Raw genomic sequence first — 72,089 nt, 5'->3', positions numbered from 1 at the left:
GTAAAGAGTGATTTCATGTCATATACTGATATATCTTTCATGTCTTGGTGTATATCATATCGCGTCAATACATCTCTAGGAAACTTCTGGATTTTATGCATTGGTTTTAAGCATGCATTACTTCAAAGCCCAGAGACAGAATACTATTCAAAACCAGTATCGCTTTACACGCAGCATGGTTGTTTACCAGATCCATAATGAATAGAAAAAACATAAACAAAAAGAATAAATAAATAACTGAATGAGTAAATGAATGAACGAATGAATAAATGAAGGAATGAATGAACGAACGAACGAACGAACGAATGAATGAATGAATGAATGAATGAATGAATGAATGAATGAATGAATGAATGAATGAATGAATGTATATGTGAAATGTATGATAGAATGAGTCTTGTCTATTTCCCGTTTTGAAAGATCGTGACAATATAATGAAGACATTGGAAGAAAGAACGATCTGTTCTTTCGCGAATAGCGTTCACAATGCAAAAGGAATTTTGTACTTCTGCATACAGATCATTAGCGACAAGGAACCTCCAACAGAATCATGTATGATATTCAGGACAAATGCAGAATGGCATAATCGCTGTAAATACGTGAAATCAAGAACACACAGAGTTTGGAGCTTCAGATATCAAAAGAGAGCAATATATAACAAATCTAGATGTGAAACACAATTTATAAATCAATATTTCAAACTTTATAATAACTTAATGAATAGAATTATTAGGGATCTCGTAGTAAAGACTAAGGAGATATACTCTAACACAACGATAATATGTTATTTATTTCGTGCAATTGAAATTGCACATGCATGGATATGGAAAAAATGGGGGCTTTAGCAAAACCCAAAATTAATTCATTTAGTTTTTATGAGTTTTTGCGATACTGCTGGGTATTAAGGTTGAATCTCTTCCATTTTGTCCAAGAAAGAACATTGTGAGCCGATGCATAATAGTTTCACAATTAAGTTGCGGTGTGTAACGTTTTCAAGACTTGTGTAAAAAAAAAATACCCGATTTCAGTATGTACTTATTTGCATAATACATGCAAATTGAGCGATTACTTACAGAAACACAGTACGTACTGATTGAAAACATTTCGCATACTATAGTATTGGTCTTTTCGAATTTTCTGTTAGTCTGGGAAATGTTTTGTTGTAAAAATTGTAATACAGCGTGCTAGTTTGTATAATCCATGCAAACTCGAAGAAGTTATGGTCAGTTTGAAAAGGGATTGTCTCTCTAACGAGCATATTAATAGACGTTTGTGGTGAACATAATTATCGGCTACGCTATAATACATTTTCTTCTTATTTCCCATAAGCTGTTAGATTGGGCGGAATAGAAGGAGCATCCGAGGGTCAAGTGGAAATAATGCTCGACGGCAGCCAGTGGAGGCCCATATGTGTCACCGAGCAACAGTTTCACATATTCGTAGGGTCCTGTCACGACTTCGGCCCCACCGAATTGATCGTCGTTTGTAGACAACTGGGATTTCCCGGGGCTAACCGTGTAAATCGGGCTCCGCTGTTAGCTGAGCAAGAATATTCTACGAGAGATATCACTTTCTCGTGCCAAAAAAATGGTGAGGACCAAAATGTACTAGAACATTTGTACTTACGACTACAGTGATACTATTATTACTACTACTTCTATGTACTTCTATGTATTATTGTTATTAAAATCATAATTATTACTATTATTATTATTATTATTATTATTATTATTATTATTATTATTATTATTATTATTATCATTATTATTATTATTATTATTATTATTATTATTATTATTATTATCATTACTACTACTACTACTACTACTACTACTACTACTACTATATGCAGGGCTCGACACTAACGGTGGCCCGGTGGCCCGGGGCCACCAAAAACGCACGTCGGGCCACCAAAATTTCAGAAATGAAGAATTTGGTGGCCTGATCGGGCCACCAAAAAAAGTCGGATGTTTGCCTTTGGGCCACCAAAAATAAAAGTTAGTGTGGAGCCCTGTTTATGTATTCGCATATCATGTATTATATATATAGATATATATATATATATATATATATATATAATATACATATACATATATAAGAGAGAGAGAAAAAAAGGGTTACCTACGTTTGTTTGTATGTACAATAATTCGTTGCTGTCACCACGAACTGGCATTTTAGTTAAAAATGGTTGGATTTCACGTTTTCGAGATTTTCACATTTTTCAATAGTACTATAGACCCTTTTCATTCCTGCTAAATTTGGAGACTCATATTTCAGTGGTTACGTAATTATGACTTTCATATCAAACGACATTTAGCTAAATACGCGGATTCAGATATCACAAAAGAGACACTTTGCAACGCGCGCTGAAATAGTCTAGCAGCCAGAAAGGGTCCCGTGCACCCCCCCCCCCCCCTAAAACAAAATTCTACGATATGTTCGAAGATCGTCAGAACCTGTATTTTCCGAATCCGGTTGTCGCCAGTGGAAAAAAAAGGTTGCGCGCGCGTCTAATTTGCATATTTTTAAGATGGGCGCCGCCCGTTGCTAGGAGACGGATTATTTTTGAATAACTTTAGTTAGGAATAACAAATTACCATAAAAATGGTATCATTTTGAAGAGAATTAAATTTCCTACAAGCTGATACCCCATTTGATGGGATAAATAGATGTTGTCATGAAATATTAAGGAAGGAATTATGTTTTTTAGCATTTTTCTAAAAAGATCCGGAATTTGGTTATAATGTTCTTTTCCATACATTTAATATGCATTTACAAATAACATTTGAATTTTCCTATAATTATCCCCCAAACATAGCTATTATCATGTGAAAACGGCTTTCCAATACATCAATTCCTTTAAAAGTTACACGACATTAAAGGGGATATGGTTCAATAGGTTTTACAGCAATATCTAAGGGTTATAATGTCTCCGCGCGCAATTGCGTATGTTCTGTATGTGGGGTTTGTTGTAGATCACTGCTATCTATTGATCAAATCTCATCGAAATCGGCGAAGAAAGAAAGAAAAATTACACTTTCTATTCCTTATATGAAATAAAAATGTTTTTTTTTCTATTCTGTGTTACCAAACTCAATCCATTCAGCTTCACATATGAACAGTTTCTTGTCTTTTTGGATTCCCTCCAAGAACGTGAAATTAATCACAACTTATCCGATATTAAAAAGTTAAAGAAAAAACATTTACGTGACAGTTTCCTCTTATTGGAAGATTAAAGTGAAAAAAAAATAAGAATCTTATGCTAAAAGCCCTAAGAAATAAAAAACTTGTTAAATGGCCTTTCAGAGTTTAAAATGAAACATGGCTATCTTATTTTTTCATAACAAAATGAAGGGAAGTATCTGTGTAGTTCATGTCGGCCCATACTGGGTTACATCATAAATTCTTCAGAAATGGTCCCCGTGTACCCCCCCCCCAAAAAAAAAAAAAATCTACGATAGGTCAAAGGTCAAAGATCAAGTGAAATACATGCTCTCCTATTCATCCAATTAAACCTAGGTCAAGGAAGGTGACCATTCAACACATTTGTGACAAACATGCCATTATAATATTTTGCCAATTTTGTGAAAATGTAATCACACATTGTCCACATATACTATAGACCTATTAGGAGAATCATGCATTATGGCGGAGGCATACCAGTCGTCATAGCGACATTTCTAGTTTAATATTACAACGAAGATTACGACTATTATTAGCAGTTGGTAATTAAGTGGTGTACGAAGACTAACTCAAACAATACATCATTATATGAGTGGCTATAATGTACAATTGATAAAAACCCAATAAATCTGTTTTTTTTTTTTTCAGGTTATACAGTGCGTATCAAAAAAAAAAAGGTAATCCAACTTTGGCGGGCTACTACTTTACAATTGTCAGCTATGGAGAGCTCAATGTTTTAATTCTAATGATATCAGAAACCATCGAAAGCTATGCTGCCGGCTGAAAGCAATAACAAATTTACTTCTTGTATATTATAGAAAGAATGGCCACGCGAAAGTAACAAGATTAATGCTCTGTTACTGGGAATTTGAAAACAATAATGACATTGTTTCCATTCCTGTTGTGTCGTTGGTTGTTGGCGTGTTTCCTTTCAAAGAGTGAAAGTAGGTTAATAGATGTCGGCGTTAAAGCTTGTACAATATAAAAATATTGGTCACAGTTTATTATTCCGAAGGTTCATTTTTTTCCCCCAAAGGTTCGTTATTCCGGAGGTTCGTCATGATATAGATAAACGGGCCCAAATTAATTATTGCTGAAAGCAAGAACAAATTTACTTCTTGTATATTATAGAAAGAAAGGCCACGCGAAAGTAACAAGATTAAATGCCCTGTTACTGGGAATTTGAAAACAATAATGACATTGTTTCCATTCCTGTTGTGTCGTTGGTTGTTGGCGTGTTTCCTTTCAAAGAGTGAAAGTAGTAGTAGGTTAATAGATGTCGGCGTTAAAGCTTGTACAATATAACAATATTGGTCACAGTTTATTATTCCGAAGGTTCATTTTTTTTTCCCAAAGGTTCGTTATTCCGGAGGTTCGTCATGATATAGATAAACGGGCCCAAATTTGTTATTGCTGAAAGCAATAACAAATTTACTTCTTGTATATTATAGAAAGAAAGGCCACGCGAAAGCAACAAGATTAAATGCCCTGTTACTGGGAATTTGAAAACGATAATGACATTGTTTCCATTCAAAATTCAAAATGGTCACCTTCCTTGACCTAGGTCTAATTGGATGAATAGGAGAGCATGTATTTGGGGATTTTAGGACTTTAACTTGACTTTGGCCCTTTCATAAGTTTATGCATTAAGTAATTTTCAAGGTATGGAGAAAAAGTGTAATTTTTGTATTGTGTAGAAAATTGTTACCATTTTCATCTGGCCTTTGACCCTAAAATTCATAAGAGAATCACTGTCAGGCAGAACATGCATAAATATGTACTAAGTTTCAAGATGCCATGAGCCACTTCCGAGACATGGAGGAAGAAGCAAGTTCAGCACTTTCTCTTGATCTTTGATCTTTGACCTTTTTGGCAAAAAAAAAAAAAAAAAGAAATTGCCAGAGAATCTCTATTTTGGGTTATACATGCATACACCAAGTTTTAAAAAAAGTCCTGCTGGCATTGCATAAATATGAGGGAAATAGTACAATTTTGAAGTGTTGCCCTTGACCTTTGACCCCACGAACCCCAAATTCCCTAGATAATCACTTCCAGTCAGTACATGCATAATATATACTATGCTCCATGAAGATACCTTGAACAATATCCAAGATACAGAGAAAAAAAGTAAAATTTTAACATTTTCACTTGACCTTTTCACATTTGACCTTAAACTTATCACCCCAAACTTTTACCAGTGAATTTTAATTGGGTAATACCTGTATACACTAAGTTTCAAGAAAATATCTTTAGGCATTGCAGAGATATGAGGGAAATAGTGAAATTTTAAGCATTTGACCTTGACCTTTTGACTTTTGACTTTGAGCATGTGCACCCAAAAGTTGATAGGCAGAATTTCACCCCAATACACATACATGCCAAATTTCAGGGTTTTTTTTTTTTTTTTTTTTTTTTGTTACGCTGTCCGCAAAATTCATTACGGACGGAGAGAAGGACGGACGGAAGGACGGACAACCCGAAAACATAATGCCTCCGGCACCACTTCTTGGCGGAGGCATACAAAAAAAAATCTAGATTACATAGGTGAAGTAATCTTTGAAGATATGTAAATATTGATATGTACGGTATTGAAACTGTCGTGTTGATTATCCTTATGGTACGTTACCACTCTCGTGGAATTCACAAAGCTGGGTCCACTTTCTCGATTCGCCCGAAATCGTGGTCTTACTCGGGGACTAATCGTGCTGATCATCAGATAATCAAATCTTGATGTCAGTCAAAGACATTGTGTTGATCGTAGTAATTTTTCGAACAGTCCAATAATTCTTCTACGATCAACACGATTACCACCATAGACCTCAAGATGTGATAAGCCATGATAAGATCACCACGGTCACTCGTAGACTAAGAATCGATTTGTGGTAGATAGTATACAAGTATTAGCATATCGAGACTCGCGACAATGGCAACCTAGTGAAAGTGTTTAACGTGCAATGTCAATAATCTTTTGGGTATCAATAATGCACATTTATAGTTACTCTATCTAAAAAGGACCGGCGGACGAGTAGGGCATGGATATCTGAAAACATTGGATGGCGCATTTAATTCATGCATGAGTTAAAATGTTATTCCAGCGGAACTTATCACATGCGCTCTAAAAGTGGATTGCACGTCAGATGCGCCTATAGCAGATACACTTCAAATCATTTTAGCAACTAATTTCTGTGGAAAACATGAAAATATTGTATTCGTTGTGGTTAAACATTTACACTCTGAATATGTCTTATGTTTAACACATTAGTCATACACATACATCCTTGAACACAAACACACACAACACAAAAGTATATAAACCTGCATATATATAAACGTGATATATATATATATATATATATATATATATATATACATTTATATATAGATATAGATATATTATATATACATAGTGATAGTATATACATGCACACATACATACATACACGCATGCATAGTTAATGTTCCCTCAGACATTTCCCTCATGTTTTATAGATCCATGCATTAAGGTCTACTTAACCATAACATTTTTTTTTTCTCTCTAGCTCTCTCTCATTTTTGTACAATATTGATTATTAGTCACTCCTAACGGATTTAACAACCAAGTTTACGTTGTATTGCATTTAAATCAACCCATGTAATAAAATTAAGTGCATGAAATCATTTTTTATAAAAAAAAAAAAACCCACAGAATTTGAAAGCGACTGGATTTGACTTGCAACTATTCGTTTTTATCAATGCCATTCCTTGGTATTTGTAATCTATCTATTAGTTTCTTGGCAATAATAAACGTATGAGCAATATGTTTAAAAACCATCAGGCGAACCACCAAAGAATGAGAACACGTATGTGCGATCTTATCTTAAAAAAAATAAATTGATTTCATGCTAGAGCATGGTGAGAAATATTTCGCTTGTGCGGTATACATGTAACTCTTATTTCGACATCTAAATAAAGCATTCGAGTTTGATGTTCCATGAATGCATTAATGGCGTATTGAATAAATTCACGAAATTCATGACTGAGCTCATTTCCCCTGCATGAATGCCTGTGTGCGATACTGGAGGTGTGAGTATGTGTGTGAAGATGATCAGAAGAATGAGAGTTGATGAAGAGAAGTTTGATTAATATCGATATGTTGGAAACCCCTATCCAGGTAAGCCCGTTTCGGCCGTCATGAAATTACACCTCTCGTAAGGCCTTCATTCTATTTGATGAAAAAAGACGTAAACTAAAAGTGAAGCTGAGTAGATCAAAGGTGATAGCGAATAAAAAATTTAATTTGTTTTCATATTCCACAAGATTTAATGATATTTAATCAATAATTTGGATGTAAGAAGTGATAGGGTCTCATACTTGCAATGATTATTATAGTATTACACGCGTTACGCAAGTGCGGCCGTCGACATTACCCTTAAATTTCTGTATAACCGTATTGAACCTTTTCCCTTTAATGTCGTGTAACTTTTTAAGAAATTGGTGTATTGAATAGCCGCTTTCACAGAATAATACTTATTTATGGGGTTTAACTTAAGGAAAATTCCGATGTTATTTGTAAACAGAAATTAAATGTATGGAAAAAACATTACTGAAATCTGTATATCTTGGGAAAAATGTATTAAAAAAATCCTTCCTTCCTTAGTATTTCATAACAACAACTATTTATTACATAAAACGGGGTATTAACTTGTAGGAAATCTAATTCTCTTTAATATGATACAATTTTTATGGTAATTTGATATTCTTAACTAAAGTTATTCAAAAATAATCCGTATCCTAGCAACGGGCGGCGGCCATCTTAGAAGTATGCAAATTAGACGCACGCGCAACCCTTTTTTCCGCTGGCGACAAGCAGATTCGCAAAATACAGGTTCTGACGATCTTCGAACACATCGTAGATTTTTTTTTTTTTTGGGGGGGGGGGGGGTGCACGGGGATCATTTCTGAAGAATAGTAAGCCAGTATGGGCCGACATGAACTACACAGATACTTCCATTCATTTTGTTATGAAAAAATAAGATAGCCATGTTTCATTTTAAGCTCTGAAAGGCCATTTAACAAGTTCTTTATTTCTTAGGGCTTTTAGCATAAGATTCTTCTTTTTTTTTTCACTTTAATCTTCCAATAAGAGGAAACTGTCACGTCAAATTTTTTTCTTTAACTTTTTGATATCAGATAAGTTGTGATTTTGGAGGGAATCCAAAAAGACAAGAAACTGTTCATATGGGAAGCTGAATGGATTGAGTTTGGTAACACAGAATAGAAAAAAAAAAAAAACATTTTTATTTCATATAAGGAATAGAAAGTGTAATTTTTCTTTCTTTCTTCGCCGATTTCGATGAGATTTGATCAATAGATAGCAGTGATCTACAACAAACCCCACATACAGAACCTACGCAATTGCGCGCGGAGACATTATAACCCTTAAATATTGCTGTAAAACCTATTGAACATAATCCCCTTTAATGTCGTGTAACTTTTAAAGGAATTGGTGTATTGGAAAGCCGTTTTCACATGATAATAGCTATGTTTTGGGGATAATTTTAGGAAATTTCAAATGTTATTTGTAAATGCATATTAGATGTATGGAAAAGAACATTATAACCAAATTCCGTATCTTTTTAGAAAAATGCTAAAAAACATAATTCCTTCCTTGATATTTCATAACAACAACTATTTATCCCATCAAATGGGGTATCAGCTTGTAGGAAATTTAATTCTCTTCAAAATGATACCATTTTTATGGTAATTTGTTATTCCTAAATAAAGTTATTCAAAAATAATCCGTCTCCTAGCAACGGGCGGCGGCCATCTTAGAAATATGCAAATAAGACGCGCGCGCAACCTTTTTTTTTTCGCTGGCGACAACCGGATTCGGAAAATACAGGTTCTGACGATCTTCGAACATATCGTAGAATTTTGTTTTTGGGGGGGGGGGTGCACGGGGACCCTTTCTGGCTGCTAGACTAAAATGTCTCTTTGTGAAAATTAACTTTGTAACTAAATCCACTGATCAAGATATCACAAAAGAGACACTTTGCAACGCGCACTAAAATGCCTCTTTAGTCCAGGCCAGAAGGCACCTAAAATTGTTGTTTGTTTGTTTGTTTGTTTGTTTTTTATACATACAATGTTTTTTAATGGTTTCTTGTCAATTCGAGGGTTCTGTTTCCAAATCTGATTGATGCCACTTGCGAAACCTTGAGCATTTTCGGCAAAATGCAAAAATCCAAAATGGCCGCCAAATATGCTATTTTGGCCGTGATAATCACAAAAATGTGCATTCTATGACCAATTATCCCACTAAACTTTGTACATTTATGGTCTAGAGTTACTCCATCTGCATTTGCAGGAGAATTTTCATTTCATAAAGGTTCATTTAGTATTTAAAGCTCATTTTCAATTCAAAATGGCCGCCATTTGTATGCTCATGTACAGTATGAATGGCAAAAAAATTGCATGGAAATATAGAACAAATTTACTGTAGTTCCAGTCGCGTACCTACGCTGTTATAATGTGTTGTGTGTGCAATAGAAATGTATTGGGTGCCACTTACAATATAGAGGGCCTATCGTATTTTTATTCTTTTAAATTCAAAAATTTAAAATGGTCGCCAGTCTTATTCTCCTGAATAAGATGTATAACAAAAATATATGTGGAAATAGAAAACCAATTTGCTATTTTTTTTTTCTGACATGCAGCTGCATTGTTTATTAACATTTAGTACTGATCATATATCTGAAGAATGTTCTGAACAAAACAAAAAAATTACTCTTTTGTGATTCAAAAGTCCTAATTTACCACATAAATTAGGATTCTTACTAGGAATTATGAATGGAGTTTTGAGCATTTAATATTCATAAGCCTTACGATGTTTAACACAATTTCATCTTTTATTTTGTTTCAACAAAGATTAAAAGTGCACTTAACATCACGCAAAAAAAAAAAAAAAATCAATAAACCATCATGTTCTACATGCAGGTTGAATATAAAAATGTCACACTTACAAAATATAGTAAGAGGCCCAGGTGCATAATATTTATCAAATAATGTTAAAGATGGAGGGGAAACAAAAATCTAATATTTCACCAATAGGGTGCATTAGAATCCATGTCTGAATATCAAGTCTGAAAATGCAAAATCTTCCTCATGTGGAGGGGGGGGGGTGATCCCCCTTCCATACCCTCCCGTTGCCCGTTTCTCTGAATACCACTTTATATTTTTCTTACTCTTTGATGGAAACAATTCAATTTTACCAAACGTGTGCACTACCATGTCATGCATGTTTCATCTTCAAGCCTAAAAGAAAAATCCCTCGTGTGGGAGGGGAGTATCCCTTCTCCATGTACCAAATAACTACGAGCGTCATATTCTCTTATTTCTATAAGATATATCATTTATCTATTCTACATGAAATGAATGAAATAATTTAATCACTATGTTTTTAGGTGGAGTAATAGACGGCATGCACAGAAATTCACTGTCGTGTGATAAATTGCACATTATTTTGTGGCACATTACACTTATTTTGAACATATATGTAGTACAGATACCAAAAAGAACTGTTTTTACTTCCGAAGTGATAACTGACAGTTTCAAATGCAACTCACCTTATGGTAGACATTAAATGCGTTGGTTAAAAAAGAAAGAGGCTAGTACTAAATGTACATCTCATGTGCTGGGGGTGACGATGATAGACCATGTGGTAAAAAATATCACCTTCTAGTAAGCTGTCTGTTTAGCAACAAAACTAATGGTGAAATGTTTCTCTCGTTGCAAGGACACACTCCTTGATTTTAACATTCGAATCTTTCAATTTGTATACTTTACATATAAGAACTATTTTTAATAAAAATGTTTTTGAATATTTTTCGGAAGAAAAATCACATGTTAATCATCATTATACTGATATGTATTTACATAATTGTGAGATAAAATTGTTATTGCCGGCCATTTTACACGCCATTTTGCATGCTAGGAAAAGTTCGAGCGGTTTTATCTGTACTTCCGTGCTTAAAAATCTCTTAATATGCATTATAATGTGTTCTCCATGCTTCACAACATATATTTAGACATTTAAATTTTGTATTTGGGTTACCTGGTTGAAAGGTAATAAAGATACACAGGAAATGGCTGCCATTATGGACGCCGTCTTGGATTACGGAACTTGTGTGAATCAACATCTCATAATGTATTTTATTGAGTTCTTCATGTTTCGAAACATGATATATTTAGACACTTAAATTTTATATTGGGTTGCCTGGTTGAAAGGTAATAAAGATATTCAGGAAATGGCGGCCATTTTGGACGCCATCTTGGATTACGGTACTTGTGTGCATCAACATCTCTTAATATGTATTTTATTGAGTTCTTCATGCTTCAAAACATATATTTAGACATTTAAATTTTGTATTTGGGTTCCCTGGTTCAAAAGTTATACGAATTTCAGGAAATGGCAGCCATTTTGGACGCCATCTTGGATTGCGGAAAACGCTCAAGGAGGATTTATGAGGACTTTTAGTCCGTTATTCTAGACATTTTTCTAGACATATTGCTTCAAAACATATATTTAGACATTCAAAGTTTGTATGTGGGTTACCTGGTTGAAAGGTATTAAAGATATTCAGGAAATGACTGCCATTTTTGGACGCCGTCTTGGATTACGGAGCTTGTGTCAGTCAACATCATTCTCTTTATATGTATTTTATTGAGTTCTTCATGTTTCAAAACATGATATATTTAGACACTTAAATTTTGTATTGGGTTGCCTGGTTGAAAGGTAATAAAAATATTCAGAAAATGGCGGCCATTTTGGACGCCATCTTGGATTGCGGAAAACGCTCAAGGAGGATTTATGAGGACTTTTAGTACGTTATTCTAGACATATTCCTGGACCTATCCTGAAAAAATCAGCTTGTTACCAGAAATGTCCAGGTTTAAGCCTATTTTGACCTAATGTTCTTGGACTAGATTGCAGGGGTCGCGGTCGCGAGGGCTGGACAGCAGCAGAGGTGGGGGCAAGCAGGTGTAAAACAAGCCCCTTGACTAAAATGGACCCATCCCATTGTATAGCCATCATGAATCACCTGCATTGTACTAACATTGGTAAATATTCCATAATTTCACAATTCATCACTAAAGAAAAGGTGTGAGCAAAGTATTCATCTCCAGACACAAAAATGTGTCAATTTTACAGTGGGAAGCACAAAATTGAAATTACCTGATGTTATTTTAAGCATTTTAAGTGAAAATAGGTGCCTACTTAAGAGGTCAAATCTGTTTCAGTGGGAGTAACTAGCTAGGTGCTTCCAACAGTCATGTGGGGTGAGACAGACTTTTCTCCTGATGGAAGTAGCAATGCTCCTGACAACGACTCACTCTTCCATTCAAAAAGCTGAACAATTATGTATTACTATATTCATTTTATTTCATAATAACCATGTGAGCTCAGCATGAAACATATCCCAATTCGATATACCGCAGTATGTATAGGGAATGTGTAATAGGTAATATGCTGTTTATAGTCGTAAGAACATTGTTTACTATGTTTCCAGTTTCTCATATTTGTTAGATGTGTAGCTCTATATAATGCTTTCACTGTCTCTGCTGCTGTGTAAGTATGGAGCCCCGAAACTTTCACTTTAAAAAGTTTGTTAGGTGCTTCTAGAAGTGAAAGTAACGAATTTCATCATACTTCTCCGGGATATGGTTGTTGCAGTTTGATAAAACTTCATGGCGATGGTTTGTAGATATGGAGATAGTTATTCGTAAATTCCATTTGATATAGTGATAGCATCCGTTTAATACTTCTGTCTCAGAAACTGATTTTTTTTTCCTTTTGAACAACATGGTACAGCTCACAAATCACATTCTTTTCTTTAATCAAATCTTAGAAATATTCAACAATAAATCGAACATGTGCTGTTGAATTCTTTTAATGAAAAAAACAGTGCCAGTGTTATGAAATAAAACAAATTTGGGTATTGATGAAAATGTCATTTTCTTTCAATCATTTGCATACTTGTTTACCTTTGGGATGATGATCAGCATTCTCATATTGTTGTATTGTACCAGAAGAGTGTTTCGATCACATGTAAATGTGTTACACAATTGTTTATTGTGTCCAGGCGAGGATTGAGTGGGGGGGGGGGGGGGGGGGCGCGAGCGGGCCTTGCCCCCCCCCCCCCCCCCGACCCAAATTTGATTTTATTTTTCAGACCATTTTTGACCATTTTCGGTGCCTCGACCCCCCCCCCCACCTTTTTGGTTTGTTTGTTTTTGTTTAGTTTTGCATTAGTTTTTGCATGTCGCATTTTTTCCCTTTTTTTTATAATATGACACGTGGTGAGGGGGGGGGGGAGGGGAAGATGGTGAACGCCCAAAGGTCACCGAAAAGTCACCTTTTTTTTTTCTTTTTTTTTGTTTTAGTCGAGATGGCTGAATATGTCATACTGCATATTAGCTGTGTGAGCTTCTGTGGGTGTGTATGTGTGTTGTGTGTGAAGGTGTGGGTGTATGTGTGTGTGGGGGGGGGGGGGTTGTGATTGCGTGTGTTTGTCTGTGTGTACCCATAATGTCTGTGTACGCCCTGTATTATAATGTGAGACTGCGCATTTATATCTCTTTGTCAAAACCTCGGAATGTGTAGTGGAGTTTTCACAAAATGACATTTTTGTTTGGGAGCCCATATTGGCGTACTGAGAACTGATATTTCAGCACAATTCATATCTATAGAAAGTTTGTGTGCTGTTCATTCCCATACGTTAATTTTGAAATATTTTCACTATGTTCAAATATAGAAATATGAACAAACAAACGATTGCCCGATTTCTTATGATTTGTGCTGGATACTGCATTGACAATGCGTATATACGCAACACTGAAAATGTCACTTCGTGGTGGCTGCGCACAGCGGGAAAACGATTTCTTTAGTCACCATGAACTGACATTTCTGTATGGAAGCTAATTCTGACGAAATTCTGGATGACTGATCATAAAAAATACTCCAATAGAAAGCCTGAGTCATGTAGATTGACTACATATCAAATTCAGTGTAATCTTATTCCATTAACGCATTCAAACATAAAGTTTAAAAATATGAAAACTTTAAACGCGATTTACTCGAAATCAACTTTCGTGCGCTAGAGCCAGTTCGTGGTGACAGCGACGAATTGTTCAATTTTGAAACAAGGAGCTTTCTTCATCTCTTTCTGGAAGTGACTTTCAAAATAATGTTCGATAATGTCCAATCATGAACATAAGCACGCATTTTGATTGAGTGCGCCTGTAGTACTGTAGGTTAACTTTAATACTCGTGATAGCAAGAGGCCAAATCTAAAGTTAGCATGAGGGTTAATGCAATTGTTCTATATAGGCGTAACAGCATAATTCCTGTGTGGCTGATTAATTTTACCTCATCACTCACGGATCGACGGGGTCATCCCACGAGACCGACACCCACGAGTCATACGATCCACGAGACCGACATCGGAAAATAGGTCCATGAGTCATACAGCCCACGAGTTATACGACTAACGAGTTCGACAGTACGCAAAAAAAAAAAAGGGGGGGGGGGGGCTCACGAGACCGACACTATAGGCAAAGAAAGCCCACGAGACCGACACTACGCAAAGAAGGCTCACGAGTCCGACAGGATGAACGGCGCCATCTACATATCAATTACAAGTATGTACCTATATAGGATATTCCAAGAAAGGGAAAATAATATACTGGCGGGTGCAATTTCGTCACGCTATCGAACGACAGATTGATATTGAACGGCGTCATTCAACATATCAACGACATGAAGTATGCATTTCTACACGTGTGGCTTTTAGGGGCCAGTTCTGTCACGCTAAGGGGAACGACATTGTTAACGATTTTTCTTTTAAAGATAACATCATACTCTTCATGGGACCCCCCCCCCCCCAAAAAAAAAAAAAAAAACAACAACAACAACAACAAACAAACAAACAAACAAACAAACAAACAAACAACAAACTAATAAATGAATAAAGAAAAGAAGACAAGAACGATGAATGGTTCAATTTAAGGTTTTTGATAATGCCATCGTGCTATTTTTATAGGTTTTCCCAATTTCTAGTGAGAAGATGGACAGGATGTGATTTTTTCCCTTTTCTTTCTCACTTTTTCCCACAAACACTCACACATGCAAACACAGATCTTGAACATTTCAAAAGGGGTGAGGGAGGGCAACTGACGGGGTAACACCTAAGCAACTCTCCTTTTCCATCTCTCATATCTTCCTCATGCCATCATTATCTGGACACCCTACACAATAATTGGTCTACAGGTGGCGCTGTTCATCTTGTCGGTCTCGTGGGCCTTCTTTGCCTAGTGTCGGTCTCGTGAGCCTCTTTTGCTTAGTGTCGGTCTCGTGAGCTTTTTAAGCGTACTGTCGGTCTGATGGGCTTTGTTTGCGTAGTGTCGGTCTCGTGAGCCTTTTATTTTCTGCGTAATGTCGAACTCCTGGGCTGTTTAACTCGTGGGCATATTTTACTTGATGTCGAACTCGTGGGCTGTATAACTAGTGGGCTGTATGACTTGTGGGCTGTATGACTCATGGGCTGTATAACTTGTGGGCTTTATTACTCGTGGGCTTTATGACTCGTGGGTGTCGGTCTCGTGACCTGCATCCGGATCCACTATGTTTCCTATGTTTCGGTGATGTCAGGATAATGGTCTCATGTATAATCATGAAACATCTTCACCATCTTTGCTGCGGACATCGGTTACTCATTTAGAAGATAGACCGTATAATTTATGATAATATTGTACGTCAAATTAATACGGCAGATTACTGGTTAAAACATCATTATTTTTCTCAATACTGTAAATGTACGAACATAAAATATATCTGATTTGCCTTTACTCGCAGACTCTCAACTGGACCAATGTCAATTCAAACAAAACCAATGTGACTGCGAAAACACAGTAAGCGCAAAATGCTTCAGCAGAGGTAAGCTTGGTTTATCAAATAAAAAAAAATAATGCTGGACCACCGAATTTAAAAAAAGGCTATCGTTTGGTGGCCCGATTGGGTAGCCAAAATTCAAAGTGACTTTTTATCCGTTCTTTTATTTCGGGATCCACCAAAATTTTAATAACAAAGATATTAGCGGCAGGGCTTTATTTACCAAGTGTCGAACTTATGGACTGTATGACTCGTGGGCCTATTCAACTTGGTGTCGAACTCGTCAGCCTTGTTCACTTAGTGTCAAACTCGTGGGCTGTATGACTAGTGGTCTGTAAGATATGACTTGTGGGCTGTGTGATTTGTGGGCTGAATAACTCGTGGGCTGTTTATGACTCGTGGGTGTTGTTCTCGTGAAGTGCTTCCATAATTGTTCCCCTTGCTTTCTGCAAGAGGTGAATCAAAGCTCCTTCATTCATTTTATAGAGATATGAAAACAAGTATATTTTTATTTTCATTTTATTCTAATATATAGCAGGACATACATGACGTCACAAATGAGAAACTATGTCTGATGACCTTTTAGGAACTGTAACATAATGACATCCGTGACAAAGCAGAATTTATGAATTGAATGGCGGGGAGAGTGTAAATACAGAAAGAATGATATATACATGTATTTCTCGTTTCGATATTCATAATTGTTTCCCCTTTTAAACAACGATTGTTGCATGTAAACACGCCAATTTCTTCTCTTCTTTTTTTTTTTTCAGGTATATGTAGCACCTTTGTGTTCACGCTTTCGATAATATCTTTTTTTATCTCAAGAGAGTGGCTTCGTAGGTTGTTTCTTCATGAACGCGATAGGTGGCAACCTGTTTGGAGACCGACAGATGAGGTCTTTTGACATGACCTACAATCGCTGCAAACGCTTTTGTCAGCAGATGGGAGAATACATATACTATGGACTGGAAGCTGGAGACCAGTGCCACTGTCTAAATGTACTCGTAGGGCTTACAAAATTCACTGATGACCGTCCCTGCCAGTTGGTCGCATGTAGTGGTGATCGGTCTTCGAGCTGTGGAGACATATTCAGTCTGTTAATCTTTAAAGGTAGTCTTACTCTAAAATGCTTGATATCCCTCAAGTTACCGATCCATGGCATCACATAAATTATAAATGCTCAATCTCTACTCTAGAGGGAAGCCGAACGTTCCTGCTTAAAGGAACTCTGCAATGCAAATGAATTTTGACTCATATTGATACACAGTATACTACGATCATCACTTATAATATGGCCAAAAGAATATCTCAATGATTATATGCCATATGCGTTGAGTTAAAGGACAAGTTCACCTTCATTAACATAAGGATTGAGAGAATGTAGCAATATTAGTAGAACACATCATTGAAAGTTTGAGGAAAATCGGACAATCCGTTCAAAAGTTATGAATTTTTGAAGTTTTTGTGCAGTCACCGCTGGATGAGAAGAATACTGCAGTGTATGATATCACATGCGTACAACAATATAAGGAAAATATAAACAGAATTTCACAAAATTTCATGTTTTGAAAAAAAAATACACATTCCCTAGACTCGTTACTGACATAAATGTTATGGGTAATATTATTCCATTGCCTTTAGAAAGAGGCAAGTCATGTGCTCTTTTATTATGCGAAAAAAAAGTGAAAATATGTTGAATTTTCTTTACATTTTCTTTATACTGTTTTACTCACATGACATCACGAGCCTTAGTAGTCTCCTCATCCAGCGGTTCCAACACAAAAATTTGAAAAATTCATAACTTTTGCATCGATTGTCCAATTTTCCTCAAACTTTTACTGATGTGTTCTACTAATATTGCTGCATTCTCACAATCCTTATGTTTATGAAGGTGAACTTGTCCTCTAAGTTTCTTTTTTTCAGTTTACCTGGATACGCCCACTGAAAAGAAACCCGAACCCAAAGAGCAATGTAGACTGAGTGAAAGCAGCAACATTGTAGAACGCATCAGTGAAAATTTGAGGAAAATCGGACAATCGATGCAAAATATTTTGAATTTTCAAAGTTTTGTGTTGGAACCGCTGGATGAGGAGACTAATAGAGGTTATGACGTCTGTGTCGACAACAATATAAAGAAAATATAAAGAAAATTCCACAAAGTGTCACTTTTCTATAGGACAATGAAAATGCACTTGACTTACCGCTTTCAGAAAGCAGGGGAATGCTACCCTTAACATATGTCAGTATCAAGTTGATGGAATGTTTAATTTTTATGAAAAATGAATTTTGTGGAATTCGCTTTTATTTTCCTTATATTCTTGTCCACACAATATTTTTAGTAAGATTTTTCATCTTGATATAATTTGACCATATTTGACCGCTTTTCTCAACTTTCATTCCTTTTCATTTTTCATTTTCTGTATTAATTTCTTTTCCAAATTCTTTTCAAATAGTGCAACCAGCAAGTAGTACGCAGGAGACTCCATATTCGCATCAAACCCAATTTTCGACCGCAACAACCTTGCAGCCGTCCAATTCTACTTCTACTACAGCAGCAACCATGACAACAGCAGCAGCAGCAGCATCGACACCTGAAGGTATATGACCTGAGTGTTTATGATTGTACTGTAATTACCCCCCCCCCTTACAAACACACACACACACACGCATGCGCGCACACTTTTTTTGTTGTTTTATGATATTCTTTATTTGAATATCATTCAATATCAGGTCCATGTTAACAACGAAATTAATAAGAACAAAAAAATGATATAATAACCAGCTGTATTCTTCTCTCTTTTGCTGCTAATTTTTTTTTCCAACATGCAGTACAATATATTTTAGGTTTTGTTTTTTTTTTTTCAAAAAATACCATGTTTATATATGAGAAAGGACATGAAATTCTGCATAACTCTCAGAAAAAGGTATCTTGATTAACCTAATCAAGCCAATCCATATCTTACACACACACACACACACACACACATACACAAACAGAAAAACAGATGGAGGCAATGACGAGGAATGGCACCATAGGCATAATAGGAGGAATATCTGAGTGTCACTTTCACTCATTTACGTATTTGTGTTGACTCTTCAAGAACCTCTCTCCACGGAAATGTATAATTTATTCAGAAAAAAAATAAGGTAGCTTGTATGAACTGTTAAATACAAGAGCAACTATCAGTGGGAATTGGCTACTCGGGAATTTAGAACTCAATTCAATTTAATTCAATTATGCTTTATTTCCGCCCAGCATATACATAATATACATGTACCAAAAAAAAATGCATTTGAGAATTAATATTGTTTAACAATGAGAAAGAAGGCAGAAGCACAAGTCACATGGTAAAATACAAAATATATGTACGAATGAATATATTTGTATGTAATGAAATGTAAATAATGCATACTTTGCAATGGTGGCAAAAGTAATATAATATATGACAGAGATGGAAAGGAGTCATCTACCTAAAAATGGAGCTTGCAGATCGTGGATCACTCGAAAAACAATAATTATGTCAATAACATATTTCAAAAATTTATCCGTTATTGTGCAATAAGGCCATTTGACGACTGATTTACACAATGCAATTAAACATTATTTAAAAAAAAAAAACATGTTGCAAACAGTATTTGTGGTGCAGTACAGAGGAAGTAGGTACAAAGTTGAAATAAGATATCAATTTTACGGCAGAGACACTTTTTACTGAGTCGTGTGTGTACCAGGAAAACACTCTTTAAAACTTTTTAAACTATTGCAGTAGGCATTGATATAAGTACACTCTTAGGAATCCAAAGCCCAAATATCAATGTGGATCAATGCAGTAATATTTATAGAACACATCAGTGAAAGTTTGAGGAAAATCGGATAATCGATATCATTAAAAGCTGCGAATTTTTAAAGCTTCGGTGCCGTAATTGCTGATTAAGGAGACTATACTTCGTACATATTTTCATGACGTCATTATGGATGGAATACACAGGAAATATACAGACTATTCTACATATTTTGATTTGTAGCATTATGAACGAGCACTTGACTTACCTCTTCCTGAAAACAGAGGCAATAATATCACCTTTAATATGTGTCATGGAATGTGTACTTTTCAAGAAAATAAAATCTCATGAAATTCTCATTATATTTTCCTTCTATTGTTGTCCGAAATGACGTCATAATCTGTAGCAGTCTTCTTATCTACCAGTGACGGCACGGATATGCTCTACAATTTGTCCGATTTTCCTCAAACCGTCACCAAGTGATTACTAATGTTTCTGCTAGTATTGTTGATTTCACTTAACCCACATGATTATACTTGAGATTTGGTTTCTAACGTCTTTCCTTTCCTATTCCAATTCGTAGCATACACCCGGATTGTGGTAAATACTGGAGCAGCTATAACCGGGACCGTGATGATTGCCTGCTTTGCGCTCATATTGATCGCGATCATTCTCGTATACGAAAAGTGAGTGATTCCTTGGCAATAGACGGCGCTCATATTGATCGCGATCATTCTCGTATACGAGAAGTAAGTGATTCCTTGGCAATAGACGGCGCTCATATTGATCGCGATCATTCTCGTATACAAGAAGTAAGTGATTCCTCGGCAATAGACGGTGCTCAGTGAGATGAGATGTATCCAAGACAGTCATTGATTTTCTTTTTATTTCCTTGGGAAAAAAAAAAACTTTCAAACACATGAATACCAACTGACTTGAGCTTCCTTAAGAGCAATATGAAAGGTTGAGGCAAAAAAGAAGAGAAAGAAGAGAAGGAAAAAGGAGGAGGAGGAGGAGAAAAATACGAAGTGAATGACTGTAGCAAAGATAGCAGTAATCATGGTGATGCATATCATAATGACAATAACCATGGTAATGCGAACACTCCTACCAGTACACTATGTGACATTACTTCTCATGATGACAATAACTTAATAGTTTTGTTGAGCACATAGTGCATAGTGCGAAAGTTCGAGTGATTAAAAGGGAGAACAAGATCGAGAGCAACGCCCGCCTCAAGTCTAATTTCTTACATTATATTATATATATATATATATATATATATATATATATATATATATATATATATATGTAACACATATATTACAAGTGTTAAGTTGATCAGGAAATTCTTTGCCTTAAAAGTATACAGCAAAATAATTTCGATATGAGATTTGTTTTCATTTCCCCCCTTCAAACAATGTCTCTACATGACACAGCTCCACATTCTCCTTTTCTTTTCCCCATCTTTTACAGGAGAAGAGGAAGACGGGATATTCTCACTCGGGACCTTACTGAAAATCAAGACACATACAGAGAGTTGCAAACTTCGTCAGGTCCCGCGTCAGTCTACAAAGGACTAGAACTGAATGCCGACTCGAGATCCAATGACAATGCAGCTGCCCACATTTACGCAAATGAGGGCGCTGTGGCTCCGCGCGGGAGAAAAGCTCGCCTTCGAGCAATCCCTGCCAACTGCGGTGATAGTGAATATGCAGTTTGTGAATAAGTGAATTAGTAAGGTGTAACGTTTGTTTGTTTTTTTTTTTCTAATGGTTAAAAGGGCATTAAGCCCCTCCCCCTCATCAAAAAACAAAACAAAAACACGGAAAAATACGGTGCAACGGTAACTTCAGCTTATGACCAACAGAAATTTTCTCTAACTGTTAACGTTAGAGGGTTCCGTTGAGACAAACATAGGGCAGATATGATACGATATTGAACAAGTGAGTAAATATGTACAATTTTGCCATCATACGTCATGCACATGTCTGGCAACTAAAGTTTGCATATTTTCAGTCAATTCGTGAAATAATAGTTTTATTTTCGCTTGCATGTAAACAAAATATCTGTCATGCTCTTAACTGGTACAGAGAGTGCAATTCTTATATTAGAATTTAATGTATATAGCATATCTTTTATTGAGTGTGTGTTTCGTTGCTTTGTTCTATCTGTAGATAAAAGATTAATCCCGAATTATACATACAAAAAAAAAAATCATAAGCTGTCATTCTTTTAACTTTTATCCATATTGGGTATTTCCCTTTTCTGAAACACAGCCCTAACATTAACCAAGGTAGAATGCTAGACTGAATGATATTGGGATACGCACACACTCTGGCATATCGACAAACATAAGTACATAATCGTTGCATGCAAACACACAACTTAACACACAGACACGGACATACATCCTCGTAGACGTATATATATATTTTTTTTTTTGATATCCTCTGTTGATTACACAGACACCAGAAGGTGTATCGGTCAACACTTTAGCGTGACATATCATAATGTAATGTAATATTTTTTCTGTGATTGTTTTTCACTACATGATAAATGTTTTCTTGCTTTTTTATTGATCAATTTGTTTTCTTCTCTCGCCAGCATTTACGCCATACCTGAAGTAAACAAAATTTGTGAAAGTGGACGATATTATTTCTTGCGGTGAATCTGTGCATTTATTTGTTTATGTAATTAAAGTATTTTGTTTCTCATATTCGTCAACAAGAATGTACAATACAGTACGTAACAATAGGTGATTTTTAAAACGGAAAAAAATATGTATATCTCAATTCTGATTATTATATGTTATTTTTTATGGGAGGAGAGATGGCTCAGTGTGTATCTGCCTTTAAATCGAGTGAATCGGGTTCGGGCGCGGGTTGAGCAACATTAAAGTGTGCTATTGTTGCCAGTTGTACTACATGGGAAGGATTTCTACTTGACATTCCTATAATATTGTGAGAGACCGGTTAACTTTCGAGCATTCCATGGTTTCTGCCGAGAAATATCCCATCAGTCGTGCCTTACTCGACTCTTGTTGGCACGATTACAATTTTTCGAAGTTTGCGTACTGTTATTCTAACTTTTATTACTTCAGTTCTCATGACAACGTATTATTACTGCAAGGCTCTACAATTATTTCATACTCTTCTCAGTTTACTTTGTTTTACTTATAAAACCTTATTCTCTATTACCAAGGAAAGTGAACTGTCTAGGCACTATGTTCTTTTCGAAGAATTAAATAAATTTTGAATTGAATTGAATTGAACTGAATTACAAACATTGTCGTTATTGACACGATGCAATGAAGTTGCATGCCGTTATATCATACATGATATAGAAAAGTTGCCCATCTTTGAATATAAATTTAATGTGAAATCGACTGCGACACCGATCTGCAGATGCAAAAGCGCCAAAGAACCAATCTCGTCCTAATCCAAAAATTGTGTTGCGCCATCTACGGCAATATGTCCCACACCTTCTGCACGGCTTCAGAGATATTACAAGGGCTCACACCCATAAATATTTCCCCATAGGGATGTGTGTTAAAAATCAAATTTCAACAAAATTCTGTAAAATAGCTGGGAGAAATGAAGTGTTTCAGTTTCACTAACCTGGATAAGTTAGATATACCCTTTCATCCATCAAATTTTCAGGGTGGATTCTTCAGTTCAAATTCTGTCCAGGGGTCCGCAAAGCCAGACTACGAGTTCTTGTCACTCAAAAAATCATCCATTTTCCGTACACGTACCCAATGAAATGTAGTCCCCTCAAATTCCACCAGAAAAGCTTTCATCTTCCAACCAAAATGCAATTTGTAGAGGAATTCATACTCAATATCTACAGCTATTCAGTTTTTTGCCAAACTACATCATTGATTTTTAATTAATTTTTTTTCTTCATTTATTTTGGTATCTTTGGTACGAATTTGTGAAGGGGTCTGGGACATTCCATTGTATTTACGGGTGTGAGCCCTATACAACGACAGTCTAGCCATGTTTCAGCTTTCTTTGTTTTATTTGCTAATGTGTGGATTGATAATCAGAGTGCTTTTTTTTTTTCAATTTTCTTCCGCCTCTTCTTCAGATGGTTTCTTTTTGTTAGGTGCAGTAACTCCTGGCATAAGGGGTCACCATAGTCTAGATTCTGGCCTGGATTCTGGGACCCTTTTTACTGGTTCTAGTATGCTGAAAGGAAGAGATTATACTGCATTATTAGCATCTAACAACTTCTAGTCATGTGGTTGCACCAAATCGATATTTTCAAAATGTGATGCATCTTCTTCAGGTTTTGTTCAACATCCTGATGAAAGGTCACGTGATGCATTGAAAATTTGATGCTCTTTGTACAACCATCAAAAGTTGTTGAATCCTAATGCCTTACCAACACTTCCATTCATCTTTTATATTATAAGCATTTTTTGCTTTGCTTTGATACCACTATTGTAAAGATTCCTGAAGAAGGCATGGGATGCCAAAAATTTGAGTCAAATGGATATTCATAATTTATTGGTTAAAAATATATTTTATCAGTTCGCTTTTTCCTTTGTGGAACCAATATATGTGGAATCTCAACATATTTATGCTTTATATAATATAATGAGTACTTTAGTCTACGTATTGGTTTCAGTACACATAATAATATGAAAAGGAAGAGATTTAATACTATGCAACTCATGCAATATGCAATTCATATATATATATATATATATATATATATATATATATATATATATATATATATATATATATATACATATATATATATATATATATATATATATATATATATATATATATATATAGTTCTTTCCCCCACATTGGACCAAAGTTTGGAAAGATATCCCTGTCCGCCAGTCATCCTCAGTGGAATCATTTAAAACATCTCTAAAAACATACCTGTTTTATATGTTGTAGGAAACAAAAAAGTGAAGATGTCATATATTTCCTTTTCTTCTTCTTCTTCTTCTTCTTCTCCTTTCTCTCTTTCTTTCTTTTCCTAACCTTAAGACTAAAAGCGCCATGAGCATCTTTCTGATGGATTGTTGCGCTATAGAAGTATATCTCTTATTATTATTATTATTACATATATATATATTATATATATATATATATATATATATATATATATATATATATATATATATATATACACATACATAGAGGGAGACAGATAGATATGTAATCCCTATTATAACAGTATTCCACCCCTTCTTGCTTTCTGTAGCCATAACTCTTGTCAGCCATAGTTGTCAAATGCTATGGCGTGTCTGCTTCATCTCCCTTGTGTGTGAGGGTTTGTTTTCAGGTCTTCCTGAAACCTTATGATACATACACCCATGAATCTTTTGTTTGAATACACACCTACCAGGAAATACGAGTTGTCATCGGCTTAAATTATACCAATCATTCAGCCCCTCCCCCACCCCCACCATGTTTCTAAATACATGTAGCTGTCCCCCAAGTATCTATCTACAAGGTATTGTTTTCTGCAATCCATGTATTTTGTTAAAATCTATGACCTACGTACCTACATATTCAACTACATATTACAATCAACATTTTAATCTACCCACGTATACATTCTTTATATCATTCACCATTTTTTCCATTCATCAAACTTGCATAATGATTAATGTATTGATTTAGATATCAACTTCCTCAAGTTTCATCAATAATTGATTGAATGGAGGAATAATTGATATACATACACAGCATTTCAATACAGTATATAGCGCCACTTATTCATAGAACATTTGTACATGCATACATACATGCAAACACAAATACATACACACATACTATGTATAATGTGTAAAAAGAGCACCACAGTTTATCACACATCTTGCACACAAAGGAAGAAGACATTGACACTCCACTACTGATATCTCCACAGCTCCATTCTTTTTATTGTGTACACCACGGCAAAGCTCATTAGCATCTTATTTACATTTTTCCACAGTTCATCATTATAGATACGTCCATAATCTTAGCATGTGTCATGCCCAGAATATTCTCTAGTTCTCACCCCACACAGTGAGAATGGAATAGAGGGAAAAAAAAGAAAATATAGATATATAAATAAATGTAAACATATGAGCATTAAAATTTGCCAACTCCTAACAATAAAATGAATTTCCATTTGCCTGAGATACAGGTGAAAATAACATAATAATCAACACTCACCTATTTTTATCAAAGAATAACAAGAACTTTCTTTGGCATTAGACTTACGAAATTTTTTCTTGGTCAATGATGTTTTGGAACAGAAAAAATAGATAGGAACCTTCTTTAGTTTTTTATGAATCTTTTCAATTCACAACAAATGAACAGATATCGTTTAACATGCAGTCTGTACTACTTGAATTCAGCACAGTTTTACAGGATTAATGAACACTTGTCACACCCACAATGCAATTTCTCATACATGTTGTGAATGAAATCAACAAGATTGTATCAACAGAATATCAAAATATTCAAGTGAAAAAGTTATTGATCACACATTAGTTCCCTATTAATTCTTATGATTTCATTACTTTAACATTTGACAGAACATTGTTATGTAATATTTGACAGATGAAAGATTTTTTACACACACATTTAAACCTAATTGCTAAGAAAATATGTGATCTCAGTTCCCAGCAATCTTATTGTTGATTGTGTTTATAGCCAGGGAAGGCAGCAACCTGAAAAAACAAATAAACAAACAAACAAACAAACAAAGTGATGTTCGATTATTTTCTTTACATAAATCTTCATTATCACCCTAATCAATCATAAACTGTAATGGCAAGTTCAGAGGTTTAAAACAAAAGCTGACCTAAATATATGATGATAGTTAAAGAAGTACTATACTCTTCTCCTCTCTCCTGCATAAACAATAAGAACAATGCAACATCCTTAGTAAAAAGAAAAATGTCATAAAATGCTGAATCATGTGTGTCCTTGTAATCTTTACAAGGTTGTAGTAGTGAACTAGATTAACTTGTCTTTGTCATTGTCTTTATAGAGAAAACAGAAGACATCATGAACACAATCCAAAGCATAGATTCTGAAAAATACTGACATGTACTCCAAAGTTTGAATTACATAATGAAAGAGCAATAACCTTGGAAATTTACAAACAAAAATCTCAAATGCTTACCACTCCATAATTACATGAAGAAAGACTTTCGCAAGAATGTGTACGAGCGTGGAATGATATGTATGTCACACGGAAGAAGAACAAAGATATGAAATAATAAGACTGATGCTGTAACATATAAAACTAGACAAAAGGTGAGGATTTGTTTTCTTTCCAGATAATGCTCAAAGAAGATGAAGAAGTACCTGTATCTTACATGCATATGAAAATGTCACTACAAATAGTATGGAAAGGTTGCATATATATGTTTATGTCATTAACCATTCAAATATCCAATGTAAATGAGGGTAATGAAGCAACTTTATCATGATAAACTTGCAAAATAAGTGGGGAAATTTAATTTGCATGAACTAAGGTTGAGAAAAAACATAATGGAAACTGTCAATGACCATACATATAACATCATCGATGAGTTTTCACTCCCAGTAGACCACAGTCAATTTTATGAATGAAGCACAGAAGCTACTTCAAGTTTCGCTTTGACCAAGAATGTAATAGTTGCACTTGTCATGAATACGCTACTACCATATGTCTCAAACTGATTTGGTATCACCATCCTAACACAATCGTCTTTACTGAATACGATTCACAAATTTTCAAGGAAGACCGTCACTTGTAGATTTTTGGAAACCACACACACATAGATACATATCAAAAAAAAAAAAAGAAAAAAAAAAGATATCGGCCAAGGTTACTTTCAACTCAAACAGCCACTGTGTGTACAATTACGACATTCACTCACGACTCCTAATCCTACAGACTATTCGACCTTATTGCCCATCTGCACCATGATAGTGATCCTTCTTACTGCCGTGGGAAATGAAAAATATTGATACAAGACAGTCAGCCATTGGAGCATAAAGTATGTCATGGTCCGTTATTATGTTTCTTAGGAGATTCATCCAAACAGACAGAGTGAGAGAACTGTAATTTGAGTCTACCAGAAAGGTCTAAGGGGAACTCCAGACTAGTCAAAAGTTTAACTTTATAGACATAAGAGTGAATTTGTAATAAAATGAGATGAAAATTAGGGAAGTTATGAAATTGTAAAGTTTTACTTTTTTCATGAAAACAGTTCTTAAACAGTCAATATGAAAAATCATTACAGCTGTATGTAAATAATGAGTTGATGATGTCATTGCCTCTCAACTTGCCATATAATTTGTACAAATACATAAAATCCTGAAATTTTCAGTTTTTTGGTTCAAATGTGATTTCAGGTCACAGCCTCAAATCCTAATTCATCTGATGGATCATTATTTTTCAAAGTTATTCAGCTGGGAATAACATAATATTTTTCCCTTTTATAGCAGAAAAATGATTTTTTTTTTCTTTTAATTTTTGTACATGATCAATAGAAATGTATGAGGTGATGACATCATATGCTTGATAATTTGTATCAGCTTTTGAGAACTGCATTGAAAAAAAAGCAAATCTTCAACATTTCATAACTTTCTTGCTTTTAATCCAATTTTTATCAAATTTGACTCTTGTAACATTTTATTCTTTTTTTCACACGCTAACTTATAATTGGAATGGACTTCCCCTTTAAACAGACAATGGGAAGGGGTCTCCAAGCGCAGTGTGCGGAAAATTGAAGGCTGGGCACTGTTGATCCTTCATTGACTGGAAATGTAACATGAATGAATACTCCTTGATGTTTTATATATTATACATAAAATATATGTTTATCATTTTTGATAAAGGAATACAGACTGAGACAAGGTTTTGAAGAAGAAACTGGGTGCACAATACATTCTCACACTAGATCAACTCTTCTACCTGCAAGGAAGTCATGTGTGAGTGTGCTTGTGTATGTGGTCTTTGGCTACAAAAATACTGCAAGTGAAGAGAAGAGCTAAAACTTGTACAAGTTACAATGACCCCATCATCACCAAGTCCACTCTATATCTAATGATAGTATAGTGGATACCTTGCATGCACGTATAGACCTTATTTTGGTGAATACTGATTGTGGCTGTGAGATACGAACAAGTCCACTTTAAGGGAAATGGAGGCACAAGTGTCTTGGTTTGCATGATTTCATCCCTTGGCATACCTTTAGAGGGACTCACCAGGACTGGCAAACTGTCATGTTCTGACACAATGACACCAGTATACTGACAGTATCAGATTATTGCTATGTTTCTTGTCATACCAAATATCTCAATATTTGAAAAAAAACCAAAACAAACAAAAACAAAACATCAAAAGGTAGCACTTTTTCTCTTGTCAATAGTATGCTAATCAACACTGTGAATACCCCCCCCCCCTCGCTTTCTCAATGTTTTGGACGGCAGTGACATCAACACAAGTCCCTGCATTAAAGATACATGTAATATTCATACCCACATTTAGCTCTCCGTGCCCCAAAATAAGTGCCAATAATAACATGAGTTTTTGTTGTTGTTGCTGTTTTTGTTTTTTTTTTACACACAATTATACACGTACAATGCATGTGGCAGATGACGACATTGATACAATACACTATTTACACAACTGTTTTAAAAATCAGTACAAATGTGTTTCCCTTCAACATGCATAATTATTTTGGTACATTGGTACGTCCCAGCTTATGTACATATCTGACAATTCTTGACTGGTACTCTACAATGGTACTATGAAAGGTAGCCAAAACGGAACCCCGCTCGTACTGTTAGCCCCAAGTTTCACACAGACATAGATCCTGGTAAAGGCAATCTGGACAAGCCTTTTTCCACGATGTTTCATTAAATTTTGGTGGAAAAAACAAACCCACACATATCACTGACCCTGCCAAAAAGCCTCCATTGGAAAATCTTTCGTGATGATTGAATACTTGGAAGACAAGGTGATCCAAATGAGTCAAATGAATTGAGAAATATTCTGAATCGAGGTTACCTATAGATGCAGGCAAAAAAGGCAACATAAGTGTCATTCTCATTGCAACCAAAATACTTTTTTTGGGTCCCAATCATGAAATTTCGAAATTTTTACAGTGAGAACAGAAATAACACTTTCGCTGAATTTTGGTCGCAATCAAACTCGCACAAATTTGTGAGATTTTTTGCAAATAGACTTCAAGTTGTTCAGTAAGAACAGCGATCGCAATCTTTTTTTTTTTAACTTAATATCACATAATGTACCATTGTAGCTTCATGGTACAATGTACTCACTATTTTTATCAGCTATGGTGGACTTTTGGCATGAATTTGCATTGCGACTAGTAAAGATACCATTCATAAGCATGTGCAGGTTTGCTAATAATCTTGCCCCCCAAAATTGCAAAAACTTTTAAAGTGAGAATGCTAAATCACAATGATATTGTCCTGATTGCGACCCAAATTTCGAAATATTTGCAATGAGAATGGCACTATAGGCACATGTTGTTGGTATAATATAGTATGGAGTGCAAGTACTTTGCAGTCAAGATTGTGGAAGCAAAACCTGATAAATGCCACGACTAACAATTTGGAGCTACTCATTACATCCAATATTTCTTTGTAGTGGTGGCAGAAACTACAACAGAACCAGTTTATCTTATTGCCATACACAAACCAAGGTGAGTGGGACTAAAGTGAGGTTTGCTTTGGGGAATTATCCTGTGTGTAATTGTAAGCTTCCATTCCATTAGATCTCAAATCATAAGGATCACATTAAAGATAAAAGTACCTGACTGAAATCACTACCTGCTGCTTTTGAGGACAAAAAACTTAAATCCCAGTCCTTTTCGGACAAAGTTCTCTCATTAAATTCTCTCTAACAAAACTCTCTCACTAAAATCCCCCCCCCCCCGAAAAAAAGAACCTTCTGACCATGCCATCTTATTAGTTCTCATACAATATCCCCTGTATTTCAGCAAATTTTGACCCGTCAAAGCCCATATTGTGCGACTACAAAATTTCAGTATCTCTTGCTCCAGAGCAAGCGAGTTTGACCCAGTCATCACGGTTTATCGATGGATCTCGGATGAGATCATCAACCCTGAAATAATTCATCTCATCCCTAAGAAAGTACTACAATGTGATTTTTTTCTTTTGTCTTGTCTCTTAGGTCATTTTTCATAAGCATGGATAATTAGTACAGTGAGATATTATGACCAAAGGAAAAAAGAAAAGAGCCTTTGTAATATACAATTAGTACTCAAACACAGATATCTCCGACGATACCCACACAAGTTACAGGAACATAATGACCACGGAGTCAGGCTTTCATCTTTTTGTGTGTTTGACATTGTCCACAAAGTGACACAAATCTGACACAAACCTCACTTTTGAAAGACGGAGAAAATTCCTCCCTTCTTGTAAGAGCATACAAACAAACAGATTATCTCATATAAATTTTCCCAATCAACCCCTAAAATTAGGGAGAAGTGTCCTCATTTCTGTTCCACTCGAGAGGAAGCGTATGAAAATCTAACACACACGAGATATAGGATTACAAAAAACAACCCTCATTTGGTTCATTTTGGAAGGCACACGATAACTTGGTCTTGGACATGAAAAACGACAATACTAGATACATAATTCCACATTATTGCTAGTTACATTCTGAAGATTTCTTTTTGCAGTAGACACAGCTCATCAGTGTGTCTGTCTCGAAGAAACATCCTTTAATTTCGACAAATGATATGAGGCTTGTTTAGACAACCATTAATAGATCTGCTAGACCTTTCAACATTGTGCATAACTTTGGTTAAGGAAGCATCTCTCATGTTATAATTTCCACACTGATTTCATGATCAATGAAAAGATTAAAGGAAGTTGTTTTTTGATGTATGATACTGCTGTTGGGGGTCTAAATTGCAAAAAAAAAAACAAAAAAAAACATTATTTTCACACAACAATTCAAAGAGGAGATATCACAAATGCAAACTGGCACCAACTGACACAAGAAGTACGTGCTGTAGAGCAAGTGGAAAAAATTCTGCGATCTCATTGGTCCAGAGCTGTGTGTTGATTATACCTTGCTGCACGTTGCCTCACCAACGATAGCCACTGTAAACATGTTATCATACACTTGTAGCAAAAGTTTGTGCACTATTGAGGCATTTGCGCACTTAGTAAGAGATGCATAATTGGCTGGCTAACCTTGTATCCAGTAAATTTATCATGCATCAATTACTGGATGCATGGTTTGTGTCTATTGCAAGCCAAAGGATTTGCATCTAATAAATGTGCTATCAGGTCACATGATAAAAAAATGGATTTCTGACCAAAAAAAAAAGAGAAAATTACCCCATTCTGTAAAACAGATGATACACCAGTCTTTTTCTGCATCAGTAGGAATTGTGTGCATAGAGCAACTATGGAATCAGCCTAAACCCACTCGGTTTCGCCTCATGGGTTAAACATTCCATACTTAACTTCTGAACACAATTTCTACCTACACACCCAGACCTGTGCATCATTTGTATACTGTAATACCAATCTCTTTCAGAACACCTATTACAATGTATTTCTAGATCTTCAGAAAGCAAGCTGAAATATGAAAATGCAAACTTCTTGTCTTTACAGTCTATGGGCAGTTCAGACCTGGTAACTACCTTCATATATTCAACATTTGCAGATCAAAATGACACATATGCCCAAAGATGAGTCCCTGAATGAGACATAAAACATGAGTGATGTTTGGAGTGGTACTGGAAGCAGAATGGGGGGCATACACACATTGGAGAAACCCTGCCTTGCTCTTGATTTCCTGAATCAAAGTCCCTGTTCAGATTGCAAAAAAAAAATTATCTCATTTGTAACCACATTTGCGAAAATGTACCTCTTGAATAATGTAACAAGCTGTTCAGACACTGAAATCAATCTTTGTAAACCACCATTAATCAAACATGTTTTCAAAACATGATTGCCAAAACACAATTCTACTTCATTTTCACATGTGCAAGCACAAAAATACTTTTTGTTGACATGACACCCGTTTCTCAACATGATTACAAAAAAAAAAAATAGTTATTTTTTCACTTAAATGGACCAATAGGCATTTTGGAATAAATATTAGTTAACAACCACAACTTTGTTCCTGCCATAAGTGTGGTATCTCATCAAACTGGCAACAGCATTATTATATGATACATCATTAAAAGTCTGAGATCTATATGAATTTCATATCATTATCAAATCCTGATGAGCCCCAACCCACTAACAAGAAACCAACGATAGAGGAGAAAGGTTGACATAAAAGAATGACGTGACATTCATCAAACAAAGCCCTTGAAAAGCAAATAGGGACATTATTCTTTAGTGGAAATATGATTCAGAAGTAGGTTTTAGTGACATTGCTTACTCATACATCATAGTATTGTGTGGTTTATGCTCAGAACGTGACATGCACAGAAGAAATGTAATGTTTTCTTTCAAGTGCAAGATCTGATCACAATTTTGAGACACTGCATCATTAACAGATGGATTGGGATTTATATGAAATTCAATTCTTTTGTTTTTTATACAGGAAGAATATTATCTTTGAATCACCATGCCAATTTTTCTTCTTCCTGTTCAAGCAGTTCAAGGATTAAAAAAGTAAGACATGGTCTCCCAAAACACACACCTGCACTCTTGTACTCAGGCAGCAAAGAGCTGTTCCCTGATGGCAGTCACATTTAACCTGTTCCATACTGAATTCTGAAATCCAAATAGACTTAATACACAGGCCACCAGGTTCACATAAGGAACAGGTTTACACTTTTTAGTTTTGAATGACACTAGTAGTGCTTATTAGAGAACCATCTGAGCTGCAAATATAAACAGCAAGTTTTAATGTCATCAAAATAACAGAAAATAATGACTCTGATATCCTACTGTGCAGAGGCATTCAATAAGCTGAGCACATAAGAATTCAATGAATTTAACAGTAGGCATACACAGAATACAACATACTGCCAAAACCACTAGCAGTTACATACTGCTTCATGTGGCTTCTCAGTTATGACATTTACAAATAACGTATCTTTACGCAGTGGTTAAATGGCATTTACAACCTTTTCATTCTTATCTTACAAACTAATGGCACCATGCAATTGAAAAATAAAGGAGATAATCATATATATTACTTTCTTGATAAACATATACTCTTTTTTTTTTAATGTTCATGCTTGTAAAACATATTTGGTAGCTGCCTTCTTGATTTGAGAGAAATGCTGTTGCACTCCGTGCGTGTTGGTGACACAGGTGGTCACTTTTACTGGACGGTCAGCCCAATGCGGACGACAGCTTAGTTTGCTGATAGTGGATGCGCAGCCCAATGCGGACGACAGCTTAGTTTGCTGATAGTGGATGCGAAGCCCAACACTCCCAAGAGGATGGCTGGAAAGTCCTGCAGCAAAAGTTTAAAGACATAAAAAGGGTGGAAAGAAGGTTATTAAACATGCATGATATCTTTTTAAAATTATTCACAGAGGTCTTCATAATCACATGATACCACAAAATCAATAATCAGTATCAATTATCATATTATTCCTTTGGTGATTCTATCCAACAATGGGAGTATAATCTTTGAATAAGTACTTTCTTCTAGATACAACGCCAAAGTAAACATGAATATTACTGAATTTATCAATGGAGAATAAACAATATCTAACTAAAAAAACTACGATATCATTGAATTATTACATTTTCCCACACCTTCACTACAACAACTTGAAGAGTTTGTTCGCAAAAACCGATAAGTCCATATTTGCCAAATGGAGATATTTGCGATCAAAGGTCAAGAAAAATGAAGAGAATAATAAGAAAATTTTTGCTTCTTTTGACCATAACATCAAAAATGTACCTTTATATGTAGTGACCAATATATCATTTAAAAGGTATTATTTTGTACTTATGACAGAGACCGTACTTCAAAATCTTAAAAAATGGACTTATCGGTTCTTGCGAACAAACTCTTCAGTTACTCTCTTCTGTGAATTATGAATGCAGCTGCGTAAAGTTTGTATACCCCAAGCCACCAAAAGTGAAACAGTAAATGTCTAAGCAGGCTTGGCATAACCCTATTTCGAAACTACAAGATAAAAATATCAAAGAGAAAAGAACACAGCGGTACATAACTTTTGAATAGTGGTTTTGATTGATTAGCAAACATCCTGCTCGCTCTGCCCCCCCAAGGAAAAACGCAGTATCTAACATTTTTGGCGATTTTCACTTTTTTGCATAAATATAGTCAGTGGGCAACCCTTCTTCATATGACATATTCAGATTTTTGAAAAAATGTTTGGAAAGCTACTTTTCCGTAACTGCCAAACGCAGTATCTACACTGAACTTGCACTTTCCCCAAGGAAAAACGCAGTATCTACATGATGAATATTTCCCCAAGGAAAAACGCAGTATCTACAAAGCTAGTCTTAATTACCAGACACTGTTATTTATATATGTGAATACTTTGCCGGTTGTTCTGTAATTTGAACGTAAATTACTTTCTTAAGATATACTTGCTCAATAATAAAACATAATGTTCAAAATATCTAACCGAAACAATACTGATTAGTAAATATTTTGATGAGATCGTGATCCTAATATAAAACACGGTGTGAGATTAAGACTAACCGAGTGCACATTAAACAATACAGCACAACACTGACAGCTTGCATACTACAGTATTAGCTGCACTGGGGCAGCAGTCAGCACAGGGCCCGGCCGGCTAGTCAGCATACAGTGTGAGTGTGTACTTGTCTTGGATTAAAACAAAATGTTGTCGCGGGGAAAATTACTCGTGAGCCTAGCAAACTAGCCCTCAAGAAAAATTTATCTGCAGATAATGAGTAAGTAATTCAAAACTATTTCAATATTGAAAGAATAAAGCTGATCGTTTGTCACACGAAGCGAGGTAAACACAAATGCATGTTTGTCACACGAAGCGAGGTAACGTTAGAGACTAAACACAAACGCATGTTTACCTCGCTTCGTGTGATTAACGATCAGCTTTTCTTTCACTTCTACCTCGATGATGAACATCTGCCGTACTATTTCAATATTAACTTGTTGTGAAGTAGGCCTAAATTTGATAGGCCTAGACCCTTGTCAAAATTCCTAAGGCTCCAAATCTGAAAGTTTCGTCGAAAGGCAATAGACCTAGCCCTAGATCTATTTGTGTTGTATCGGATAAACGTCGCGTTATACTAACATGTTATTGTTAGACCCTATAGACTCTATTTAGATCTAAGTCCAAGTCTAAGACTTGTCTACACAGTAACGTTTGAGTCTTCTGTCTCTTTTCTAACGTTAGACCTAACGTTAATCAGAACTTTCAGGGTCCGTATTCCGAAAGTCTAAGAAAGATGTAGTGTAGGACTAGAATAGGCCTACTCTAGGGCAGGCCTGTTTATAAAACTAAGAAAGAAGTCTAAGACTAAAACTTAACCACTCAGAATCCTATTCCTATTCTCTAACACCGCTAGTGAAGTGTCAATGTTCAATTATCTACTCCATACCATACTGTCTTATAATTACATAGACAGCGATCTAGTTGAAAATAGATTAGGCCTAGGCCTATGTGAAAAATAGGTAGGGGCCTACCCACGGTAAATGGACAAAATAGAGACAGTTAAGAATAAGTTGTATTTTAATTCTTATCGGATCTAGACAGTGTCTAGACCCTAGTGAGACTGGGTTGCGTAAAATGCATGCATGATTCCATGCTGCATTCTACAACTTGTCTGTATAGCGTTACAAGTAAAAAAGTTACATTGCAAATTTACATGACATAACAAACTTAGGTTCAATCCAGAAGGAATAGGCCTAGAGAGCGGATGTCACTTCGATCTAGACCGGTTCTAGATTTATTTTTTTTTCTAATTAAAGAGTCCTGTCTCGTGTAGGGCTTAGACTAAACCTTCTGCAGTTCTAACGTTAGGCTATTTTTTTCTGTGAGTATCGTGCATAGCCCGAGGCTGTAGACTCGTGTAGCCTGCTACGTAGCCAGCCTAGAATAAACGATATAAAAACTAGAGCTAGTCTAGATCGATCTAGGTCCAGACATCCGATTTAGATTTATTTTGGTCTAGACAGAATCTGGCCTAGACAGTACAGTTTTGATCTAGATCTAGTATTCTAGATGCTAGTTAGCGGCTAGGCCATGTAGCATCACATTACAGCCCTAGTCATTCCGTTGTAGATACTGCGTTTTTCCTTGGGGAAATTCGTTCCATTGTAGATACTGCGTTTTTCCTTGGGGAAATCAGTCAATTGCATGGGGTTTCCCCAAAGTATCTACATTTTCATCAATAACTGAAAAACAAAACAAAAACACAAAATGATATTTTCCAGGAAAATTGGTAGCTAGATAGACTAAAATTCCACAATGAAGGAATTTTTCAAAAGAGTATATTTTCCAGGGGCTTTGGCAAAAACATAAAATGGTGAATATCTCGGTTGTTGAGAAATGGAGCTGGATGTAGATACTGCGTTTTTCCTTGGGGGGGCAGCGCTAGTATTTATCTAAAATTTGATGACGTTACAACAATCTTCAGACCAACCCTACGGAAACCCATCAAAAGGAAAGCTTATCGAAGCAATCTAAGGTGGACAATAACCTACATGTGTGACTTCAAACAGAACATTTATTGCTTGAAGTTAGATCAGAACTTCGTGGAAAAGAGACATAAATGAGTAATATGTGACCACCAATCACTTTGCCTTTTTGTGTTCAGATTTCATTTAAAGAGGCTATAAAGGAAGATGTGTAAATGTGTATGGGCAGGCCACTACAGGATAGAAGAATTTTGCCACGAGGAAAGCACTCTGAGAACGCAGACCTCCGCCAAGCATGCAGCTCATTTCCACCACTGATCTTGTTCTTCCATAGAGATATCAGTGATTTCCACCCATACATACTTATAGTATTGTGTGCTGAAAGTTGCCCGATTTCCCAGTATAGAAGCCTTTGTTACGTCATAAACTCTCACCTGCACGGCGCGCCTCGCCCTAGCAGAAACCAAAGATAGTTAAGCGTCTTTGGCAGAAACTAGAGCACACACTTTAGTGCGCGCATGCAAACCTCAATATGCGCTGCCTGAACTCCCAAGTTCATTGACCCTACCCGCCAAAATGTCAAAAATCCTTCATAAATTCCCCAAAAATTCGCGGATCACTACCAAAAGTTAATCGTTTGTTACTTGTGTCATTCTCAACCTTTCCTGCAAGTTTCGTCCAAATCCGTTAACTACTTTTTGAGTTATTTTGCACACAGACAAACTAATTAACTAACTAATTAACAAACCAACGGTAACGAAAACATAACCTCCTCCCTTGGCGGAGGTAACGAGGAAAGGGATAGGCCTATGGCTAATGGGGTACAGCCACTGCAGTGCTGCTTGCAGCTAGGGGACTTGAACCAGTGGCCTCAGTATTAAGACTGCAGTTTTACCCACAGGGCCATAACTGCTTGTAGGCACTGCAATGAAAAACTTTTTGAAGGATACTTTATATGGCACAGTCGAGCGAGTCTAATTTTCGCGAATCAAGATGCTGTTCTATAGTAATGGATATAATGCCTAATCTTCCTCACTGATTTATGAGAACTTTTTCTGGCATGAAAATTAATAAATGTGTTTGTGCAATCACACATCATAATTCATGACTGGCTAATTCCTTCCTGTTTTCATTTTTGAGTAGTGAAAGTTCATTGTTATTTTTCTAGCAAGGAAAGTTCATTCTAGTATCTCTAGCTAGACCAACTCTCAATATTAAAGTTGGTCCATATGCCCATGTTCATAGTGGCATCTGGCATTCTGCAATGGCGCCAACAACTCGCAGTTAGCCCTCCCTCTATCGATTATATTATACCTCCATGCTTAAAGGAAAGCAAAAAATAAGAATTTCCAAAACAATGGCTAAGATTGGTTTGGCAGTGCGTCAGTGTTTCGTATGCCTGTTGGTGGGCCATCTGTTAAACCCAAGAATGCATAGTCTGGCAGGAATTTGGGGGTTTGCTGTGTGTCTGTTCTTTTGTTTGTCTGTTGTTGTTGGTTTTTTTTTTTCTCTCCTATTCGCTGCACTCTCACACAATTATCCTTTTTGACTAATGTTGGGTGGAGTAAAAGATGAATCATTGGAAGGAAAAAAAAGGCTAATAGAGGAGAAAAGATGGGGAAAATTCTCCTATTAAATGCAATTATGAATTATATAAACACATACACACACATACAGATTAATAAGACCACATTTCTGCTTCCTCCTCTTCCACTACCGACAACAACAATGCAAAACCACCTCTCAAACGTACGTCCGTCTTCATGACTTTCTCTTTTACTTTCAGGTAGGCCCCATGCCTTCTACAGCTCTAGCAAAACTTAGCAGCTTTGTGGCCACACATTGCTTGCTGTGGATTTTCCCTGCAGATAAATTGTCACGTCCATTCGAAAGCTTGACTAGAAACGTTGGCTCTGACTGCTAGAGTGGACTCTTGTTGGTAAAAAAAAAAATAAAAAAATAAATAAATAAATAACTGTCACCTCCTTGACAGGAGACTACAGGCACTATGTTTGAGTAGGTACTAGGCATAAATATTCACACCTGAATGACACATGCCTTAAAATTAAAATAACAACAACATGCTTTTCATTCAAATTAGAAGGTTGATGTCATTCAAACCAACAACAGCTAGGGAAAATGAAAAAAAAAAAAATAAGAGAGAAAGACATCTCCTTTGTCCCTTTGAAAAGTACCACTTGATTTGTCCTGAACTGCTGCTAATTCATCCCAAAATCAAACAGTTCAACCATACTGTCCTTGATAGATAGAAAATCAGCCAGCTGACCTGAGACAGTACAACTGCCCAATTCTTTGTGCTACTTTCAGTTTTACGGTCTGATTATTGTGCCGTTTTGTGTCTTGACTGGACAGTATACTTAAACCCACTCCTTTGGAGAGGATGTGTATACAAGTGCATTCCTGTTATCCCAGTAACATTTTCATTCCTATATAGTTATGATGGTTTCCATGTTACCAAAAAGACTTTGCACTGCAATATACTCTTAGCACAAGAAAGAACACATATTCTGTATGGAACAGAAAAAACAACAAAGACAAAAACCCATAACACAGGTCTCTTTCCATATAATATATACTGTGCTCTGTTCACAAGTTTCAAAATACATGACAATATTCTACACGGAATAGACAAAAAGAAAAATATCAGCCTTCCTACTTCATATAAATTCCATTACTGTGACCACAATGGGGTTTGAACAAAACATGAGATCCATATAAAGTGAATCTAAAATGACATCACAGCGTCTAATCTTCAATTTTTAAAACACCGTCAGCTTTTTCTCAATGGGCCAAAGAAATAAACACAGCTCTGGGTCTAAATACTGGCTGGGACAACAATACAGGTGTAAATATTGTGATTGAAGGTTGTGCATTGTTGTACCCGAGAAGTAAAAATATTTGGGAAAGGTAGCCATGAAATAAACGTCACAGACATCTATCTATAAATATGTACACCAGCCGCAGTTCATTTAGGCAATATCGAATGCATGAAGCTACAGGTACGATATGGCAAACTGGAATTGTTACGGTTGATTGATACCAATGCATTATCTTGAAAAAGGACCAAGGTCGAGTTTGGAGTATGCTGCTACATACTCCAAACTCAATCATCTGATCCTTATAACCTGCTGAGGACAAGTTGATTTTGCTATAAGACATATTTCCAAAAGATGCCTGCCCGAGCACGCTTGGGACACATCTTGAACCAATTATGACTGTAGGATGAAATTCAAATCCGTAGAGGACTTGCGATGTACACTCCTAGAAACTGATTGCCAGCCATATCACAGTATACAGTCAAGGTGGAAAAAAAAAAAACTACCTCTATCTACATTCAATTCAACAAGGAAAACTTGTAACAGGGTACAAAGTTAATCATTTGTTCTACTGTTCACATTTTGTATATTTAACAATACTTAACACTGATCATACATTCACTTTTTTACACTGGTTGCTTCTATCCCTAACTCACATTTAAGAACTATTTTGAAGCACAAAAGCTGGGTTTTTGTTTCATCTGCAAATGGTAAACAATGTCTTTAAAGTGACACTGCTATTCTTTTCTTCTTTTTTTGTATTCTACTGAAGTTGATCGGATCCATAATTCTCTTGACATCATTGGCCCTACAAACATTTTTATCAAACATCACCACAGCTTGAAAAGGCAGGTGGAACCAACAACAATTCTTCACCCCTCGGGATAAGAACTTAAAAGTTTGAGAGCACAGGCAGGTCTTAAAAGAGGCAAAAATCACAATAGTTCCAGCAGTGTTCCAAAAGTCATATATACCAGCCTCTAAATACACAGATGCATCAATTCATCCATTAAGGAAATGGTCCCTTCCAAACGAAATGTAGGCTATTTGGTCGTTTCCCATACAGCCCATAGTATACGGATCCTAAAGTGCGTTTTTTTTCCCCCTCTCTCTCTCCTACTAATGCACAATGACTATGTTGTTTGCATTCAGAATAGTTGCTTTGGGCCTTAAACATTTTCTTTACGGTCTTGCAGGAGTTTTAACCAGAAAGTCTGAAATGATGAAAAAAAAAACCCAAAGTCTGATGATCTTGTTATGAATAACGTTAATTTTATGTGTTGACCCCGTGCTCCCAGACTACAGTAAAGTTCTTTCAGACCGCAGGCTCTGAAACATGTGGTATTGTCGCTTTTCTCAAACCTACTGTCACACAATCCATCCTTCATGTGGACTTGATAGCAAGTTCAGCACAGAAAAGAAAGGAGTGGGGAGGGGAAAATAAAAAAAGAATAACAAATAAAAAAAAAAGTTGCTTTACTCCATGCATGTGCTTTTGGTGACGGGTCTGTTAAAATTTCATTTCATTTCATATCATTTCATTTCATTTCATATCATTTCATTTCATTTCATTTATTTCAGCATGGCACATGAGTCAGACAACATGGCTGTTGATAATTATTTAGGGTGCGTATTTATATCTATGAACAAATTTCTGAGGCAGAATCATGTTCCTAAACGCGTTTAAGACATTTTCAGGCTATAGACACACGTAACTGTGTTTTCAGAAACGCTAATTTGAAACGCCATTCAAAGGGCATTTTGAAACATGTTTGAGACCACCATTGCCTTTCTGAGAGTAGAAAAACACACGGCTAAAGTCAAACTTCCATGCAGTATACAACCTGCAGGTTACAACAAGGGCCTCAGTTGACCTCTGCTTTCCAGGTCGAACTGCACAACAGTCAAATCGTGATTCGATGATGGTCAGATGAACGCGGCACCCTGAAAATCGCATTTCAAACCCCGTTCGCAATTGCCATTCCAAACGCACTTTGAAACGTGATTCTCTCTTTCGAGTTAGATAAACACAGCCAGAGAATTCTCTTGCTTTTTCCCACCCAGGGGCTCACACGTACCCTGAACCAAAGGCAACAATATACCAGCACTTTCATCAATCAACTTCACATAAATTTTTTTTTTTTCTGTTTAAGGGAAAATGTGTTATGACTCTTCCACTTGACCTTATGATATGCTTCTTGCTTAGAATACACATTTACACCAGCACTTTCATTTCATTGAATGTTTCACAGTAAACTCTATTTTATCCTGCAAGCACAGTATTTCATAGCAAGGACTTTAAAGACAATTTGGCAAGTGTTTGAGCTTGTGACAGAGAATACACATCAAAGGAATGAGAAATAAGTATGAACCCTTTTCAAAAGAGAAGTTGCAATTTCTCACCTTGGACACTATTGTATTGCTTTTGCGCTTCAGAAAACGATATTTTCATGAAATTAAAAAAAAAACTCTGCTAAATATATGGTGGATACAGTAGTTATGGTTCCCTTTGATAAAACTGTCACTTGGACCCCGTTTACAGTGCGGGACTGGGCCGAGCTGCGGCCGAGCCGCGGCCAAGCCCAGCCTCAATTGCGAGGCCGGGCCCCGCAATTTTGTCCGTTTACACTGCCGGGCTCGGCCGCGCTTTTGATTCAAACCTTTCAATATGTTGTCGTAGTGGCGCTCTGCTTGTAAACAAATGCAATTTGGTATTGTCTGGTTTTCAGACCCTTTGCCAAATGAATTCCGTGGCGACAAAGTCGCCGTTCGGGCAAAGGCCTTTGCCGAAGGAAAAAATCCTTTGCAGGTCAAAACCACCTTTTAAAAACTATACTAGTTTTCGACGTTGGGGGGTTAATAACCTGAACAGCGAAATAGTACAGGCAGAGGGTTTGGAAGCCAGACTAAAATTGGCCGCGCATTTGGCCCAGTTTACGTTTACACTGAGAAAAGGTCGGGCTCGGCCGTGGCTTGGCCGCGGCCGAGACCACCTCCAGAGCCAGGCCAAAGGCCAATTTTGGCCTCGCATTTGGCCTTTTGTGCGTTTACACTGAAGCGGGGCTGGGCCGAGCCGCGGCCAAGCCGCGGCCGAGCCTCGCACTGTAAACAGGGTCTAAGATGAGGTTGGTCTATGTTCAATACAAGCAAAACAAAGCAAAAGTCACCCCTTGTACTGGTTTGTTTTGTTTGTTTCATCTGTATTTTGTTGTTTTATCTTTTTATCACTGTATACAAAATTATAACTTTGTATGAGGTAAACAATGTAACATTTCAGAATTTATATATTTCATAGTTCTGTTTGCATCTTTACAAGCCAAAGATATCTGAGAAATACATTGAGTGGAAAGGAATAAGGCCATGTGTTTTTGGCAAATTATGGAGTTAGATATCTTTAGTTTATTCTTGCATATATCTCAAAGAGTTAGAAATAAACTTCATTATCATAATCATCATTATCTTCATCATTATTTCAGACATAAACAAACATAAATATAGCAAACAAAAAATTAACCACTTACTAAACATGATTTTAATTGGTGTTACAATCCCATTAGAGCATAGTGGCAACAAAAAACAACAAAAAAAAAAACAGAGCTCGCTGGCACCTCCACCTTTGAGATTCAGAGAAAGTGAAACAATGTTATATTGACCTTTTTATGGCGGCATTAAACAGAGACGCTAGGTGTGAATTCTTGGCGAAGGGCCCCGCCTACATGTAGCTGCATGCACAAAGGGGAAGTTATAGCCACAGTGTGGTGAGGTTCCAACTGAAAGCTACAAAATGTTGGCAGGAAATCAAACACTGGCCACATTCACTTACACTTTTACAGAGTGCTTCATGGAGTTGTAATTAGTCAACCAATGTCTTGGTTTTGATTGTATAACCTCACCACAGTGCGTCATAAACAATCTAATACCCTTGCATCGAGTTTCGAGGAAGTGTGTAATTATACCTCGTTGGCTCTATTGCTGTAGGCCTACACATTACAATCAAGCCAAGTACGTATGAAATATGTCCATTAATGTCCTTTATTCTCAACAACAAACAAAGACAAGATTGAAGCCCACACACAAATATCAGGCAGGACTGATTTTCAGTATAAGTAGGAAAACTGAAGTTCAACATCACTTTGTTTTTGTTTTTTATTCTTTTAACAAATCCCCTTTGATGATAGGTAGGGCCTATATCTATGTGAGGTTTTCCACACTTACATGGGACTCATTTGTAAACCTGTTTCCAAACAAGTTTCAAAGAGATCAAGTTATGTTATTTTTTATATCTACACAAGTCTGTGGCCAATCGTGGCTAAAGATATTTTCCAATAAAGGTTTTAATCTTGTAATTTGATAAACTGAACATTTGGACCTCTCTCACAAACTTGAGGAGTTGGGGACTAGTTTTGACCTCATTTTCACTTCCATCATGCAGAGATTTTGATACTTTGGCAAGTGGGTAGGGCAGTTGTGACCCCATACCCTGTTGTATGAAATGAAATTTGCAGTCGGTGGCAAAGTGCAGACTCATTTCTTTGCCCGAATATTCAGTGGTAACTTCAAACATGCCTAAAAGCATGATTACAAATTCAGTTATTCTTGAAATGTGAAACCTCTCAAAACCTTTTTCAATCTCTCTTCTATCTCAAGGCCTGAAGATGTAAAAACATTGACCTATAAACCCAAGGTTGAAAACATTGTAGAGAAAAAAAAAAACAACACTTCATTCACAGAGTTTATTTAATATTTAAGAGGGGACACTGATACCAAAACATGACACTGAAGCTACTACAGTAATAATCGGACAAAGAGTTCATTCCCTAAGAGTTCACACTATATCAGTATATGTTATATTTCTAAAACTTTATCTCTCAATGATAGATAACCACATGAAACACCAGCCACCAGAATAAAATACCTATATCATTCAAGATGAGATCCTTGCAGCCATACCAAGAGTAGTAGTTCTCACGCATTGGAGTTAGTCAGTGGAAATTTTTGCCAAGAATCTTCGGCTCTAGAAGGAGACAAACAGACTTAATATGTTTAGCTGTTTGCACAGGGATGAGTAAACTGGCGAGTACGTACAAATAGTTTCTATTTTGGCCCTGGATCGCTTTGGTAAAGGGTCCGTTAAAACCTCACACTGGGATGATTACCAATGCCTTTGGCACACCGGTATATTTATTATCATGCATAAGACTTGTTGACCTCAGAGCCAGAGTGAACACATACCAGAAGAGAGCTAAAGCGCACAGGGAAATACTGGGGATTGATAAGGGAGGACTCTGCTCTCTGAAGAGGATCAGTTCAGGGGGGAATTGTCAAGTCCACAACAACATTGTCAAGACCAAACTGTTGTGTTAAATGTCCAGGAGACTGATGGTTCCTTTAACCAACTCTGCACTCCTCCAGTAAAGACATTCATATGGGGTCTACACGATGTATACATTTAATGATGAGTCACGACTATTCAATGTCAACATGAAAGAAGCGAAAATACATCAATTCAATACTCAGTAGACTGGTGCGATTTGCAAACTTGTCTTACAGATCTACAGATGAGGATTACCACAAAATATATATACCACAACATTCCTCATCATCATATTACAAAATCTAGATAGTGGGAAATGAAAGAAACTCCTTTTTCTTACATTAAACTGCTATACACATTCAAAAAAAAAAAAAAAATGGGCATTTTTTTCTCTTCCACATATGTCATGAATTCCGGAAAGTTTCTTTGAGAGAAAAGCCATTAAATCAACATTATCTACTACAGAATGCTCCGAATGTGTGATGATTCACTAGGCCTAACTCTGCCCACAAGACCTCATCAACTTGTTCAAATACGGACTGCAATAGGGCATTATACAAAAGACCTAAACGTATCTCCCTTTTGTCCTGAGAGGCATTTCCAGCAAGGGACTCCTACTATTAATAGACAAATACCCATAATGGACATGACTTGCCCAAGATGGAATCCTAGTTGCCCAGGGCAAGAGGGAAGGGGGATTTAAGAATGACAGCATTCTGTGACAATTAAAGGGTGTGTACAGTTCTGGTCGAGGTGAGGATACGTTTTGCGAGATATTCAAAAACCACTCTATGAGATGTCAAAGAGCATGCAGTTCTAGGGGTATCAAAAGTTTATTCGATGAAAATCGGTTTTGAAATGGCTGAGATATCCAAAAACAAAGTGAAACAAAGAGATCCTAATAAAGTTGTGGCATGTCGCCTTTTATTAAATAGCACTTTTTTTGGATATCTCAGCCATTTGAAAACCAATTTTCATCAAATAAATGTTGAATCCTTCTTAAAATTACATGCTCTTTCATATTTCATAAGAGGCTTTTCATTATCTCACTTAGGAATGTTCAAAACATGAATCCCCACCTCAACCAGTACTGTACAGTCCCTTTAAGACTTGAAATTGACGTGGAGCTTCATAGGAACATATTTTGCCTCTGGCTCCATGCCTTTAGCTGCATTCACACACTCAAAATTAACATTTGTATGAAATCAATTATAGCAAAAACCATAACATTCATACTAGTTATAGGGCTCCTAATGGATACCAAACGATCGCTAGCTCTATCACAAATCAGTTAAATACTTGACTTGATTTAAAACTCCCACATTAATATGCCCTTGCACAGTGCATGTAAAAAGGTGCATGAGTAAAACTTAAATTTTGTTTGATCCCATATTAATGCCACTGGTCACAGTAGGCCTGTGCACTTGGATGGATGAATGCAGTGACATAACGGGGTCATCATTGATGCATGAAGACAATCTAGAGCTAAATGCTTCATTTACAACCATGTGATTTTTATTTGTTTATACCAGCTTGATTTCTTTTGTAACTCTCACAGTAATTTGCCGAGCATGAGGTGTGTGAAAGGCAGCAATTATATCCATTCTTCCTTCACGATGAAAAAAAAAAAAATCCAGCAATTTTAATTCAACATCACCAGAAAGTGACGCGTAGCAGTGTTTAATTTTCAGTATTTTTCTTTGTTATTCAACTGTATTGATATTGTGTGACCATATGTATGGATATGAAATAGAATTGAATAATGATTTTAAAAACAATAACTCCTTCATATATGAATGTGGAATCTGTGTCAAAATAATCACAGTACACAGTCAGGGAGAAATGTGGTCCCAAACTGGTAAGGTCCATCCTTAATAGCAACAATTATGACATAACTAATGGGATAGGGATTGCATTGAAGCAAGTGGAGGTAGCACTAACTGTCACTATTGTGTACAGAATTAATCATTAACAAAGTAAGCAGCCCAGAAACTGAATGTCCCCTGTTAAGCGATATGAAACTGATATGGTATCATCATTACCACTCAAGACAAACGAGATAAGAAACTATCAAACTCTGCACACTTATTGTTCCGTTTATCTCGCAGAAGCACAATGAACACACCATCACTCCACAGGTATTCAGCGGAGTCATACCTTTGGCCTCACGGGCTAAATATGTGAAGATATACACACAGGTGGGAATATTCCACACAGATCGTCTGATGCCAGAAAATTCTGTTCCAGTAACCCATCGAATTCACCAGAGTCACTCTGACCATGGACCTACTAGTCCATGCTCTGACTAATCTTAATTTTTCCAACTTTTTTTTTTTTTACCACATGAGGCTGCTTGCACTAGGAAGCACCATGCTGGCACTGTTAGTGAATGTTCAGTGCAGATCTATGACCTCTGAACCTACAACCTTGCCATGCTAGTATTTGCTGTTGTTGTTGCTGATACTTTTTTTTAAAGTAAAATTACACTTGGAATGGCTATATCCCTTATCCCACTGCCAGATGTTCTCAAAACTGAGGGTATTTGGCACAGGATGTTACAAATGAGAAGAAAACATAGGTACAAATTGGCTAGCATTGTATCTTAATACTACAGATCATTGTTCACCCTACTACAAACTATCTTTTTTTTCTAATTGATATTCTCATTTCTATTGTTAGTCCTACTTTCTTCTTTATCAGATTATCATTACACTTAATTGTTGTAACTAAAATTGATTTGACCATTACTACCACTAAATATTTGTTTATCTTCATACTTGTTTTGTTTTGTTTTGTTCTGTTTTTGTCATTATCATTCTCACCTCTATTCCAGTTAAATGTTTACTTGTTTTTGTATGGGGCTACAAGCTTATAGGAAATGTCATTCACTAATGTCAGGAATACACTGTTTGAATATTATCGGTTCGATCTACAAGTTTGCTGGGTCCTGCTGAGACAAGACCATGTCTCCCACTGGTTAATTCAAATTGTCAAGAAGCAGTAAGGCTGAATGTAAGACAAACACACTTTACCAGCAACATTTCAGGACCTACCTACATCTAAAATCAGGAAGTCAAAAGTCAGCATCTTTCTAAATGAACTTGTGAAGAGTGAGAAATCTTGTACTTGGGAGGAGTGCATTTATTTGATAGTTTAAGTCAGCTCTATCAGATAATGTTGTTTCCATTCATCTATTCATTTTGGTGCTCTGCAGATTTTAAGTCCTTACAATACAGTACTCGACAGTAGGCCTTACTACACTGAGATAAAGATCCACTGAATTTCCTACTGACCACAAATGTAATAATAGGCCCTAAGTGATTTTGGATTATGACCAGTCTACATTAGTAATTATTCAATTTGTTGTTGTTGTTGTTGTTGTTGTTGTTGTTGTTGTTGTTGTTGTTGTTGTTGTTGTTGTTGTTGTTGTTGTTGTTGTTGTTGTTGTTGTTGTTGTTGTTGTTGTTGTTGTTGTTGTTGTTGTTGTTGTTGTTGTTGTTGTTGTTGTTGTTGTTGTTGTTGTTGTTGTTGTTGTTGTTGTTGTTGTTGTTGTTGTTGTTGTTGTTGTTGTTGTTGTTGTTTTAAAGAAAGAAGAGAAAGAGAGAAAAATTGGGGCCCTATAAAACAAATAATTTGCCCCAGATGCAATTTGATTACACTTTTGAAAAAGTGCAAAATCTACAAATGTAAACAAGCCTAAAACATCTACCCAATGAAAGAAATTTTCCTATGGTCATACCACACTTACATTTTTTTCCATTAGCACCATCATGAAAAAAAAAAAATAATAATACAGAGCGAAGCTAACACCAGGTACAGAACTGATCAAATATTTGAAGTACCAGCTACCTACATAAAAAAAAAAAAATCTACATATACTTGCTTTCTTTTTCTGATATGTTAAACAAACAAATGTGCAGAGAAATATGTTTCAATGTTTGAACTAAACATCAACCATGCCCCTTTCATGATAAAGTCCACCCTTTTCAGATTCTCTTACATTCAACTTTAAAGTATATATATGTCAGGCCTGAAACATATTTGTGGGGATGGGGAGGGTTTCAACTCTCATGAATACAATAAACTACCATATTTTTTTTTTTTAGAAAGTAGTGAGGCATTGAAATGAGATTCAATAATTTTACTGTATAATATCACAATTCTGATTGAGAAACTGCATTATCGAGAGGAACATGCACTTTTCCTGCAATTGAACCTGGAAATTTTCTTTTAATTGTGTTTTAATTTATGTGGATTGTATATTATGTGCGACTGCTAAGTTATATTGTTATTATTATATATATATTATTATGTATACAGTGTACTTTGTATAATTTGTATTGTATTTTTTTCACCTGGAAAATGATTATCTTTTTTGTTGGAAGAAAGACTAATAAAAATATCTGTATCTGTATCTGTATCTGTGGAAAATAAGGGAAATGGAAAAAATAAATAAAGCATCATTTCTGACCTCTTCCCTTCTCCGGCTTCTGCTTTGTCTCCCAGAAACAATTTCAAACCACAAAATCTGACCGAGTAAATTCAAAAGCGAATCAGTCAGTGGAATATAAACATTCTTCACCTGAATAGTCGAAACCACTCCTGCACAACACCGTGAATAACAACTGATCAGTTTGCTGAGAATAACATCCTAGGTTACCTCGTAAACTGCTCAAGAGTGTATATCACATTTCTCTCTCTCGTGCCAATTGGGGATACTTTCCTTGTTTGGCAGACACACGCATAACCTGCTGGTAGGTGTGTTAAGATCACATTGGCGCCAGCATGGACCAGCATAACAATGTCTACTGGACGCACCGTCCATTGTATGAGAGTTAGTTGATACTTATCAAGAAAGCTCAGATGAGAAAAAAACTGTAGCTAACATTCAACACTAGATTGCCAAAGTACAACAAAAGAGTATAATATATGCACTGATGTGTATTATATCAAATAAGCACCTGGCTTTGTCCATTTTCAACTCAGCATGAATGAATAAATGAAAGAATGAAAGGACTTCTGCTACAATTTTCTGTTCAAGTGAATGATATCAAAAAGGCTTGTACTAACCTTTAAAACCCTGAAAAAATAACACGCTATCATCAGAATATGAAGATCAGTAAATGCAGATCTTGAAGAAAAAAAATACTACAAAAAATTATCAAATATCATTTTTTTTTAAATTCTGCATCAGCAGATATGACATATGGGTAAGAAGTCTGCTTTTCAAGAAATTGATAGATATCATAAACATTAAAGGGAAGGTAAACCCAAAGAACAATGTGGATTGAGTGAAAGCAGCAACATTAGTAGAACACATCAGTGAAAGTTTGAGGAAAATCGGATAATCGATGCAAAAGTTACGAATTTTTAAAGTTTTGGTGTTGGAACCGCTGGATGAGGAGACTACTAGAGGATATGACGTATGAGTGGACAACAATACAAAGAAAATATAAAGGAAATTCAACAAAAATTCACTTTTCTAGAATTATGAAAAAACAATGGACCAACCGCTTTCAGAAAGCAGGGGGAATAATTGCTACCCCTAACATATATCAATATCAAGTTGATGGAATTTGTAATTTTCATGAAAAATTGATTTTTGCAGAATTTTCTTTAGATTTTCTTGGTATTGTTGTCCACTCATACGTCATAACCTCTAGTAGTCTCCTCATCCAGCGGTTCCAACATCAAAACTTTAAAAATTCATAACTTTTGCATCGATTGTCCGATTTTCTTCAAACTTTCACTGATGTGTTCTACTTATGCTGCTGCTTTCACTCAATCCACATTGTTCTTGGGGTTTATCTTCCCTTTAACAATCTCAGATTACATTCATGTCCTTTAAGTGTTTCTTTTCTGCTATATCTAGCCCATCATCTATATCTATGTTTTTCTCTACACGGTTTGTTCATCTGCATTGTCTTTGTTTTTCTTCTCTTCGCTCCTTTTTTTTGTAAGCACATGATTGTGATCTTTTTTCACAGATTTCTTTATCTAGTAGGTTACAGATTTTGCACTGGCCCAGTCTTTAAAAATCTGCTTTTGCCACAGCCAAGAATTTATCACTCCCGAGCATGAGGCTTTCCTTACCTATACGGGCGATTCTCTGGACGGTGACCGCTTCATGCCCACACCATTCATCATCGGAACATTGCTAAGAGATTCTACGGAAGCCGTAACCGGGTCCTTCACATATTCATCATCCTCGTCGGCAAAGCGGATCCTCCCGTTCCCGTTGTAGGCACCGTTGGTTGATTTAGGCAAGTTTGACTGAAAGCAGTTTTTCGTCGGAGGCACTTTGACCGTCGGCGAATTAATGGGCTTGGTGTCCATTATAAAGTCCGAGTCCGGCTCTCGCATGCGTTCCAGCTCTGCTGCGCTGCATCTCGGCATGTTCTGAATGGGATACGTGCTGTTGAACTCGCGGTAGTCCACTTTAAACTGCTCGCTGTTTTTGATGCTGATGAGATGACTGCTGAAGCGGTGTCCCCACAAGATTTCAGAAGGCAAGTATGAGGTACGGGCCTGGGTGACCAGACCGGTCTGCTCTAGGACTCCCTCTAGGCACACAATGATCTCAAAGTTATTTTCGAGCAGGTCGTCCGCCGAGACCGTGTAGAGCGGGCTTTTCTCATCGATGACGTGGCAGATGATGATGGGCCAGACAAGAAAGATGCGGTCTTCACCGGTGTCATTACCAAAGTTCATGTGGTAGCTGTGGAGGGGGATGCATTCCCCCTCATCCGTTACCTTAGGTCCTATGAGTTGCCCTCTTATATGGGCCTCATATATGTGCGACTGGCGGATGTCGCCGAGCCTGAACATCAGGCACAGTTTGCCGTCCCGCTCGGCAATGACCGCATGCCGACTAAACTTTATTGTTGCTGCGCGCTTCTTCGGTCGCGCAATTTTGGCAAATATGCATCCAATCATCACAGCGTCAACCAGGCAACTGAAGACTGACTGGAGAACCACGAGGGTCCCTCCGAGCCAACACTCCTCTGTCACTCCTCTGTAACCGTATCCGATTGTCGTCTGTGTCTCCACAGAGAAGAGGAAGGCACCGATGAAGTTTTCAACATTATAAACGCATGGTTCCCAGTTTTCATACAAGGTGTCATTGTTGGACAGGTACCCAATATCACCATGGTACCAGACCAGCCCATACCACGGTACAGTGAAGCCGACCCATCCTCCAATGTAGGCTAGTGAAAACATCAAGAGCACCCACCTCCACTTTAGGTCCACAAGTGTGGTGAAAATGTCGGCCAGAAAGTCCAGGCCTCTGGAGGGCACATGCGTGTGGACCACATTGCACATGCCATTCTTGTTGACGAGTCGTTGGAGTTTCTGCTTGCGCCGCAGGCTCAGTTGCCGCGCAATGTTGTGGATGGAGTGCCTGCGCTTGATCGGACCCTTCATGTTCAAGTGTGAGACCACGCCATCCATGGAATCCGAGAGACTACCTGTTCCACTACCACCAACCACATCTCCATTTTGTGCCTCCTTCTCCTTCCAGTTTCTGGTACTCATACTGGTGTCTGTGCCAGTCTCCCTCCACAGGGGGGAATTGCAAGAAAAAAAAAAGTCTGTCAAATACACACACACTCACAAGACACACACACACACACACACACCTGGACTGCCTTGATTATATATGCACTGGGCTTTTCAGACCAATGCTGGCTTCCCACCACACAGAAACCACCAGCGAGTCCAAGAAAATAGATCTGATTACTCCACAGGCTTTCCAAACTCCCTAACTCTGCTTCAGCCAATCAGGGGACGAGTTGAGCTTACTGCCAACATGTGAGTGTACATACATGTACACAAGTCACACATCAAACACTGGTCTGTCTTTCAGTGCTGCCTGTGAGTTTCTCAGCTTTTTAGGGCCTGTGTACTGTGGGCAAAGTTCATGCAAATTCTTCCTTCTTTTTTTTCGCTACCCCTCCCTCTCAAGAAAGCAGATACCAACAGCTGAGGGAGCTCGGGGTCAATGCCAGCAGAAGTAGTTATGGTATGAATTCAAAGTGTTATGCCTATTTGAGCAGGTAATGTTTCTGATGTGAAACGAGCAAAACCACCTGTTGTTTGGGGGGGGGGGGAATGAGGCTTTTGAATCCTTGCGGTGTAAATTCCTTTGCTTTACATACTAAGAACTACAAGGAATGTGACCACTGATTGCATTCTTTGCTGAGAAATCTCTTGTAGCTGCTCCAAAGAGATGTTGTTGCAGAGGCATCACATGCATCCAGCGTGCAGCTGTGAATACTAGCAGTCCAATGTGAATGGAGACAAGAGTACCGGGGTCCCCCTTCTATATACAATGGTCCACCACTCAGCCAGCAAGTTCCCTCTTGCAGGCAAATGGTCCGCGAATATGATAAAAATGTAACTGTCACCTCCTGGAGCACACACTGGGCGCACACTGTCTTGCTATACAAAGTAAAACTTTGATGGCAATGTACAGTGGAGTTTGCCAATATTCTCCACAGACAAACAATGCTCACGGCAGACAGGCCAAGTTCTCACTGTCTGAGCGCTGCACTTATGAACCGCAGATGAAAAGAAAACTTGCAAAAAAGGTGTGATTTTCTTGTTGAAATGTCACGCTTCGATGGCTCCACATTTGAAGCTGCGCAAAATCTCACAGATCGTCTCTTGCAGTCTGATGCAGCCGACTGTGACGAACTGACCCAAAAAATGTCTCGCCTCACCGCAAGTCAAATATTACAAGTGGCTGAAAGTCCACAAAAGTGTGAGGAAAGTTGTCAGGTAATCATAAACAAGTCTTTCTCAAACTGCTCTGAAAAGCATCCAAATATGAATAAGCAGATTAGCAGTCCTGTATGCACTGTGAGGAATAACATTAAAACAATGGGTATATGGGGAGAAAGAAGAGCACAGGTTGCTTTCTTGGCAAAAGTAGCGAAAACTCCAGACTTGGAAAAAGTTTGGCACTGCGATCTTCTCCTGAAGTTCAGCCACCTCAGCGTGAGTAAGTGAGCCGAATGATCCGAAAAAGTCGGAGTCTGTCGCTTTTGTGCCGTGACATCCTGCGCTAGGACCTATACGCTATAGGCGCACAGAGAGCCGAGAGTAGGGAGAAGTGAGTAAGGGGTGGGGGGTATTACTTTTTAGACTAGCCCCCCCCCCCCCTTCCTCTTCGAATGAGTGAGCGCTACCATGCAAACTTTCCACAGCCCTGCGTCATGCTCTTGGACCAGAGATCAGACACAGTAACTGACGTCATTGCCGCGTATCCTCCATGAATTGTATCAGAGCTTTCTGTAACAATTTGGCTTGAATGACTTTTTTTTTTCTTAATTCGGAGGCAGGGAAGATTTTTGTGCCAAGAACGGGTAAAGTGTATAAACTGCTGTCTTTGAAATGTAAGCACAATTAATTATTTGTCTTGGGCCAGGACATATGTGGAAATATACTATAATTATAACTATATGATATTCATGATTAGCTAACATGCAATAAATGAAACATAATTCTACATAACATTGGAAGGAAACTGAATGCAACATTGACATCTTGGATTTGGACAGGAGAAATTTTGGGGAAATTATATAAAAAAAAAAAAATAGACATAAAAAAAAAGGGTTACCAGGAAGCGATGCTGCAAAATTAATGATTTGAAATATAGGCCTATATTCAAATGGGGGGGGGGGGGGGGGGGGGATGGTCTCCCATGTGTCCTTACCACACTCTCCCCTTCCACCCCCCCCCCCCCCCCCCATGGTTGATGTGCCTGTATAATAGGAAGAAACTTGTCATAATCATGTGAGGGTGTCAGAGCTCACCACACTGACCTCAAGCTGTCTGGGGAAGGGGGGAAGGGGGGATATCCCAATTAGGCCAGAAAGCTACTGTTGAGTTCTGCCCAAAAAAAAAAAAAGAGAAAAGAAAGAGGAAGGAGGACCCTTATGCCCCTCCCTCTTGGCACCATGCCCTCCCATCTCCTATTCTTGGCCCCCTAGGTCTAAAGATGGTAACACAAATCTCCACAAGCCAGCATATTGACTATCATGATATATATTTTGGGCACAGCAAAAGAATGATCATAATGATGGTAGCATTAAAAAAATTTTCTAATGGGATGGATGGGGGGGGGGGGTAGGGTGGGGGAAGGTTTAAGCCCCTATTCCTCAGTTATCCCCCACTGCCACATCCCCCATTGATCCCTCCCAAGGTGCATCAATTCTTTTTTATTTGGTGTCCCTGCCTGTCCCTGTCTCACATCTTATCAAGTTCTGTGAACTCATACCTGTTTGTGGTTTTGCTAGGCAAGGCAAGGCAAGGCCAAGGTGGCTACAGTTCCATTATACTCTTTCTATCTCAACCCCCCCCCCCCCCCAATCGCCTTTTGCTCAACTGTCGCTCAAACACCTGCAAGTGTGAGATTGATCTTGGGCTCTCTTCACTCAGGCAACACATGAGTAACATGCAGGATCTCAGCAGAGTTATCTGAAGTTCCTGCTCCTTTGCCATCAAACTACCAGTCCCTCACACCCTTTCTCCCACCCCCACCCCCTTCAACACACAGACAGGTCAACCACTTGACACAGAACATTGAAGGCAGCAAGTTTTCCTTGACCTGCAGCTGAAGTGCTCTTATCCATAACTCCAGCAATCAAATGCTAGTGACCACAGGGATCTATTGCTAACTGTAAATGAATGAAAAGATGTGGGTAGCATTCGAGATACAATCTTTTTATTTATAACAAACTACAGGAGCTGCAGAACACTTGTGGCAAAACGAAAAATAACAGAAAAACTAAATACAAAAAGGGGAATCGTAACAATTAACTCAGAAATCTCAGTTCTGTGCTACTTTTTGTTTCTGTTGTTTTTGGCAGGGGTTTTTCATCACTCTGCATGTTCACTTCACTTTTTCTTTCTGTAGATATCATCATGTGAGAATTTCAGATGATGTGATATAAAATGTTCTAAGCATGTTCCCAGATTTGAACTAGAAGAATGGCATATGTCGCATATATGCCATGATTGCTATTATGTAGAATATAGAATGTAGAATGTCAAAGACGTTGAAGAATCATTAAAATAAAATCATCGCGGAATGCTCTGCTGTTATCAAACACGAAAGACTTGGTCAGGCTACAACTGTAGATTAGATGATGATTTTCTGATGATAGTACTTGCTGCTAGATTGTATCATGGTGTGCATTGTGTTAGAGCCATGGTGTACTACACAGCAATACAATTCAAAGCCATAACTCAACTTCAAGTCGAGGACCAAATGAAGTAACAGAACATGGCAGACAATCAGTAATCCTGATTTCCAAAGAGAGCTGTCACACATCTCCAATCCACAAAGCCACTTGTAGTTGGCTCACGAACACCCATTCATAACCCAATAGTTGTTGTGTTCTGTTTCTGGCACGTATACGTAGCCATCGATTATGCTCGGAAAACCCAATTTGTTACCACAATCTAGGACACATAGAGTCAAGAGCCCTTTCTGTCTTTTACCATCCCTAGTTAGCATACTGCACACTGCTGCAAAACTAAACAAGTCCTAAAAATCTTCAAACGCAAGAGGTTCTCCGAAATGAAATAATTATATTGAGTGCCCTCCGATAGAATTGACTCTTGATTATAATAATAGTAATACAGGGTACTTATAATGATAGAATTGACTCTGAAAGGAAGACAAGTCCATAAAACTGTAAAGCCCTAAGTATCATTTTACAGTTTCTTATCAACCGACTATGCCAACACTCAAGGGTCATGGATAGTGCTAAAACCTTAATAGCTCTGATAAGAAGTCATGAACACCCTGGCCGATTCATTAATGGGGTCAAAGGTCGTGGTAATAATTCTAAAAAGTCCAGGGTAGCTTTCATACTGGTTATAAGTAGGTCATTTTGAAAAATATATGTACATACAATACATCACAAGAACAATTCTGCTGACATTGAGACTATGACAGTAATGGTACAGTATTGGTGGAGATGAGAATTGGGCTTTTAACTTTTTGCGAGATACCAAGAAAACACTTATGAAATAGTACAGAGCATACTATTTTATGACGAATTCAAAGTTTATTTGATCATAATAAACTGTGGGTCCCACACTTTATTAGAATCGCTCTGTTTTAGATATCTCAGCCATTTCAAAACCAATTTTCATCAAATAAGGCTATAATTCCTCATGGGATTACATGCTCTTTCATATTCCACAAGAGGTTTCTCATTATCTCACAAAAAAAAACAAAACAAAAAAATGTTAGAAACCTGAAATTAGGTCTCAACCAAAACTATACGATCCCTTTAAAGATATGAACTGAATCAGAGTAACAAGAAACTACAGTGAAGTTGTAGGAGGTTGCAATCAATTATTTTAGAACTGAAGAATGGTAACAAATATATTTTAAAAACATCTTGCAGGCTTTATAACATTTCAGAAAAGAGGCAGACATGCCCTAATACTCTATCATCATCAAGAGACCTCAAATTATATATTATGAAGGAATCAAAATTGATCCTCTGCATGCATCAGAGTTATATCATGAAATGCCACAGACTTCACATTTGTTCATATGAAACATTTGGGGGCACACCTGAGGCCATATATGTCATATTATCATGGACATTGTGAATGCTGATTATTCCAAGACATTTCCTTTTTCATTCATTTTTTTTTTGTCATTACCAACAGAAACATAGAAATATTTTACAGAAATTGAATACATAAATTACATCACAATACATAATAAAAGATAAGTTTACAGAATATTTTAAGTATACAGAATTCTGTAAAATGCGAAGGAATGCTAAAAAGCAGTACTTTTGAGAGTGCATTCCCCCCACACGTAATCCCCCCCCCCACACGTAATCCCCCCCCCCCCCCACACACATACACACACACACACACACAAACACATAAAAGACAGAAGCAGTCCATTCCTTCCCTCAGTTCCAGGAAAACACAAATACACCAACACACACATACACCCAACAATCACTTACACTGTACATGTGACTGTCCAACCCAAAAGAGAATCCAGTGTGGAATGCTATTTGCCACTTGATCAGGGTAAATCCTGTCATTTCCTCCTTGTATTATTTTTCTTTTTCTGTTGATGTATTCTCACTTGCATTTCCCTGTTTCCAAATTAAGAAAATCAGCACTTGTTGTGATCAAACAAACAAAGTTAATGGTGGTGTTCTACTGCCACATCTCTGGTTAGAAAAGTACTGGGACATTGCAGTCTGCAGTTTAAAAAATAGCAGGAAGTCATGATGTTAACATTTTGATAGGGTACCTAGAGACATAGATGAATATTAATGGATTGATAGAAAGATATTCCATGGCAAAAATGAATGGATAGTGTCACATAATACATCACAAGAATGAAAGAAAATCATACTGAAACATGAAAGTGAATACATACATATACATACATATATGTGATTGCATTATATGTATACATCTGTTCTTTGCACTATCATGTCCACTTTGACATGTGTTCTCATAGGTAACTTTCTGTATTCTTGTTTCGTTTTTTATAACTGCAATTATGGACTCAATTGTTACTTGTGCTCGAAAATTCAGGCAGACATACATATAGAAAGATAGAGAAAGAGAGAGAAAAAAAATGTGTCGCAATTTGATATATCAGCAGCCTGGCATGTGTGTAAATAATACACCCATTTCCCTTTCAGTTCCCAATTTTCTAAGTTCAACAAACATGTCATGCAGCCATAAAAGTTCAAGAACTCTCATGTCCCACTAACCTCTTGCAATATATCATCAAGATCATGGATTCCAGTTCTATGTAGGTCCAGTTCATCTGGGGGCATTTCATGAAGCGTTTTATCGGACATTATTTTTTTTTTCCTGACAAATTTGCTCTCAGCCAATCAGATGCAAGAACTTCAGTAGCTTAATTAACAGTTTGTCAGACAAAAATATCTGACAAAGCACTTCATGGAACGCCCCCAGATAAATCACATGTGACTCCACAAGTAGTTGCTACACCTGCTAACGATTATTGTTTGCTTCATTTTGTCAGCGTTCAAAAGAAAGATACATCATTCTTGTCCACTACTTTGAGTTAATTGAGGAAAAATCAGTCACTTTTTTTTTGTTAATTTATTGTCAGTATCATTGTCTTGATGATAGTTGGCTGGTGTTTAACCCTCTGTGTGCTTTGATTGTAGAATGGCACAGAAAATCCCACGAATTAATCCATTTTTAATTATTCTACAACCTATAACGTAGTGAAAGTAGCCCTATCAGAACTTTAAAGGGATTGAATAGTTTTGGTTGAGCCTAAACTTCAGGTTTTTATCATTTTTTTTTTTTTGGTGAGATAGTGAGAAACCTGTTATGAAATATGAAAGAGCACGTAATTCCAAGAGGGATTTAATGTTTATTTGATGAAAATTGGTTTTTAAATGGCTGAGATATCCAAAACAGAGAATCCTAATAAAGTGTGGGACCCACATTTTATTACGATCATTTTGTTTCAGCTATTCCAAACCCGATTTTTATCAAATAAACTTTGAATTCCTCTTAGAATGGTATGCTCTATACTATTTCATAAGTGTTTTCTTGGTATCTCGCAAAAAAGGGCAAGCCCAATTTTCATCTCCACCAATACTGTACCATCCCTTTAACTCTTTGTGTGCTGTGGTGACGTGTAATCCCCCTGTGTGCCACATTATTCTGAGACCGCAATGCACAACCACTCTCAATAAACATTCTGTTTTTCAAAACCATGTAACTTTTTACAGAAACGTTTATTGTAAGACATGCATTGAGCAAAGTTGGAGACGAAAATCCAAGCTTTGCTGCAATGTATATTTTGTGACAAAGCTATAATTGTGTCTCTCCCAAACGGCCAGTACAGAAGTAGCTATGCCGTGTTCTTTTCCAGGTCTGGGGGGGGGGGGGGGGGGCATGACTTATGCAGACACACCTGTGACAAAAAAGAAAAATGTACTCTCAACACCCGTATAAAACACTGCCACCTATTCATACATCAGGAAATGCAATCTACATCCTTGTGGAATGGAATGGTGGGTAAAGCCTGTATTGTCCTTCAGGCATTTGGCGATTTATCGATTGATTTGGGCGGGATTGTGCGTTTTTGCAATATGCAAACTTGGCGCACCGTCAACTGAGTCGGGCGTGCGAAAGTGGCTCATAAAGAGTTGAAGCCAAGAAACACATTGTGATCTCCTATAAAAACAAGTTTCCTTCTCTTTCAAGATCATGAAATGTGATATCAGAAACACATGGAAGAGTAGACCTCAAGGTGAAAACTGCTTTGAGGCATCAATTCTGATAAGTGAAGTTCAGGTTCACTGTTTGTTAGTAGAAATTAAGCACACTATAGAACAACAAGCTCATCTCTGCTTAGAAGCATTTTGTTCTGAGATCACTGTCATTATATACAAAACTTTTAGTCAAGTTTCTTCCATTATTACTCACTATGTACTGCAGCTGCACAAACATGAAAACTGGTTAAACTGGCAGAGTGGTTCTTGCACTACCCCTTTGCCCTACTTAAAGGGAAGATAAACCCCAAGAGCAATGTGGATTGAGTGAAAGCAGCAACATTAGTAGAACACATCAGTGAAAGTTTGAAGAAAATCGGACAATCGATGCAAAAGTTATGAATTTTTAAAGTTTTGGTGTTGGAACCGCTGGATGAGGAGACTACTAGAGGTTATGACGTATGAGTGGACAACAATACCAAGAAAATATAAAGAAAATTCTTTAAAAATCCATTTTTCATGAAAATAGCAAATTCCATCAACTTGATATTGACAAATGTTAAGGGTAGCAATTATTCCCCCTGCTTTCTGAAAGAGCTTGGTCCATTGCTCTTTCATGATTGTAGAAAAGTGAATTTTTGTTGAATTTCCTTTATATTTTCTTTGTATTGTTGTCCACTCATACGTCATATCCTCTAGTAGTCTCCTCATCCAGCGGTTCCAACACCAAAACTATAAAAATTCATAACTTTTGCATCGATTGTCCGATTTTCCTCAAACTTTCACTGATGTGTTCTACTAATGTTGCTGCTTTCACTCAATCCACATTGCTCTTGGGGTTTATCTTCCCTTTAAACTATTATTCCTTAGTACCACAAACACATTACAGGCCAACAAACACATTACAGTACCAGTACTCTACGAGATATGAAGATAAAAGTTCTGGCTGACATTTCTGCTTACTAATCATCTTCAGTTACCATCACGACACAACAGTGAAGGGGAAGGAGCAGCGAATTGGACATAGTCCTCTCCACTTATACGATTTGATAATTTGCTTCATCACGTGCAAAGTCAACAGGTAACTGCACAAGTCAGCTGACCACGCTGTCATGTGAACCGACAGCCGCCATGCAAAGGCTGATTAGCGCACTGTGAACTTAGCGATGCCCTCCAGGGCATCACCAACTTTCAGATCAGCCAGCAATGAATGAAGGCATAGATGCTGTGGCAGACAAAAAGAGGGGAAGGACAATAATTGGCGATAATTCTCTTACGACAAACCTGTGACGTCAAAAGGGGTTAACAACATGGCTAAGAGGATGCTCAGTTTAATCTTCAATTTTCCCAGGTTGCACTTGGAGCTGCCTTCAACCACCACCACCCCCCACCCCCTCCCATCCCCCCCCCCCCCCCCCCCCCAGAGAGCGAGAGAAAGAGAGAGAGAGTAAGATCATATTCATACTTACTCACTGTCAAAACCATTTTTCTTTCCTCACAACTGTCAAGAAGATTGTGGTGCTCAGCTGGGAAGTTTCCTTCATTCTACACAACAACTGCTTCTCTGTCTATCCAAGTGTTCATATAATTTGTTTTTGGTGATTGGGTGGGGGGGGGGGATTGTATGATTACTTTGACTATCCTGGTATCTCATCCAAAGTAATAATTCTATTTCAAACTATTTTGCTTCCTTTGAAACTATTGTTGGCATTCTCTTTTAGGGATAGCAAACTGCATAGTCACTGTCACTGGTCAACCTCTAGAGGGCGCTGTCTATATTTTTCTTCAGTTTTTAAGTTCATGGCATTCATGCTCCTCCAAGTGAACTGTTCACACCATGCACTTAAAAAGTACAAAACAAATTGCAGTTTCAGCACCTTTTTTATTTGAATGCTTGCTTCATGTAATTGTGCAATAAGGGATTTCTATAACATATATTGTGTATCATAAATCTTTTCTGGGGGGGGGGGGTGGGGAGAATATCATGCTCTGGGATGAAGTCTTATGGCATGCACTGACCATATTGAGTAGCATTCAATTCAATTCAATTCAATTCAATCATTTATTGTCTGATTTAAAAAATACAGAAAATCTTCCTCCACTGGCAAGATAACAGAGCATAACACGACAAGAATAACAAACAGATTACATATAAAAAAAGAAAAAAAATGACTGATAATCAATTAACAATTCGATACATCATCAAAGGATATATCGTATGTTTGAGACTTAGAACATTAAAATATACTATTGATGCATTGAATCTTTTCAACATGCTGACGTCTGACTATGACAAATATATATCAAAAATGCAAAGTCATAAATACAAAATTGCACAGGCCCTAAAAATATGTTGGGAGTGAAACATGTGTGGTGTACATAATGTACATTATACAGAAACCCAGGGATCACATGTCACATGTGTGCCCAAGAAGAGCAGGAATAAGAAGAAAAGAATAGAGGTGGAAAAGGATGGAGAGGGTTCCATAGAACAGCTGCCTCTATGGGCACTAGTGATTGCATTATGAAATTATATTGAGAAATTAGATGCAATCCCCTGCTTACAATAATCAGATGTACTACTGATAAGCCCCTCTGCAATTAGAACATCTCTACTGCAGAGTGCTATGTTAATTAAACCTGGCTTCATCATCTCTGTGAATTGTGGGAAAGCGTCTTTGTATTTAGAAAGACATACGATTTGACACTATGATACTCTTGCAGAAACAGCAACAAATAATATTTCAAGCTGAAGTCCATTGATCCTTCAATCATTTGAGAAATGCACTTTCAAAATGTCTTTATTTAGTCACAAAGATGTCGAAAAAGTGTTGAAGAAATTCTATATTTCAGTGCAACACACTTCCCTGGAGTACATGGCATGTGTTCTTGATGCATCAATTTGCATGAATTTACAACAACAAAACATATAACAGATTACATTGTCAAAAATCTTCGACACTCAATCATGTTTCTTATCAGATTCTTACTTAGAAACTGATTTGTATCAGTAACATTTCCAAGCTAGGGCGCTTACCAACATATCTCTTTGAGCTCTGTCAGAATTGATTTTCCACAATTCTTTTGAAAATCTTGAACTGCCTGCACGCTGCAAAACATGACTGATATGACCAAGGTCCCTTTATATTCCCTCTTTTATCCTCCCCCCCCCCCCCCTATTTTAATGCATAATGATATACTCCTATGCTTTGTTAAAGGGAATTTACCCAAAACATATTTGTAGATTCAATAAATGCAAAAAATAATAGTAGAACGCATCAGTGAAGTTCAAGGAAAATGGGACTTGAGGCCAAACAAAGTTCCGAATTTTTAAAGTTCTGATTAAATTCATGTGCAATTGTTGCTCCATAAGAAGGCTTCAGTAGTTCATGGTGTAACAATACTGTAAAACAAGGAATGTTCGCGTGCATTTTAATTTGTGAGAGCAAATATTCACGAAATTAAAATGCATGTGGAAGTTCTTGTCTACACTATACACATGAAATGTTTGAGAAAACTCACAAAAAATTCTATGCCGCGAAAAAAGCCGTCGGCTCCAATTCGTGAAAATTTCATGCCACGAAAATATTGTGTTATTCCACAGTAGTAGAATAAGAACTGTTGACCAATTCCACAAATCAGATATTTTTGATGAAAAGTACAATTTCCCCTGACCAGTGCTTGTTATTGACGTATGTTCAGGGTTCTATATCACTATCCCTGCCTTCTGAAGGTATGAAGTCAATTGAATTTTCATCGTGCCAAAAGAAATGTTTACATTTTGTAGAAATTTCTTCATAGTTTCTGTATATCTTTCCACTATTGTAACATCACAAATTCATAACTTTGAATAGATTATCTGGTTTTCCATGAGCTTCATCGAAAAGTTGCACTTATTTTTCTGCATTCATGGAATCTAGACACACAGGGGTCAATTCCACTTTAAACGAGCAAAACCAAGGTACTGATAAACACTCCCTGTCCTTTTGAAATATCGCTGAATACCTGATCTTTCAAAATTGCATGAATGTGCAGAGGTATCAAGAGCCACGTGAACAACAATACATCAAATCTGTTCCTTTTCCAGAAATGAGAAATCATGGCAAAAAAATCACCAAAACTTATTCATCTCTGTCTCTTTCTTTCATTTTCCAGGCAGCTGTGCAAAGATAATGTTTCCTTGGAACATTCCTGCAGGCAGAAACTGACAAAAAAGTACCCCTTTTCACATTTTTAAAGTCTACCCCCTCCACACATTCTCACATGGCAATGGCACTCAATACGAGGGGAGCCTGGGCTGTTGTATTACCTAAGCTGAATGGACTACACATCATCTTAACCCTTAGTACACAGGCTAGAATGCTTTCTTTGTCAATTGGAATTGACACGTATGTCTGGGAACTAATTGTCGATGGATAGAGATTACCTAATCCCCCTAATCTATATTACAATTGTACAGTCACCACGAGCAAACTGTATAGACCTGATTGGGCTTGTTAAATCATCTATGACTAGATCAATTTTCAATGGATTACTGAATGCTGATGAATCTGAAAAAGGCCTGGCCTGCTGAGCTAGGTGCCCAGACACATAAAGGGTTAATATCACATTGTGCTGATTTATGTCATTTATAGCTTTTTGTTATCATTTTTTTTTTCTCTCAACCTGAACTGTATTCATCATTTATGTGTTGTTAAAGAGATCAATCCTGGAAGGAAAGGAAATGATTAAAGTGCAAACTCATAAAAAGAGAGAAAAAATTGCTAATGCTGATTTGAAGTTACTGATGAAAAGATATATGAGGTTGAGAAAAGAGTTTAATCAGAGTAATGGATCGACTAAACATTGATCACATGTATCAAAGTGAACAAGTCATTTGACAGACAGTTTGAATGACAATGTGCAAAGGACATAAAGGGGCACTTTCAGGCACTTTAAACTACAATTTCTTTTCTTTTCTTTTATTTTTTTTTTCCAAAAAAGGCATCATTTGTGTGAATACTATCAGTTGCTTGCTGCTTTGTGTTGTTGTTTTTTTTTTAAGATTGAAAGACCACTATTTTATTTCTTTTTATCTTCTGTATTTGCAAGAAGAAAGAAACTGCCTCTACTTTGGAAAATGTCTTTGGGCAACGTTTTCTCAACATTCATCTTCAGCTCGGTAAAGAAGAACCAACACAAAAAAGGCATTAAATAAATGTAGGCCTACGAGATATCTAAAACTGTAAGGATCATCATTAACAAAAGGCATGACAATCACATGACAAAATTACCAATAAGATGTATGAATAAATAGCATAAATGTACATCAGTCATATTCTATATGCCATTTAAAATTTGCCGATGTGTGGCATTAGTTTCACTACCTATATAAAATTCACTTTATCATTCTCCTTTTCTTATGTTTTCTAAATAGTCTTAAATAATTCATTCACTCTTACATTCACCATTCAATGTGAGCGTATCGATTCTATTAGTGCACAATGAGATCCTATCAAAGTTTGCACTCCTTGCATATTTATCTGATAACAATTATAGGTCATGATCAAGGCAACAATTTACTTTGTTTATCAATATGGATGCAGAATCTTTGGCAAAGTTTTTCCAGCTTCTTGTCTGTGTCCATAATCTATTAAGCGCGAAACTCTTGTCTCTCGCAAACAAGGCGGTTGTCAGACAGATTAGGGACACCTTGAAGTCTCTTCCTCCGATCACTTCCAACCCCTTTTCCCCTTCACAAATGTGTCACGGGACATACCCGACGCTTTTGCAGGGAAGTTCGTAAACAGTTTAAGCGGCCAGGTCTCCGCGGAAAATCCCCATCTTCCCTTCGATGGACTTAGGAAGTGTGGAAAGGGGCAAGTGGAGAGAGACGAGGGAGATTATAGAGTTTGTGAGCAGTGGGATGAGACAAGGATGTTTTGAAGTGTTTTTCACTGACAGCATCTTGGAGCAAACTGTACAATGAGAATAGTGGTGCAATTTTTTTCTTTCTAATCTTTGTTTAAAGTAAATTTTGAAATTTTCACTTTAACAAGCTGTGGATAAGAATGCAACAAAAAAACTCCAAATATTTACCTTTATTTTTTTTTGTGAGTCATGCAACTCCTTCAAATTATGGTTGCAACTTTAGATGGGACAAACTTTAACAGTTTATTGAATAGTGTGGTTTGATCATAGAAACCTTTGCAGGTCACTCTATCTAACTAATGTCTGAACTTGATCGTTGTCATTCTGGGCAATATCATCTGGATTTCCAAGACTATAAAAAATATTACACCTTAACATTAGACTTTGATACATTTGTACTTTGTGTTATATATTAGACATTTGCATCCTAATTATTGTTTTTGTTTTTTCTGGAAGAAGACAAGGCAGATCAAACTGAGCTCACAAATCTTATTTTCGAAATGGGATAAAAGGATTCCAGCAGAACTCCTCATAATCCGACCAGAATAAGATATGTCAACAAGCCGTAAACAGACCCCCCATGTCATGAGCTTCAGACGATACGTGTGAAGTCAGCGAATACAGCGTATCAATTATCTAATTACAGAAATCTGTGACTGTCACACTGGCCCATGTGAGGACCGTCTATGACATGCACATGCATCAACAAGTGATACCCAGGTACTTTCAGACTACGTGTGACCGTCTCCTGCTCATTATACCTTCATGACAGCTTCAAGTAATTGGTCACAGTGACAAAAATATTCACCTGTTGTACATGCATCACACAAACACTTAACCAATCAAGTCCTGAAAACCATATTTTTGTGGGGTTTTTTTGGCTCTATAGTAGTTTGACAATTTCAATTATTCTTTGTTAATGTTTTATAACGTGAAGGTTTTTTTTTTATGAGGTTTCAATTATTCTTTGTTACTGTTTCATAACGTGAAGGTTGTTTTTTTTTTTCTTTTTTATGAGGTGCAGCATGTGCACAAGCCTTTTAATTTTCAAATCCAGTGATTGAGTTTACAATTGGCAACTCATTTTCCCAGTGTAAAGTTCCCATTTCCCTTTCGAATTGATAGGCAGTTTGCTTGTTTGTTTGTTTTTTATTCACTGATTGTGTTCAGATATAACAAATGTACTGTAAAACCAGAAATGTTCGCATACATTTTAATTTCGCGAAATTTTATGTGAGCTGGTGGTAAGATTCATGAAATTAAAATGCACATGAAAGTACACTATAAAGTATACTATATGCATTGAAGGAGAAAGAGGAATCCCTCCCATCTTTGTTAGTACATGGAAGTTGACACTGAGGTATCACACGACCCCAGCCTTGTAATGAGGAGTTCATAAGATTAGTAATTCCGCAATCGCAGTCGTAACCAAATTATATGCACACAGATTCTGGTCGCATAAGGTGTGATGCGGTCAAATGGGTGCCATTACTTCAGTGTCTTCTTCATTCACTCTCATTACAATCACTCTCACTTTCCAATTCACCATTTTTTTTTCCTGCATACAGGGCACGCCAGCTGTTACAAGCAACACAGTTATAACGAAATTTTGTTACAACAAAATAAAGATTCAGGTTCCAAACTATATCATCACTGACAACTATGGTGCAAAATTCCCTTCAGTGATATCAACATTTCAATATAACAAAACTGCAAATCTAAAGGTCTCCCTTTTAATGGGAGTCACCTGTACAGTGATTTCTTCATTTTACTCTAGGTCTTGCATACCACTGATTTGGATGCAGAAGGGTGTAACTCCGAATTAACTTTGTTAAATGATAAACATCCCTTCCTTCAACAAGCAACAGTTCATCAGTCTAATCAGAAAAAGAATGAGTGAGCTCATTACAGACTTTGCTTTTGGTAAAGACAAAGAAAAAGGGCAACAAATCAGCAGTATAGCATTCCCTTACTTTACAACAGACAAGATGTAATTTATTCTTGATAATATCAGAATATCGAATGTGCAGTCTCATCGCAGGCTTCGTTCCTTGTGTATAGACAGAGAAGGGCGTTCTAAAGCTGAAGAATTTGGCAGAATGTCACCACCCCCTTGGGTTCACAGTTCTGATAATATTTAATCACTCTTATCAGAAACAGAGAGCCTGCAAGCTCATTAGCTGGCCTCTATCAGCCTCCCATTATCATGTCGTCTAATAAGTGAAAAATCTCTTTACAGGAAAGGACCTATTGGAAAGGGGAAAGGGGAAGGGGGTTATAACTGTGACGTGGCAGCTACTGTTCATTTCATCTCAGAGTGCCTTCAACAGTCAGAGAAAGTTGATTGATTCAACGATAAGTGCCGTGAAACGGAAAAGGGAAATCTTATCAAGCTAGGCTCGGCACGACAGGAATTCAAGCAGTCAAGAAACAATGAGAACTTTAAGAAAGTGAGGAAGAATCTACAAAGGCATCTCACATGAAAGTGAAAACAGATCGAAGTAATATATGCATGTATGTACAGTATGTATGTATCTATGTAGAATGAAATCTTTTTAGAGTGAGTGCTTGCTAATTGTTCCCCTCCCCCCTCCCCCCCCCCCCAAAAAAAAGAGAGATATATTGAACAAGTATCCTCTATTGATTATATTATTTGTCTATCATTTTGTCAATAGGTAGTAATCATTAGGTTAACATCTAGCCAATATCCAGGATAGAGTTCAAACAGAATCTAGAATAAGACAGTGCTGATGGCCAGAGAGGATTGAAAGATCTTCACAGCTTGTGCATATAGCTTAAAGGGAAGATAAACCCCAAGAGCAATGTGGATTGAGTGAAAGCAGCAACATTAGTAGAACACATCAGTGAAAGTTTGAAGAAAATTGGACAATCGATGCAAAAGTTATGAATTTTTAAAGTTTTGGGGTTGGAACCGCTGGATGAGGAGACTACTAGAGGTTATGACGTATGAGTGGACAACAATACCAAGAAAATATAAAGAAAATTCTACAAAAATCCATTTTTCATGAAAATTACAAATTCCATCAACTTGATATTGACATATGTTAAGGGTAGCAATTATTCCCCCTGCTTTCTGAAAGAGGTTGGTCCATTGCTCTTTCATGATTCTAGAAAAGTTAATTTTTGTTGAATTTCCTTTATATTTTCTTTGTATTGTTGTCCACTCATACGTCATATCCTCTAGTAGTCTCCTCATCCAGCGGTTCCAACACCAAAACTTTAAAAATTCATAACTTTTGCATCGATTGTCCGATTTTCCTCAAACTTTCACTGATGTGTTCTACTAATGTTGCTGCTTTCACTCAATCCACATTGCTCTTGGGGTTTATCTTCCCTTTAATTGTGCACAGCTTAAAGGGATGGCATAGTATTGGTGGAAATGAGGATTGGGCTTTCAACTTTTTGCAAGATACCAAGAAACCACTCATTAAATAATACAGAGCATACCATTCTAAGAGGAATTCAAAGTTTATTAGATGAAAATTGGTTTAGGAATGGGGAAGACATCCAAAAATAAAGTAAAACAAAGCAATCCTTATGCAAGTTGGGTCCCACCTTTTATTAGGATTGCTCTGTTTTGGATATCTCAGCCATTTCAAAACCAATTTTCATCAAATAAACATTGAATCCCTGTTGGAATTACATGCTCTTTCATATTTCATAAAAGGTTTCTCATTATCTCGCCAAAAACTGTTAGCAACCTGAAGTTAGGTCTCAACCAAAACTATACCATCTCTTTAATTGTGCAATTCACGTTTTGAGCAAGTTTCTTATCCCAATGACAATTTTGCTTTTTTTCTTTTTAAATACACAGACACACACCCATACATAAGTATGTGGTAATTGCTTAAATAAATGAACACATTAACAAAAGACCAGGGATAAGACCCTGGACTGTCAATCTCAAGGTCCCTAGTTTAAGTCTCCTAGCTACAGCAGTTGTGCCCCTGGGCAAGGTACTTTATCCTCATTACCTGAAGTCCTTCAGAGGGGACCTTAAGCCATTGTTCATGTGGTTGCTTGAGCATACAAACTTTGACAGATCAATTCTTTCGCAGCCATATGAAACAAATTAATTCAATTCAATTCAATTCAGTAAAAGTTGACTACCAAAAGACAAGAAAATATTAACCCATTGAGGATGGACTGATTTTGCTACAACATGCATTTCCCATAAACTCTTGTCCAAGTATACTCGGGACTCGTCTTCAACGGGTTAAGAAAAAACAGAATTGTGCAGTAAAGTGGTCCTCACATGAGGCACACAGGTCTACTTTGAATCCCCAAAACAAACAACAAACAAACAAAAAAACATGATAATGTTGCTTACCTTGTGATGAGATACACTATCTTTGGATTCCTTGGCACTCTACTCCATATCATACATCCCTGCAGTGGAAGATCAGGCACTATGAGACCACTGGGAGCAGACCAATCGTCATGGAGACCCCTCCGTCTAGTCAGTAGACGTACAGAAGACTCATTCATCCTTAAAGTTCCAGCTACTGGTCATGACAGACACCACAAGTGGCTTCCAAGTATGCAATCTTCCAGGACATCTCTGATCAGCGTGGTGTGGTATTTTGTTGTGCTTTGTTTTTCTTAGAGTCTGGTTGCCCCACTAATGAGAACTTTTGGTTACAAAATGAATGGCTGATGCATTGCTGAAAAGTCATCCTCCTCACATCTTTCTTCATCTGCAAATACGTGAGCATCTCATCTTGACTCATGTATCATTAAATGATGTATCCATCTTCCCTGTATGTGGTCTCCGTGCAAAGGAGGATATTCATGTTGAATATCTCTTCCCTTTTTTGGAATCAAAACAAAGGGAATTGTGATTGCATCTTTGAAAATATGACTGAAAGGAAAAGGGATACAGAACCTCACTTCAGAGACACATCCGCTTCATTTTGTTTCTGCTCTCCTCGGGAAATCTGACAGGTTCCACTGCGATGTCCGCTGGCGCCAGCTGAGTTTGTAGAGTGGGCAGGGTCTGGGATGTTGGAGACGCTGACCACATCATCAGGAGATGTGAGGATGGAAGTAAGCTCACCAGAGTACCTCTTTATCATCACCCCTACCATCAGGAGAGTTGAGAGGAGGGGGCTGGCTCACAGACAGTATAGTACCTCCTCATCAGCTACTCCGCTATCATCTCATGTTATCCCACAGTGGTGGATATCTTCAACTAGCACTATGGGGTCATGTTGCTGTGGAGATGACCCCATGATGGAATATACATTTTC

General features: G+C 37.0%; 1 protein-coding gene across 1 annotated transcript; it reads right to left on the bottom strand.

Moving 5' to 3' along the window:
* Nucleotides 1-34,124: 34,124 nt before the first annotated feature.
* On the bottom strand, nt 34,125-53,182 carry LOC140231865 (ATP-sensitive inward rectifier potassium channel 12-like). Its single transcript, XM_072312015.1, has 2 exons — nt 51,740-53,182; nt 34,125-34,345 (listed from the first exon to the last, which is right to left on the bottom strand). The coding sequence occupies exon 1, from the start codon at nt 53,180-53,182 to the stop codon at nt 51,740-51,742; it is 1,443 nt and encodes a 480-aa protein (XP_072168116.1). The 3' UTR covers nt 34,125-34,345.
* Between the last annotated feature and the right edge of the window lie 18,907 nt (nt 53,183-72,089).

This window comes from Diadema setosum, chromosome 8 (genome assembly GCF_964275005.1).
Source record: "Diadema setosum chromosome 8, eeDiaSeto1, whole genome shotgun sequence".
Classification (NCBI taxonomy): Eukaryota; Metazoa; Echinodermata; class Echinoidea; order Diadematoida; family Diadematidae; genus Diadema; species Diadema setosum.
This window is presented reverse-complemented; position numbering and strand designations above follow the sequence as displayed.

Excerpts from the sequence above, each read along its gene's own strand:
- LOC140231865 (XM_072312015.1), bottom strand. The coding sequence starts at position 53,182 with ATGAGTACCAGAAACTGGAAGGAGAAGGAGGCACAAAATGGAGATGTG.